This window comes from Benincasa hispida, chromosome 2 (genome assembly GCF_009727055.1).
Source record: "Benincasa hispida cultivar B227 chromosome 2, ASM972705v1, whole genome shotgun sequence".
In the NCBI taxonomy this organism is placed as follows: domain Eukaryota; kingdom Viridiplantae; phylum Streptophyta; class Magnoliopsida; order Cucurbitales; family Cucurbitaceae; genus Benincasa; species Benincasa hispida.
In genome coordinates this window covers 33,912,093-33,984,181 of record NC_052350.1, presented here as the reverse complement: position 1 = coordinate 33,984,181, position 72,089 = coordinate 33,912,093, and the positions used below count along the sequence as shown (strand labels likewise).

The 72,089-nt window shown below is 36.5% G+C and overlaps 2 protein-coding genes across 3 annotated transcripts in view; one reads left to right on the top strand and one right to left on the bottom strand.

The window, feature by feature from the left end:
- LOC120070604 overlaps nucleotides 1-2,117 on the top strand; it is a 2,773-nt gene extending 656 nt beyond the window's left edge. The window contains exons 2-3 of the mRNA XM_039022418.1: nucleotides 737-800; nucleotides 1,402-2,117. Coding sequence (XP_038878346.1) covers nucleotides 737-800; nucleotides 1,402-1,851 — 514 coding nt within the window. The 3' untranslated portion in view covers nucleotides 1,852-2,117. The remainder of the gene's footprint in view (nucleotides 1-736; nucleotides 801-1,401) is intronic.
- Nucleotides 2,118-18,509: 16,392 nt separating this feature from the next.
- On the bottom strand, nucleotides 18,510-41,851 carry LOC120070645 (proteinaceous RNase P 1, chloroplastic/mitochondrial-like). Of its 2 annotated transcripts, none has more exons than XM_039022475.1 (8): nucleotides 41,586-41,851; nucleotides 39,946-41,230; nucleotides 30,423-30,509; nucleotides 30,138-30,319; nucleotides 29,650-29,770; nucleotides 19,173-19,241; nucleotides 18,938-19,066; nucleotides 18,510-18,837 (listed from the first exon to the last, which is right to left on the bottom strand). In XM_039022475.1, the coding sequence occupies exons 2-7, from the start codon at nucleotides 41,137-41,139 to the stop codon at nucleotides 18,965-18,967; spliced, it is 1,755 nt and encodes a 584-aa protein (XP_038878403.1). In that variant the 5' UTR covers nucleotides 41,140-41,230; nucleotides 41,586-41,851; the 3' UTR covers nucleotides 18,510-18,837; nucleotides 18,938-18,964. The 2 variants fall into 2 exon arrangements, with proteins under 2 accessions (XP_038878403.1, XP_038878402.1); XM_039022474.1 differs by having other exon boundaries at nucleotides 39,946-41,238; nucleotides 41,586-41,850.
- Nucleotides 41,852-72,089: the final 30,238 nt, after the last annotated feature.

The following is a 72,089-nucleotide window of genomic DNA, read 5'->3' as shown; positions in this document are numbered from 1 at the left end:
TGGTCGTGTACATCTCATCTATATACATCTTATTCTCATCACACACATAAAAAGTGAATTGAAATATTTCAAATATGGAATAAAAATAGTTTGTGATGTGACAAATCATGATTGGACAATTTAGTGGATTACATAAAAGATAGATTCTACTGGATGTACCAAAGTTTTTTTCTTTTAACAATGGTCTCATATGTATATATATATATATATATACATGTTTTTTTTAATATATATTTATTTTGTTAAATACAAAAGTTTGATATGGTTGGGTTATTGTTGTTATTTTTTTCTATTTAAAGAATGGAACTAGAATCCACCAAGATCTCATGTTCAATTTTCATCCCTACTTTCAAAATAAAGCCATTTTCATTTAATGTGAATTTCAAATTTTCATTAAAATTTGAATGGAAAAATTGTTATGGGCATCATTTTCATAGTTTCCTATTTATCTAAAATGAAAAAAATAAATAAATAAAATTAGGACGTTTGGGTTGAGTAAAGAAAAAATCATTTTTATTTAAACTCTCTTTAAAATAGAAGTGTTTTAAAAACTACATTTAATAAATGACTTATTTTAAAAAATTAATACTAATCCAAATATATATTTGAATGGTATAATAATTTATCTTTAGAAATAATCTTTTTACTATTATAACTCATAAGATTAATAAAAGAAATATATGAGAATAATTCATTTAAAGTAGTCATCTCAACAAGCTTCCCTCACATTAATTAGGTACCAAAACAAGCGTGGTTTCACGGGGCTCTTCAAAAATTTGAAGGATGAAGAAAAGCTGCTGGTAAATATAAGTATAATTTTTAGTATTTTGCTTCAAATTTTTCTCTATTCTTTTTTTCAATTTTTAAAAAACATGAGTATTTCACAAAATAAAAAAGAAAAGTGTACTTTTTTACATGAAAGTTCTCGATATATATGAAACGCCAACCCATATATATCTTCTACATTAAAAGTTTACTTAAGTCATTTCAGAAGAAGTTTGAATAAAATTAGTATGAACATTATGCTGGTTGAGCTACGCTCTTGTTGACATTTTCAAGAACTATTTCATATTTATTACAATTTCAACTTTAAATTTTGAAAACATATTCACATATTTGAATTTATGATTTTGCTAATTTTGATAAGAATGATTAAAATAGCATTTTAAGATCTTTTTAATATCAATGAGTTTCAATTTCCTACCTTATTTGGTAAATTTATCAAAAGTATACCCACTCATGTAAAAAAATTTATTTTACCAAAATAATAATAGTAATAATAAATTTGTACATTATTTGATATTTTTGTGAAAATGATTTATGAAGTAAAACTTTAATTTTTCTAATATAAATATATTATAAGAATGAAAATGACGTCATCTCCCATGGGGATAATAATAGGTGTATAACGACATCATTGAGGCTTCTGGGCGAGGAAGTGTGATTGCAGACACCCTATCAACCATCTCTGGTGCAGCGGGCATTCTGTTTCTCATTCTTGCAGCCGGAATCATGGTATGGGACATCTTTACAGCTGAACATGTTCTTCAAACAGCAACAAAAGATGTAATGGAGACTGCTGCGGCAGTAGGTGGGGCTATGGTTGGACAAGTTATCGGAGCCGCCTTGCCGACTTTAGCTGGCGTCGAAGCTTCTGCTCTGTTTTTAATGGTCACAGCAGTTATAGGCAGCATTGTGGGAGCCTTTGTGTTAGGTTCCTTTGTTGGTTGGTTGGTTGATGTTATCTTTAGTTCTGGAGGTGATTATCCTCTCAGCACCGATGGCCACACTTGCTACGTTGCCCCATTGCCTGACGGTGAGGCCATCGCACGTCAAATTGCTCATCACTAGAACGCTAAGGCTCTATGTTGCATGACTCTCTAAGTAAAATAAGTTGAAAAATGAATACTACTAGTAAGTTTATATGGATAATTATGATGGATAAATAACCTTGTTTGGAACCTTGTTGATTAATGGGGGGAGAATATAAATCTGCTCATATTATGCATAGTTTATAATCTTTTATCGTTGTTTGATCATGTGTTTTTAGATTTATTTATTTCTCCCTTTTAATCTTATACTTGAAAGTTCACTCGGTTTAAATTTTATTTATGACACATTTTGATATTATGATCAATTCTTCTTTAGATTATGGTTGTAACTTAAATTACGTTATGTGATGTCATTCGAGAAATAATTGATTAACAAGGTCTCATGTTGTCAAAATTAGTTTAGGTCAATGGTTATTGACATGACTTTTCTCTCTAGAGAATTGAGGTCATTTACTTGATAAGTGTTGTTAATTGGTGGGAGATGACAAAGATAATACACGCACAAGCAAATAGAACAACTTAATTGTTGTGAAATCTCACGAACCCATTGATTTATTGTCTAAAACAATAAATAGATTTAAGTTAGTCACACTAAATCAAACCAATCTAAATATCGAAATCAAGTTAAAGATGAGTAGAGAAAGAAAAAAATACTTATTGTTTATAAAAAACACACACACACAAATATTTATAGTGGTTCGACCCAATTATGAGATATACATCTACTGTGTAACGTGAATATGCATTCTTCTATTAACTTCAATCTTCAATAACAAAATATAATGCAAGTTCCAAAAAAAGAAAAATAATCATCCACGATCTCTTTCTCTTTCATGCGCTTCAAAAACAATTAATAATCCTTCAGTTTTCACCCTAATGTAAGAAGAGAATGTTAGAAATGAATTTTGGGCTTAAGTCCATAGCAAAAGTTAATGGAGTGGGAGAGTTTTGTTCTACATTGGAAAATTTAACAAGGCCTACACTACAAGAATTCTGGGTTTTTATGTCGATTTAAAACTGACATTAAAAGGCTATAATGTCGGTTACCGACATTGAAGATCGTGTTTTCAAAGTCTTTAATGTAAGTTGTCTTTAATGTCGGTTTTAAACCGACATTGTACACCATCTTCAATGTCAGTTTCAAACCGATATTAAAGCCTAGAATTATTGTCCATTTTTTTCAATTATTTTCATTTTTTAAAATGACATTGTCCAATCCATTTTTAATGTTGGTCAAAAAGTTAAAAACAACATTATAATAAGTTGTCCACAAATAAGAATTGTTTTTATATATTAAGATCTCAACAAACACAAAAAAATTAAATTAAAGTCTTGCTCACAAAGTACGAATAAAAGTTAGCTCCCAAAGAGAATAACAAAATTTATACTTACAAAGCAGTAAATGATTGCTTACGTATAAAAAAAATCCCAAAATAAAATCTTAATTTCTTTTGTATATACAATTTAATTTTCAACAAATACAAAAAATTAACGAAAGATTGAGAGAGTTGGTTGTCTACTTTGGAGTGTCATTACTATCCCAAAAAATCTGCAAAAAAGACATGCTTGCTTAAGTATATAAAATCAAGAATAATTTAAAAATAAATGAATCATACTAAAAGAAATTACATGAAGTATGGGAACTATATTTATACAAACTTACCAAAAGGAATTAATGCAAAACTTGATATTCTTTTCTCTATTCTATAGATGAGTTTGTTATGCCCTCTATCCAGAATCTCCCTGTACTCGTGCGAGCGATGTCATATGAGAGTGTATAAACAAACAAATATAAGTTGCGTTAATAAAAGCAGTTTATAAATAATGAAAGAAATGAACTCAACCCATAAATAACTACCATAGCTGCACAATCGTCATTATCCCAAATTTCAATGCTAAACTAAGGAACATTACCATATTTTAACCTACAACTAACTTTATAACTCTTATGTTTTAGAAAAATTTCGGCAACATAACAACACTACCACAACAATACAAAAAAAATTACTTTAATACTTGTTCAAAGAAATGCACTTCCAATAATATTCAAATAACAATCTTCTCATAGCAGAACTGTATCTACATAATGATTCAACTTATTTCTCTTTCCATGAACTTAGACTGTCAGGTTAGAGGTAGAGGTTATCCTGGACTCCATATGCTTAAGAGAGAGAAAAAGAAGAAGCATTGCAATTAGGTAAGGCCATAAAATTCATGCATGAGAGATGAAAAGTAAAACTGTAATATAGAGTGTAGTAAAGAAATAAAATATTGTAAATAGATCAAAAACTCTTGATAGTCACCTGTTGATGAACATGAGTCATAGATAAAGTCAAATGTAGAAAAACTTTGGTGGTTACCAATACCACAACACCATTAGCATGCTAAAGATGATATTCAAGGAGATTCATGATGTCAAATCTCATTGCTATCTGACGATACATATTTAAAAACCAATTCAAGTATGAGACACTGTGCCCATTCATTAAATTCTTTGATCCTGCAAGCATATCATTTTGTTTCAACTAAGTATGATAGATATTCTATCGCTGAAATTCTCGACACTTACATATTATACAATGCATGTATAAGAACCAGTCAATGGAGAGATAGCTTAGAGACTCTAAAACAACAGAATCAGTACAATCCTAAAGTTATTGTCCCTTTCACGTACTACCAAACTTCTCTTGAACTATGACTTTCTGCAAAGACAAATTAACAGCTAAGCAGGACCTTCATAAAGTGCAATAAGAAAAATATAAAAGAACGTCCCAAACGTTTTGATTATCCACCACATCATTACCAAGATCTGAACTATGAAAAACTGCCAACAAGATTAAGACTATATAAGAAAAAGTTAATGTTTTGAACACCCCTTAGAAAAAGAACATGGGCATGGATCAATCTTGTACTATAGATTGATACAATTCTAGGTAAATGTATGTTATTTATAAAATTAATTATGAATAAAGTTCAATATTTTGGATGAAAAGAGTTGTAACCCAATAGAGTAAACAACAAGGCCTGCAAGCTCGTGAAGAAAAGTCATAAAGAAAAGCCAAAAAGTAAACTTTTTCACCCTCAATGACGTAGAAAAATCTTTGAAGTCATTTTAACCAAATATCACCTACTCTATAATAAAAAAATCATGAAAGTGTTACGCAAAGTTAAAATTTTATTTTCAATTCTCTCAATAGCCAAACAAGTTAAAAAAACACGAAGACTGAAAAATAAAGCTATATACAAAAACAAACTTGTGAATTAACATGTATATCATAAGACGTTGTAAGGCACATTCAAGCATTTTAAGGGAGAAAAATAAAAAAAACAATATGTAGAGAATTATATCCATTGACTCTTAAAATGATTGCACATAACAACAAATACAAAAGCACATGTAACTAAAAGGACACTGGGAATTAATGCCATCAGTTATACATGAAGCAATCTAGATACAAGTATTTATGAGATCATTTTTTTACCACTCAATCGTTACATGAACCCCTCCCAAAACCACAAAAAAATTACACCTTTCCCCTCCAATAAGCAAACATACCAAGTAGCTTATCAATATTACACAACACAAATAATAATAAATCAACATCTATCAAAGCTAAAAACTAGCATTGACAGCATCAGAAACAAGCGATGTGTGCCCTAAATATTTTAACACCCCAATCTTAGCACCTTCAAATTGATTCAATGGTGCAGGGGTTGTGATTGTGAATCAGATTCATTGGTAACATCAGAAATAATGGGAATAGGGTAATAGAAACAACTTTCCATTCTTGCAAGCAACAACAGGAATAGGGTAATATTTCCAACAACAAAAATGAGATAATAGAAGATGAAAACACCGAAGGAAGCCATACCGTCGCTAAAGAGAACACCAGAGAAGAAGAATAGTCGATGGGTTATGGTCTCGTCGTTGCTGCTGCATTCGGGATTCTTGCACCGCCTGAAAAGTTGCCTTAGTTGATACCGTATTACAACTTACAAGCTTATGCTTCCATAAAGGTACCTAATGGTTGGTATATTCTACAGCAAGTAACACCCTAAAAGCATGTATGAATAACTTATCAATTTAAGCAACTAAATGTTATCAATGCAAGAAAAAAAACTAATTAGAAACATAATAAATTATGCAAAAGGCATAACCATAAACAACAAAACTTACAAACACAAGAAACTAAACAAATTTATCTCCTCAAACAACTAAATCGTATTTTAGAATAGAAGGAAAAACTACTCACCTCGATAAGCAACACTACAATTCTCCATCCAAATTTCATTTCCTCGAACAAAAATCAACTTTCTTGAAATCTATACAATCAAAATAAAGTTTATATTAGAACTAATAAGAGCTCAATAGAAATCACGAACAACTTTTCGATCCAAGCAAAAAAATGTTATCACAAAGACAATATTCGTTTTAATCATTATGAGCTTTGTTATGTAACCCCTTATGAGTTTTGGTAACTTTGTTTTGATTGTATAGATTTCAAGAAAGTTTTATTGCATTGAAATCACAAAGACAATCCAAAAAATATTATCAGACCTGGCCATAAAACTTGTATTTCTTTGCGTTGAAATCCAAGCTGGCCATAAAACTCTTCATCACCAATAACGATAATCCAAACAATGATCCAATCAGAGAGAAAATTCACCGAAATTCAGATTTGGAGAACGAGAAGACAATACTAAAACAGAGACGAAATGTCCCAGTTGAAGGCAATCAAAGAATGAAATCTGCCGCAATTGTTCAATTGGGTCAAAATTACATTGAACAAATGTGTTAAATGTCATCCCACAAAGTAATAATGTTAAGTGACGTGTTTGATCTAATATTGTGTATAGAAATTAACCATCTCTGATTCTTATTACAGAAATCCAACAACAAAGAAGGAAAGTAATCTTTATGTAAAGTTGAGACCAAAAAAAGTAGAACATTTGAAATCATAAGAGCAAAATAAGTAGATAATTAATTGAAACCACAAGCTCAAGATACAATGGCCAAAATATCCAACGAAATCAAGAGTTCTTCTAACTATCGCAGCAGCAGCTAGAACTACACAAGGTTTTAGGTCAATTTCTCTATAGCTACTAGCTAGAACAAAATAAATAGTTAATTAATTTAAACCACAAGCTCAAATTACAATAGCCAGATCAACATGAAATGAAATCAAGAATTTTTCTAACTATAATAGTAATTAGAAGTACACAAGGTTTTAGGGTCGATTTTTGTAAAGCTAGACAAAAGAACATAAAGATAGAATTTATACCTCCAAGCAATGTATTTGAGCAAAAGCTTTCAATTTCAAGCCTGCACTCGCTGAAAAATGAATTAAAATTATTCTTCCAATTTCAAGATTTGCCTCTCTTGAACGCAAATCTGCCGCAGATACCTAGCTCCGGTGGGTATCTTCATCCTTCACTGCAAATGTCCGCCATAGATGCCCCCATTGAATGCACGATACCTAGAAAATCACTACCGCTCTCCACTGCTTTCACGAGACAAGAGAGAGAAATTAAGAAAGAGGGGGGACGATGGAGAAGGGGGAGATGATTCGTGGGCTAGGGTTTGTTTGATTTTAATATCACATATTTATATTTTATTTAAAAAATTTAGGGTGGATCTTTAATGTCGGTTTTAAACTGACGTTGTAGCCTCATCTTTAATGTCGGTTTCGCTTCTTTTTTTTAAAAGACCGATATTATACATCTGTATTTAGTTTTTTCAACCGACATCAAAGCCCAAATTTCTTGTAGTGCTAAAGGTTATAAATACCAAGGCATGCTAGATGTGTGTCCAAAGTGTATTGATAGTGGAATTATAACCCTTTTCACCATATGCACGCATTATTGCCTTTGTCCATTTGGTCAAATGGGTGGGTTGCGATAATTGCGTGCAAAGATGGTTGACAATAATATTAAAAAAATTAAACGTTTTATTATTTATGTTTGTGAATGTTTCCTCTTCTGCAAACCCTAGCCATTCCGTTTCTTCTTCTTCTTAATAGGTTCATCAGATTTGAGATAGATACAGATCTATAAGTTCATATGATTTTTCTCATCTATTTTGAGGAAATTTTCTTCCAATTCTAGTCCATTTTCCAACGAGTGCACGCCTGAATTTGGAGGATGTGTTAACCTCGAGGAGCAACAAGCATAGCGATTAGCACTGAGATCGTGTTACAATTACTTTCAGGGCAATGCTTACACCATGGCGCAACAACTCGTCATGACATTTGTTCTAATAAGTTGAAAGCAAATATTTCCATATGTCAATAAAAAATGGTAAGGACCTCCTCGATCTGTCCAAGCTCGAACCACTTAATGGAGCGAACTATCGCCATTGGTCTAAAAAATTATTGATCATCTTCGAGTAGCTAGAGATTGATTATATCCTTACCACAGAAGTGTCGACTGATACCAACAAGATGACTAATGTCTCTAATCTAGAATCCTCTAAAGAACCCTTTGCTGTTTCTGACCAACTGAGCTAGTCCTCCACCATTGATCCTGATAAATACGAGAAAGACAACATAACAGTCTGTGGCAATCTGCTGAATCATATGGTAGGTTCGATATTCGATCTGTTCGAAGTTCAAAAGTCAGCAAAGGTAATTTGAAATACGTTGTAGTCTCGATATGGAGGAGACTATGCAGGCCGCAAGAAGTACTTGTTGGTAAATGGCAACAATTTCATATGACAGACGAGAAACCTGTAGTAGAGTAGATTCATGAATATGAAAATTTTGTGGCCAAAGTTCTGTTCGAGGGCATGAAGATGTGTGAGGTTCTCCAAGAAAATGTACTACTTGAGAAATTTTTCCCATTCTGGAGCGACTACATAAACCATCTAAAACACAAAAAGAAGGATCTGACACTCGAGCTGATTAGCTACATGTGCATGAAAGAAGCCAACAAAGTAAAAGATAAGTTGATTTATGGAAATCCGAATTCAGTTAATGCTAACTTGGTTTAATCTTCTATTGTTAACAAAGACAGGTTCAAAAATAACAAGCAATCTGAAAAGAATAATTCCTCTCAAAAGAAGAGACATCACAGCTGCTGGTGGAAAAATTGAAAAGAAGAAATTAATTTGCTATATCTGCGGGAATCCTAGGCACAAATCCTACCAATGTAATCAAATAAAAGGAAGGCCAACCATAAGCTAATCTTGTTGAACAAGATGACACAATAGTTGTTGTTGTGGAAGTCAACCTGGTGGAGAACAAAATTAACTGGATACTTGATCTCAGAGCTTCGAGACACTTCTACTCAAACCAATAGCTCTTCCATGACTACGAGGACACTACTAATGGAGAATGTGTGTTCATGGGTAACTTTTCCATGGTAGGAGTACTTGGAAAAATGAAGGTTCTTTAAAAATTAACCTCTGGAAAAACTTTATCCTTAAGTAATGTATTGTATGTACCTTCCTTACGTAGGAATCCGATATTTGGGAGTCTACTGAATCGAATTGGGCTTAAGGTTGTACTAGAAGCTGACAATGTTATCCTCCACTTTTATATTGAATATTGTCCCTGTAGCGAATATGATGAATGCAATTACTTCTAATTCTGCTTACATAGTTGAGTCTCTTGATATGTGGCATGGTAGACTAGGTCACGTGAATATTGTATCGATTAAGAAACTTAATGAATTAAAACTAATTAATGCATCTGAAACACATGAAACTAGTAAAGGTCCTATATGTGTAGGAACGAAATTTATCAAGAAACCTTTTAAACCCATCACATCTAAATGTGCAGAATTGCTTGAATTGATTCATTCTGATTTAGCTGATTTCAAAAAACCACAAGTAAAGGTGGAAAAAAAATACTATATATCTTTTATTTGTGATTTTTCTAGATATACTAAAATCTATCTTTTAAAAACAAAAGATGAAGCTGGTAGTATGTTTTTGAAATATAAAGCAGAAGTAGAGAATCAATTAGATAATAAGATTAAAAAAGGCCAAGGTTAGATAGGAGTGGTGAATACAGTGATAATTTCCTTAAAGAATTTTGTGAATCAAATGACATTATTCATGAATTTACTGCACCTTATTCATAAAATAAAATGATATAAAAAAATAAAACTCTTAAGAAATGATGAATGTTATGTTGTTAAGTTCTAGATTGTCTGATAATATGTAAGGTGAAGCTGTGCTTTCTGCCTATTTTATTCTTAACATGGTACCTCACAAAAAACTAATTAAGACACCTTACGAATTTTGGAACGGCTATAGACCTAATTTCACTTACCTAAGGGTGTGGGGATGTTTGGATAAGGTACCATATCATGCATTCAAGAAATCTACGATAGGATCTAAAGGTTTGGTTGTGTGTTTATTGGTTATGCTCAAAATAGTGTTGCATATAGATTTATGTACTTGAATTAAGATCATATGTGAATATAGACATGCATGATTCTTTGAGCATGTTTTTTCCATTGAAAAGGGAAAAATTGAATCTATTAGAACGTCTAACTATGAGAATGTATCTGTTTCTATATCTTCTTTGTCTAATAGTATGCATGAAACAAGAAATAATTGACCTTTTAGTATTATGTCTAAAACTGAAGATGTTAGCACTTATGATAGAATGTTTGATATAAAATCTAGAAGTAAGAGATAGAGAATTGAGAAATATTTTGGTTTTAACTTTTTTACTATTTTTTTAGTTGAGAGGCCAAATGATATAGACATTCAGTTTGCATATATCTATTTAATAGTTAAGGATCCTAAAACTTACTGAGAAACCTTAATTTCTGTAGACTCTAGCTTATGGAAGGAAGCCATTAAGAGTAAATTGGATTTTGTGACTATGAACCAAACTTGAAACTTAGTAGATCTCTTTAGAGGAAGTAAACCTATTAAGTCCAAGTGGATTTTCAAAAATAAAATAAGGCCAAATGGTTTAATTGAAAGATACAAGACTAAATTTGTAACATCAAAAATTTAAGTTAATTATCTAAAATTATTGAGTTTGAATTTCCATTTCATTTGGAAAATTGAGGTTAAATTGAAATACTTGAAAAAATTTTATTGATTTAATTAAAATTAATTGATTAGATATTCAAACTGATTATCTTGAAAATATTGAATTTTGCTTCCCTTTGATTTTGGATTTTAGGGCCAACTTAAAAAAAAATTAAAAGAGATAATTAATTTCATGTGGTTTTAAATTGATTATAAAATTTATATTCGGAATGATTTAAATTTGAGATATTCAAATTGATGGAACTTATGCCCTTAAATTTGTGTTTTTGAAACCTAAAATTAAGATAATTTGAAAAAGTTAATTTAATTTCTAAATTTAATAGAATCTTAAGAGAATTTTTGGAGATATTAATGATAAAATATTTTATTTATCATTTCAAAATTAAGAAATAAGAATAAAAAAAATCGAGATTTTTTTCGAAATTAACATGAAGAGTGAAAAGAGTCAAAATTGGAGGATAAGAAATGCGGTTTTTCAAGCGACAGCTTCCACAAAATTGTCGATTGCCAGAGTTTGAACCGTTGGATCGTGCTTAAATTTGGTCAGTCAGGAGACATATAGAATTTCATTTTGAACAGTTGGATCGTTGTTTGAAGCTCTGGTTTATTCGTAATCGTTGCTGAATAAAATCTATAAACTAGAAATTCCTCTTCTCTCCCACTCTCGCAAACCCTCCTCATGCAAGACCCTCACTACCAGCCGCTAGCCTAAACAATTTATGTCGTCCGACAGCAACACACGCTGCCTATCTATGGCAGCCACAAGTTGACGTGCCGTCGGCCGTCATTGCCTCAATTTTTGCCTGAATTTTGAGGTAAATCTTGGGTAAGACATATTTTTCCTTATAATTTGGGAGGTGAAGTTCACCCCTTTGATTTTGGGTTAAATTAGTAACCTTTCTTTGGTTTGAAACTTAGATTCTAGGTTTGGAAGTTTTGAGACATTGACCATAAAACTAGATACCATTTTGTTTTGCAGAAAATTGGTGAAGATCGGTCAGTTTTGTAGGCTTTTGGATGGTTATTCTTTTGGATTGAGAGTAATAGTGGAAAATTTAAGTTATTGATTTTGGATTTAATTCATGATCAGATTGGCTAATTAAATCGAGTATTGGAATTTGTCTTGGACTATGCCACAACTTTAGGTTGATTCAAGTGTGCTAAAGAAATTCTAAGGAGATTTTGTTTTGCGTTTTTTAACCAAGTTGAGTTAAGTAATTTTACTATTGAAACTACCCTAGTACCCAACAATGATAATTATGATTTATTGAGGATTATTAGTTAGCATGATATTTATGTTTGTCTTCATTGACTGAGGTTTGAAATGACTGGAGTCAGGAATTGACAAATATGATTTACTGAGGATATATTGATAGTTTGATGTTTATGTATGCCTTGCTGATATGAGAATTTAAAAGGCTAGTTGCGCATAGATATGTTTGAATACTAGTATGATTGGAGTATATCATTTTTATTGGAGATCCTGCTGAATCTGAGGAGGATGAGATGCATACATATGTTGTAAAGCTATGATGAAGAAATTTATATGTATATTGTAGAATCATAATGATGTGATGTATATGTATGTTATAGAACCATGTTGAGATTGTGATGTCGAGATTGTGATAGTGATTTTACTAATTAGTTAGAATGCCCACCAATTTGTGTTTCCTTCAGGATTCACCAGTTTGTGTTTCCTTCGGGATTCACCAGATATTGTGTTTCCTTCGAGATTCACCAGATATTGTGTTTCCTTGGGGATTTACCAGATATTGTGTTTCCTTGGGGATTCACCAATTTGTGTTTCCTTCAGGATTCACCAGATATTGTGTTTCCTTTGGTATTCACCAGATATTGTGTTTTCTTCGGGATTTACCAGTTTGTGTTTCTTTCGGGATTCACCAGTTTGTGTTTCCTTTTCACCAGTTTGTGTTTCCTTCGGGATTTACCAGAGATAGTAGGCATATTTAGCTACACTAGTATAGAACTCAATTTTGCATGTATGTATGTGTCCCATAAGGACTAGGACAATTTATATGTTCCACCAGAGGTAGGCATCCAGGGGACATAGATGCCTAACCTGACTCCAGTAGTGAGGTTACTTACTGAGTATTTTATACTCATTCTTTCTCATGTTGTTGTTTCAGGTAAGGGTAGAGATGTACAAGCGATAGACAAGCGGAATACGTGATCGAGCCACTGGGACTAGTTTTATACTTCCGCTCATGAGATTTAGATTTCTTTTCATGTTTTTCTTAACTTTCAGTTTTGATATTTGAAACTTACTATTAAGAATCGTCACACTTATTTATTTTCATTTATGATTTATGGGTACCCTATTGTTGTTTTTAATATTTGAATTTAATGAAGGCCTTTTGCACTTACCTTATTTATTTAGCATTTATTTCACCATAAAAGAATGTCGTTTTAAGTTCCACGCATGCATGTATTTAGTAACGGCCTAACTTAAGTCCTAGGGGGTCGGGTCGTTACAGTTGGTATCAGAGCCTAAGTTTTAGGTTTTGTAGACTGACTTACGATGTAAGTCTTGGTTTTGTGTCCCCTATGGCTATTCACGGATCCTTCGTCCTAGCTAGGTATGTTCTTTCATTAAATGTTTTATGGAAGATGTATTTAAAAGCCTTCATGTCTAAGCTTTATGTATTGACTGATTGTTATTGCTAGTTTAACGACCTGATAGAAGTTAGCATGAGATGGCTATTTTGTTTTGGTATTATAGAAGAAAGAAGAATCACAATAAGGCCATTTGGCGTTAGTTTAATTCATGGAAGGACTATTAGAAACGGACATATATTTCTGTTCAGGGATATTGAAACCTGATAGAACGATGAACTGTTATGCACTTATGACATGAAAGAAAAAAATGGATGTATTTGGTTAAGCTATAAAATAAGGTAGGTGAATTGGAAATTCACTGTGGAATAATATTAAGTTTTGCATTACGAAAATAAAACTAGTGGTGCTACAAGGAACTTTATCACAAGGCACACGTTTTTAGTTACGAAATTAAAGTTTCTTTATAAGATAAGGAAGAGGTGAAGAAGAGACTATAAATTTTATTAAGGATTACTAAATATTAAAGTCAAAATGTTCCAAGAAAAAAATTGAAAGGATTAATAGGTCATGATCACTTTCATGGTATCGAAGTTGGTGGAGCAAATAATGTATGGTGTTTTGGTTCTTTATGTAACGTGCCTAAAAGGAAGAAGAATTACTAGATAGAGCATAAAGCGATAGTATGAGGAACTCTTTACAAGACCTAGGTAAGATGAATTGGTCAAGAAACGCCAAGATGGTTGAATTTATAGTTTCCTTTAGATGGGAGAAAACGAGTTATTGGATTGAAAATTCTTAAGATGCTTGGGTTTGAACTATGTATTTGTTGCAATGAAAAGGTTCAAGTTTAATTAACTATACCAAGAGGAAGGATAAACGTTTTGAAGTTTAAAAGCAATGTGATCTTGTGGGGATACTCTACTATGGTTCCAAGTTTGGAATGGAATTTTAGATTTATGAAAAAAGGTATAAAGGGTCATATGTCTTGGTTTAGGGATTATGTTTCGCTCTTGAAGTAAAAAGTGCACTTTCAAGTTGTTGGCTTAAGCAAGGATAAATGTGAAGAAAATAATAGTATTTAAGGAAAGGTTTTATTCATTTGGGGAGATAAATGGAAATTAATGTGTTCAAGATTCTCAAATAGTTAAGAAAGGTTTGGATTTTAAGACATGATATAAGTGGATACAAGGCATGGTTTGGTATAAAATAGGAATCTTTTATTACCATTTGGAACTTTGGACTGCAATAGGCATTATTCGGAAAAAAAAAAAAAAAAAAATAGCCTGCTTAGGTTGTTGGATTGTAGACTGTGAAAAGAGATTCAAATAGTCACATGTTTTGGTACAGATATATTTCATTAGGAAAGTGAAATAGAGCATCTTGGATTTATTGGTCTTGGAAAAGATAAGGAAAGATGAAAGAATTTGAGAAATATTTTGTTATTTTGAGAAGGTAAGAGGAATTGATGTTTTGAGATTAAGAACAAAGGTTTGGTTTGGTGTCCAAGATAGGAAATATGTATTTACGAACCTTTAGAGTTGGTATGAACAATCTCATTACTATTTGGAACTATGAATCTTCGTATTTGTTGGTTGAATGGATATCCTGCCTAAGCTATTGGTCATGGAACTCAATTTTAGCATGAGAATTTGATTAAGCTACACTATCACGCGTTGGAAGAGTGCTTAGCAATCTTCAAATTATAGTGAAGTCGAGGAAATAACGTTTTATGAAAGGATGTTTGGTAGCAATAGTTGTTAGAAACTGTGGAAATAGAAGGGGTAAGGCCTCGTTAAAGAGGGGGAAGACGTTGAAAGGTATTAGCAAGGTTTAAAGGTTTTGATTGTGGACACGAATATCTAGAACAAGGAGCTAATGAAGCCATCGATTTGATTTGAAGGTGAAAGTAATCTAGCTCTAAGTAAAAAAAAAAAATGCTATATGAGTATTAAGGTTGAGTAAATTTGATCTCCCATAATGACCCCTAGCACTAGAGATAAACTTGAGTTGAGAGAAACTCCTATCCTTAAGGCTCCTCATAGAAGGACTCTAGCAGAGTTGGAATAGCCTAAGTCACTTATACAATAACCATTTAGCAAAGTGTTTCATATGTGCCTTAATGTTTTGTCTTGGAGCACACCAGCTTTGTTTATTAGGATAGAAATTCATGCGACTTTGTATCAACTATTATGAATTGAATATGATAGCGTATCTCGATTGCAGGGGATTGTCAGGGCAATTAGGTGGCGAATCCGAATTCTGAATCCTGGACTTGAGATGCCACGAGAGATATATTTTCTGTTGCATGGACAGTGAGGTGACCCACTCTATGGAGTGTGAACATTCTCAATATAGATGTATGCAATCATGAATGTCTTTATCTTAGAAACTGACATTAGGTAATGGTTACAGCTATTATGAGGTTATAGTGATGTATTTTTATGGGGACTTCAAGAGCCTCATTTAAGTGAGATTTTCAGACTCGTGCATAAGAGGGTCTAAATGGTGTTATGTGTTTATTTTAAGTTATACAATTCATGGTAGGAGGTGAAGACTTTTTGAAACGTAGAATTAGTGATAATTAAAAGTTCTTTGGTAGAATTATCGGTCTGAAGAAGCAATTTGAAAACATGAGGATGAGATAAGAACTAAGTATCACGAGCCTTTAAGGACTTGAACTTTCGAGGGCGAAAGTTTCTTAAGGAGGAAAAAATGTAACATCTCAAATTTCAGGAAAATTTAAGTTAATTATCTAAAATTATTGAGTTTAAATTTTCATTTCATTTGAAAAATTGGGGTTAAATTGAAATACTTGAAAAACTTTTATTGGTTAAATTGAAATTAATTAATTAGATATTCGAACTGATTATCTTGAAAATATTGAATTTTGCTTCCCTTTGATTTTGGATTTTAGGGCCAATTTTAAAAAAAAAAAAATTAAAAGAGATAATTAATTTCATGTGGTTTTGAATTGATTTAAATATTTGGAAGGATTTAATTTGTATCAAATTGCTGGATCTTATGCCCTTAAATTTTGGTTTTTGAAGCCTAAATTAAGATAATTTGAAAAGTTAATTGATTTCTAAATTTAATAGAATCTTTGGAGATTTTGAAAATATTGTGATAAAATATTTTATTTATCTTTTCAAAATTTGGAAAAAATAAAAGAATCGAGATTTTTTCGAAATTAAATGAGAGTGAAATGAGGTCAAAAATTAGAGAGAAAGAAATTCGATTTTTCAGCGACAGCTTCCACAAAATTGTCAATTGTTAGAGTTTGAACCGTTGGATCGTGCTCAAATTTGGTCAGTCGGTTCGAGATATAGAATTTCATTTTGAACAGTTGGATTGTTGTTTGAAGCTCTGGTTTATTCTTAATCGCTGCTAAATAAAATCTATAAACTAGAAATTCCCTTTCTCTCCCACTCTCGCAAACCCTCCTCATGCAAGACCCTCACTACCAGCCGCTAGCCTAAACAATTTATGTCGTCCGATAGCAACACACGCTGCCTATCTATGGCAGCCACAAGTCGACGCGCTGTCGGCTACCATTGCCCCGATCTTTGGCGGAATTTTGAGGAAAACCTTGGGTAAGACTTATTTTTCCTTATAATTTGGGAGGTGAAGTTCACCCCTTTCATTTTGGGTTAAATTAGTAACCTCTCTTTGGTTTGAAACTTAGATTCAAGGTTTGAAAGTTTTGAGACATTGACCATCAAGTTAGATACCATTTTGTTTTGCAAAAAATTGATGAAGATTGGTAAGTTTTGTAAGTTGTTGGATGGTTATTCTTTTGGATTGAGAGTAATAGTGAGAAAATTAAGTTATTGATTTTAGATTTAATTCATGATCAGATTGGCTTTTTAAATCGAGTATTGGAATTTGTCTTGGACTATGCCACAACTTTAGGTTGATTCAAGTGTGCTAAAGAAGTTCTAAGGAGATTTTGTTTTGCGTTTTTTAACCAAGTTGAGGTAAGTAATCTTACTACTGGAACTGCCCTAGTGCTCGACAATGATATTTATGATTTATTGAGGATTATTAGTTAATATTTATGTCTGCTTTCATTGACTGGGGTTTGAAATGACTGGAGTCAGCAATTGACAAATATGATTTACTAAGGATATATTGATAGTTTGATGTTTATGTATGCCTTGCTGATATGAGAGTTTAAAAGGCTAGTTGCGCATAGAGATGTTTGAATACTAGTATGATTGGAGTATATCATTTTTATTGGAGATCCCGCTGAATCTGAGGAGGATGAGATGCATACATATGTTGTAAAGCTATGATGAAGAAATTTATATGTAAATTGTAGAATCATGACGATGAGATGTATATGTATATTATAGAACCATGTTGAGATTGTGATGTCGAGATTGTGATAGTGATTTTACTGATTAGTTAGAATGCCCACCAGTTTATGTTTCCTTCGAGATTCACCAGTTTGTGTTTCCTTCGGGATTCACCAGATATTGTGTTACCTTCGGGATTCACCAATTTGTATTTCCTTCAGGATTCACCAGATTGTTTCCTTCGAGATTCACCAGAGGTAATGGGCATATTTAGCTATAGTAGGATAAAACTCAATTTTTCATGTATATACATGTCCCATGAGGACTAGGACAATTTATATATTCCACTAGAAATAGGCATCTAGAAGACATAGATGTCTAACTTGACCCTAGTAGTGAGGTTACTTATTGAGTATTTTATACTCATTATTTCTCATGTTGTTGTTTCAGGTAAGAGTAGAGATGCACCGACGATGGACAAGCGAAATTCGTGATCGAGCCACTGGGACTAGTTTTATGCTTCCGCTTATGAGATTTAAATTTCTTTTCATGTTTTTCTTAACTTTTAGTTTTGATATTTGAAACTTACTATTAAGAATCGTTTTCACACTTATTTATTTTCATTTATGATTTATGGGTACCCTATTGTTGTTTTTAATATTTAAATTTAATGAAGGCCTTTTGCACTTACCTTATTTATTTAGCATTTATTTCACCATAAAAGAGTGTCGTTTTAAGTTGCATGTATGCATATATTTAGTAACGGCCTAACTTAAATCCTAGGGGGTCAGGTCGTTACAAAATTAGTAGTAGGATATACACAAAAACAAGATATTGACTATTTTGACACGTATATCCCTCTAACAAAGATAGCTACTATTAGACTTGATTGCACCAGCTGCCATCCATGGACTTCTAATTCACCAAATGGATGTAAAAACAACTTTCCTGAATGATGATTTAGAAGAAGAGATTTATATGATACAGTCAGAAAACTTTACAGTTGCCGATTAACAAGAATTTGCCTTCCAATGATTCTGAGTTTAATTGGGCTCTTAGATGCTTGGTTTTCTTGGCTTCATGAAAAAAATTGTACAGCCATGAATATAAGTTATTTGTATGCCTGTAATAATTTAAAAGGTGAAATTTCAGTTTTCACACGAATCAATAGATATTAACATGAGATTCATCAAGGGGGGAAAAGGAGTGAATGAAGACCTTACATTGTTGATTATTCAAAACCACTCTGCTTAAGAAGTATCAGTGGCTCTAGTGGCACACAACCATTGTCTTGGGGTCTCTAGATCATCACCTGTAGTTGTTGGAATGTGCCAACTTCCATTTTCAGACTCCTGAAATAGATTCAACACTCGTAAAAATTCTAAACAATCATCTTTGAATGTTCATATTTGTGCTTTCACTCCAATAATTAGTGATTTCGCATGTTAATCATCTCACCTGAATGATAATTGAATAGGGGGGAGGCATGTGCAGTTTCAATCCATCTGTTGATACTGACAATCGAACCTGCCATTCATTGGATGGAGTGTTACAATGACACCGGTTTGATATAATCAAGGATGTTTGATCACTTAAGTTTACAAATATATAGATTCATATTTAAACATCAATGGTTAATGAGAAAAATCGTGAAATATCACAAGACATAATACTTTTATGAATTTCTAAGTAAAACTTCTCAACAGATATCGAAATCTTAAAGGACATCTTGGGGCCTCTACGTTTAAAATGCAATGAAACCTTTGTAATGAGGGGAGCCAAGTAGATAGATAGATACAGAGAAGCATCAGTGTCATACCAATCTTCTCCTAAATGATCATGGCGAGTCTGAGGAGACAAGGGCATAGGTCTGGATCTAAGCATCAGTGTCAGCTCAACAACGGCCGTAAAGTGTTTGGTGCTAGGGCGAATGATAGTCCTTTTGGTAAAAGATGAAGGCTCCAAGATGTTGTTGTTAATTGATGGATTTGTGTTGGTATCCAAGGACGGACCAATGCTGCTGTCGATGGCAGGGGAAGGGTTCAAGTTGATGGTTTTTCCCACAGGTGGAGGGGAAGAAAGATGTGGAAGGGTGGGGTTGGTTACTATTGGCTTTGAGATCAGTGATGGCGGTAAGAGGAAGGATTGAGAAGATAGGTTGATATGGCCCGTGGGTTGGTAGCCAAAGGTGTAGAGGAAGATTGTTGGGAAGGAGTAAGAGAGATGGTCGGGGGAGGAGAGGTTTGGTAGGGAGCTATGAAGCACAGATACTTCATTTGAGACAAAGAATCCATATCAGACACGTTTTGGATACCGATACATCCAGATACGTATTAGACACGCATTTTGACATATTCATTTATACGCATACCTTTTTTTAAAGAAAAAAAAAAGACAAACAACTCATCTAATATTTCCCAATCTAAAACTAGGTAACTTATTACTAAAAGTAAATAAATAAATAAAATACCAAACCCTAGAATCATCTAATATTCATGTTCACATTTGAGTTCCCACAAAATCCACCAAAATATAAAGCATTTGGATATCTCAACAATTTAATGAAGAAGTTTTTCGTTTATCTTCATACTTCTCTCTAATCTTCTTCTTCTTTGTAATATGAGTCACTTTTCTATTGCATTTTATTAACTACTGTACTTCAACATCTTAGATGTTGCTTTTTTTGTATTATATTTCAATGTTTATATTTTATTTTGTGCTATTGTTTTTAACTTGTATGCTAAATTGATCTATATCCTAGATTTTTTTAAGAAAAAAAAATATATCTTCAATGTATTAGTATTCTTATTTTTTAGAAATATATATATTAAAAAGAAATATAAAAAATAACGTATCTTTAAACATATCCGTATCTTAATTTTTTATAAATTGATAAATTGCTGTATCCGACCGTATCCATATCATATAACCGTATCTGTGTCTATGTTTCATAAGTAGAGAGGGTTCATCAAAGGAATTAGGATAAAGGTTGTAATAGAGAGGCAAGAAGAATTGATGGGACAGGTGATGGGGTGATGGGGTAAGTTGTGATTGGTCATGGAGAGCTGTCAAAAGGTCAGTTTTCTGTGCGTCAATCAGGGCAGCGTTTTCAGAACTCCTTGGAAGGCGCGTTGGATGAAAGGGTGGCTTCTCCATCTTTGCACGCAAGATCAGATTTTTGGGCTGCTAAATGACTTTTTGGTGCATCGGGGAGAACTAAAAGAGCTTCATTTTCACACCTTAATCCAGCGGACAATGCATTAGGAGCAGCAGATGCATCATTTAATGAACCAGTAGATGGATGAGGGTGGTTGTACGACGATTGATGGGGCCCATTTTCAGACCTCTCCTCGGTGGGTGAGAGGGAAGTGATCTTGCAATTGGATGGGGCTTCCGTGCTTGCAAACTTATGCGCCAGCAAGGGAAGCTCACCATGGCTTTCAACCAAAAAACCGACGTGGAGAACGGCTTCAAAAAATGGGTCAATGCCACCATGATCTGTTTTGAGGACGAAGATGGTAGAGGAATAATGGCCGACAAGAAACAAAAGAGATTTTTCATCATTTTAATGCATGCCTCCATCATATCCATACGTGAGTCTTTTGAGCCACTTTCATATCCATACGTGAGAGAATCTTTTGCCTCCATCATATCCATGCAAGGGAAATTAATGAAGTGCACAAGCAACGGAACAGATAGCAGAAGGTGGATCGTTCTGCTCATCATGCGAATTATTTATTCTTTTAACTTACTATTCTACTTTGCAAGCTCACAACCTGCTAAATATCTAAGACTGCAAAGGGAGGGACCCAAAGAAAGTTAAACTTTTAACTTGGATCTTGTCATCACGGAATCAATTTAGTTCATAAAATTTGTTGAACTTGAGAGAATGATATGTGTGTATTCTTATATAGGAGAATGACCTCTTATAATTATGGAAGGTAATAAAGATAATAAAGGAAAAATATTTAACTACTAATATTTGTACACATAGAAATTCCAACAAAATTCAACTAAAATTGTCAATCTCATTCTCAAACAAAACTGGTGGGAAGGTAGAAGAAAATCAAGCAAATGTATTTTCTAAGTGCCCCGAGTAAGGTCAGAAATGTTGGTTTGTCTCATTTGGAGCATTTGGGTGCAGTTAAGTTCTTGTATGGGGCGGTCCTGGGAAATCTAGAACAGCTCCTTTTGTGGTTAAAATTTGAGCAGAAAAACAAATTTTATTTGGACTGATTCAATCAAGGATCTATGGAGGGTTTGACTTCAAAGAAATCAGAGGGTGATTGATGGTAAGGGAAGGAGTTGAAAAGATTTTTCTTTTTTTTTTACACTTGGCTTGGCTAATTTTGTATCCTCTTCTCTTGGCGGTCACTTTCAAATTCTTTTTCTAACCACTCCCCCGTTAATATAACTCCTCTAATGTTACCTTTTCACTGTATACCAATGGGAAAAATCTTGTTTATGAGAATATAACATCCAAAATTTTTTTTTGAAAAGGAAACAATTCGTTATATTAATAAATAGAGAGGAACGAATGCTCTAAGTACAAGAGAGTTATACAAAGAGCAAAGCGAAAATACAAGTGCTTGTAAAAGGGTTAGGAGATGCATCCAGACGTCTCAACTAGGTTGACACTCCCTTAGCACCCTCATCATCTCCAATTCTAACCCATGATGGGAGATATAATAACAAGATTACAAAATGAGGACAAAGCCTAAAGAAACATCAAAAGTGAAAAACTAAAGATAAAGCCAAAACAGTGGCCTAAAACTTGTGGAAATATATAAAAAATTCAATAAGTGGTGCTGAAATCTGGAAATCTGAAAATGTTTAGTGCTGTCCAATGGTAGGGGTTGAGGTAAAGGCCCCCCAATTGAGGTTGAAATCTGAAAGGCTATAGGCACGGAAAGGAGGCACCAGGAGGAGGCTTGACGATGGCGGCTTCAAAGCAGTCTTGGCATCTAGTGGCTTTGTTATAGAAAATCCTTTGATTTCTTTCAAACCAAAGGTCTGCCCATAAGGCTTTTACAACATTACACCATAACAAACGGATGGATTTGTGAAAAATGGGGCCGGCAAGGAGCTGAAACACGTTACTTTTGAAATCATTGCACAAGATCCATGAAAGATTGAAAAAACACAGCAGCTTTTTCCAACACCAATTTGAATAAGGGCATGTAAAGAACAGGTGAAGGGAGTCCTCACTATGTTGTAGGCAGAATGGGCAAACTGTGGGAGAAAGGGAGGATGCTGGTTGCTTTCTCTGGAGGACTTCAGCTACATTCAGCTAACCGAAAAGCATAATCCAAATAAGGATGTTGACTCTTCTTGGACTTTTTGTTTTCCAAATAACCAAGAAGATGGGCTTTTCCAAGGGGGAGAATGGTATTAGGTGGCCTTTGAGGGATTTAACGATGTATTGGCCAGTGGTTGAGATGGACCACACTCTTTTATCAAAAGAGAGAGGACTTCTACTTACAATTTTCCTCAACAAGTCTTGGAAGGCCAACACTTCTTCATCTTTGAGCGATCTTCGGAAAGTAATGGACCATGAAGCTATGCTATTATCCCAATGATCAGCAACTGAGCCATTGGGTAGCATGGTAATTCTGAATAAGCTAGAAAAAAGGATACTGAAGGGGGAGGGTCCTTCCCAAGTGTCTAACCAAAAGGCAATTCGACTGCCATTACAAGTTTGAAAGTGGCCAAAGATTCTACCTTAAGCCATATCTTTGAGATGCTAATCCATGGACTTTTCAAACTTCTACCACCTTTCCCTGCCGTGTGCCAATCAAAAGCATCCTTACCACGAATACTTCTAACAACTTTGCCCCAAAGAGAGTTTTCCTCATTGAAGAATCTCCAACCCCATTTAGCAGGGAGTGCAATGTTCATAGCTTTGAGCCCCCCAAGACCTAGACCACCATCTGCTATAGGTTTTTAAACCAATTCCTATTTAACTAAGTGATTTTGCTTGCTGCCTTTATTGCCTTCCCAAAAGAAGCTTCGTACTAATCTTTCCATTTTAGTTGCTACCCCTTCGGGCATAAGGAAGGTGGCCAAGTAATGGGTTGGAAGGTTTGAAAGGACTGAGGTGCAAAGAGTGGCTCTTCCACCCCTAGATAAATTGAATCTTCTCCATTTGTCAAGTTTACCTTGTACTTTGTCTAGGACTGACTGCCAAAAGGAGGCTCTTTTCGGGTAGCCCCCTAGAGGCAACCCTAGATAATAGAAAGGGAGGTGGTCAGCCGAAACATTCAAAGAAGTTGTTGTAGTATAGAGCTCACTATCATCCACATTAATGCCATAGAGGGCTGATTTATCCCAATTTACCTTCTGCCCTGAACACCATTCAAAAAGCTCCACTGTATGCTTAAGTTTTGACAGCATAGTACTGTCATATCTGCAAAACAATAAGGTATCATCCGCAAATTGGAGTATGGAGACTTGAACTTGCTCTTTGCCTACTAAAAAACCTTCAATGATGCCGAATTGGTTGAGTCTGGAAATTAATGCACTCAAAACTTCGCTGACTAGAAGATAAAGAAAAGGGGAGAGATGATCACCTTGTCTTAGCCCTCTTGAAGCGGGCACTCTTCCCTTTGGTCTCCCGTTAATGAAGACCGAGTAAAGTGGATTTTTGACACATCCCAAGATCCATTCTATCCATTTCTGATTGAAGTTCTTGGCCTGAAGCACTTTTTCTAGAAAATCCCAATCCACTCGGTCGAAGGCTTTCTTCATATCAAATTTAAGGATCTAACCCTTTTTCTTTTTTGCTCTACACTCTTCCACCACTTCATTGGCTATAGGTATGGGATCCAAAATTTGCATTCTTTCTATGAAAGCACATTGGGAGGGAGCAATGATGCTAGACATTACCCTTTTCAATCTCTCAACTAACACCTTAGCAATGACTTTGTAGATTAATGAGGTTAAGCTAATGGATCTATAATCACTTACCTTGATTGCTATTTTCTTCTTTTGAATTAAGCAAATGAAGTTCTCTTTCATACACGCATTGATCTTGCCATTCTTGTAGAAGTCATTAAAGGTATCTTGGAAGCTTGTCTTTAGAATAGACCAAAATTTCAACAAAAATTTTGTGGTGAAGCCATCGGGGCCTGGGACTTTGCTTTTGCCAAGGGTTTTTATGGCAGAGAGAATTTTTGTGGCTGAAAAATTATTTTGCAGGAGAAGATTCTGATTCGAGTTCACACAAGGCCAGTCTAGATTTAAAGGGAGATGCCTCTGCCCTGGAGATTTTAGATAAAGACTGCTGTAAAAGTTGAGTACTAGGCTTTCAAATTCTGCACTCGACTTTGTTGGGACCCCTTGCTCATCAACTAACTCGTTTATAAAATTTCTCCTCTTTTTTGCTGCTAAGAATCTGTGAAAAAAGCTTGTATTCTCATCTCCCTGCTTGAGCCAGTTTAATTTACTCTTCTGCAATAGGTTAATTTCTTCCAACCTATATAAGGCCATTAGTTCTGATTTTGAAGAAAACCAAGCTGCATAATCAATGCTGGAAAGGGGGGAAATCTCAGCAAGTGTATCCCAATTTTCTATTTCTGCTAGCAGCCTCTCCTTTTTTTGTTTTAATTCTTCCTTATTGCTGTGATGCCACTGTTTTACTGCTGTTTTCACTTCTTTCAGCTTCTAATTTAGTACAAACCTAGCCCAAATGTGTACTTTGTTGTCAAACCATGCTTTCTCTATAATTTGGGTGCAGTCTTTGTTGAGTAGCCAACTATTACAAAACCTGAACGGTGAAGGACCCCAACTAAATGAGTCGGCTTCTAATAATATTAGGTAATGGTCTGAAAAAATCCAGGCTTGTCTATTTATTCTAGAATTTTCAAATAACTCATCCCAACCTTTTGATATGAAGAAGCGGTCTAGTAAGGATCTTGAAACAGTGATGCCTTCCCTTGACCACATAAACTTTCCATTACTCAACCGGATTTCCATGAGTTTTGCTTGCTCAATGAACTTATTAAACTTTCTCATGCCTCTAGTGCTTCTACCCAAGGGGAATCTTTTGTGTGCCCATTTTGTGATATTAAAATCGCCACCCATACACCATGCCTCTTCACAATAAGCTACCAAGGAAAGTAGTTCTTCCCACACAAATTTTCTTTTGTTTGTAATCGGTTGGCCCATATACATTAGTGACCCAACAAGTCTTTTTACAAGTAGTGTTGCATTTAATTGAAAGGGAGTAACCACCTTTGAGGGTTTCTATTACTGAAATCAAACTTGTGTCCCACATTGTTAACAGCCCGCTAGAAGCACCAAAAGATTCAACGAATTCCCAATCAACATCTTTAGAACTCCATACAGATTTAATGAAACTTGCCTCAAAATTTTCCTTCTTGGATTCTTGAATTAGCACTATTGAAGGGTTAATTTTCTTTAAGAATCGTTTAAGGGCCAATCTTTTATTAATGTCTTTGAGACCTCTGGTGTTCCAAGATACTATCTTCATCTTTTCGAGAACAGTGATCAATGCCAACCAATGATTAGTCTAATAATAGGTTGCAGTCGTCACTCAGTAGATGTGCTAGAAGGTCAGAAGGGGTTGAAGGGGGGGCTGGATGGGCAGGGTTGGGGGTTTTTGTCTCGACAGTAAGGTCCTCCCCTATTTTAAACAGGGTAGTTAGGTCAGCAAGCAGGGATATTTCCGGAATTGGCTCATCATGATCTTCTAAATTGATGAACCAATCGTTTTACTCTGTACTGATACTAAAAGGGGAGTCAGGAGGGCAATCCCTCTCAATGATTGATTGAGGTTTAGGGGTGAAAATGGGGATTTCTTTCGGTAGTGGTCCAGTCGGGTTGGAAGGGGGAAGAGAAGATGGATAATCTGACCTGGAATTAAAAGGCTGCTTTGGGAAAGAAGGGATTCTAGCTTCTTGGAGCTGGTTGGAGACTGAGTTGAGGGTGAGTTCAAGGCTTTTGGGGTGTTCCCTCAGGTGCTTTCTTCTGATAAAGTGTTTGGGAAAAGTTTTGAAGAGGCAAGAGGGGTGGCGGGCTCTGTTTAGCCGTTTCTAGTGTGCTTTGCAAGGTTTAAGGGCTGGTTTAGTATTTAGGGGAGGATGAGGATGCTTGGAGGATGCAGAGACAGTGGTAAAGGTTGCTCTGTTAGGACAGGGGAGGGCAGGACAAGGAGGGGATCGAATGTTTGAGGGTAGTGAAGGTAGGGAGGTCGAGTGATCTGGTAAAGCAAGGGAGAGAAGGGGAGAGGTACTGAGGCAGAGAACAGGGGAAGAGGAAAGCTGATGGGTAGCTTGGGTTTCGGGCTTGGCTAAGACATGCTCAACTAAGGAAGAAACTGAAGGGAGCACCACATTGCAAGAGACACAAAATTTTGCTTTCTTTTTTCTTTTTGGCACAGGTGGCTTTTCAGATTCAACAGGGGAGGTAGTGGCTAGAACTTCTTTCTCTTTCATCTTAATGGCAGCAGATGAATTAATATCTAACATTGGAACACGAGGGGTTTTCAAATTTAAACAAGGTGCCTTATCTGGAGCAGCAATTAATTCAGGGGGCTTTTCGGTTTCCTTTAGAATGCCAAAGGACCTTTCGGATGGCTGCAGCTGCAAGGGGGGCTTTTCGACTTCCTTTTAATTAAAAAAAGCCTTTTCAGAAGGCGGGGGGGTACTTTTCAGCTTCCAAAATTAACTAATTTGCTTCGTCAGCCTCAATAAAAACACAAGTTGGCTTTTCGACTTCCCTTATTTCTCCAAGATTGTTATTTGAAGTTTGTGGTTTTTGGATTTCTTTCATCTTTTCTGCTTTTGCACTTGGACTTCGTGAGAACTTAGGTTTGGATTTATTTGACAATAGGAAAGACCAATTGGATAATTCAATTAAATCAAATTGGGAGGAGGCATCTTCATCCTTTAGAACATCTTGTAACCGAACTAGGTCTATTGGGTTGGAGAAATCTTTAAACAAGACTTTAGGGGGTAGTTTTGAAGGCTGATGACAGTAAGCAACATCACCGAAGTTTAAGTAAAAACTTCCATGAATATCATCCTTAATTTCAATGGTGGCTGGCATGAATCCACATAAATTCTTCCTGACTTGAATTTTCGCTTCTAAACAGTTGCTGAGATTAAGAGTTTCTGATGCAATTGCAATTAAACCACCAAAATAAGCCCCAATTGCCTCGAAAGTTTTCCTACACCAATAATCTAAGGGAAGGTTTTTTATTGTGATCCAACCCCCATAACCTTGCATTACTGAGGGCCTTCCATGACTAAATGAATTCCATTTTTCCAGATGAAGATGAAAAGGGCCAAACTTAGTCCATTTACCCTGAATTGGCACTTTTTCGTTGAGGTTTCCTTGGCTTAGTTTGATGAGAGCTTTGTTTGCAAACAGAGGATTAATGATGACATTGATGCCTAGACACTTGCTTAGTTCTACCGCAATTTCCTTCCACCCATTTGATGCCATAAATCTTGAAATAAGCCAAAGATTACAAAAATTTTCAGGCCAGACATCATCATTCTTCTTTAACCAGAAAGCAGGGTTGCTCTATTTCTTCACATGTGGAGTAGGGGAGGGTGGGAGGGCAGAGTTCCCACAGGGAGGTGGAGTGGGGCTGGTACGACCGACTGGTCTATGTTTAGGAGAGGGAGGAGGTGAAGAAGAACTAACCTGGAAAACAGGGGATTTTCTGAAGTATTGGATGCAGCTATCAATCATCTCCTTAAAGTCTTGTCATCCTGCTTTTTCGTTGCCGAACGGGATGTGGATGTTCCTTTTTCCTCCTGTGATTGGCCAAACAACACATTCTACAAACCAATTCTCCTTTGCACGAAATTTGACAAGCCTCATGAAGCTTTGATCAACTCTTTCCTTTAGAAGGAAAAACTCAAAGGTGGAACCATATAATAGTCCGCGAAAGCTCTCAAGAAGCCATTTAACTGAGGTTAAGGAGAGAAGAATGGACTGCCCTTTTTTTTTGTCTTTTAAAAGGAAGTTCGATCCTTCTTGCTCCATATGGAAGGCGTGGTCAAGGATGCGGCAAGAGAAAGAAGCCATGGTTGGAAACAGGGCAGAAACAGAGTGAGAGAGGAGACCGGTGGACGGATAGGAGCCGAAAGAAGGTTAGAAGGAGAGGGGTGAGAGAGGCGGTCAGGAGGAGGGAAGGTTAGGGAGGGCATGGTGAGCTCTAGTGGGGTGGTGAGAAGGGAGGGCGTGGAGGAGGGGAGAGCTTTTTTTTTTTTTTTTTTTTTGCCTATTAGCACCTAGTACATTCAAAACCTCAATATAACATCCAAAATAAGAGTCCTAATCTGAAAAGCTCAACAATTTCAAAAAACATGCCCATTTTTCTTGTCTACTTCCACACCAAACATCATAAACCGAATGGAAAGTATCCAAAAGTATGCAAGAATTCAACCTTACTCTTGATTATACTGAAATAAAGCAATGAATACAGCATAAGGAAACATGAACCTAACATGGGCTAGTAAACTCTTCATCCTCGAAACACTATTTTTTTTAGTTCAACAACATTTCGAGAAGGGGAATTCAAACCTCTCGCGTCTTGGTTGAAGGTCCATGTCTAAACCAATTGACCTATGCTTAGGTTGGACAACCTAGAAACACGAATATATTGCCAAAATACCCTACTACTTGACTACCCATACATACCAACCTTCCCACGTCCCACTAACTATTGGTCTTTATGCCTTTTCCCTTATTACCCCTCCTAGCATACGTATTCACAATTGAAGGCCCAACAAACCTCAAGAGAAGATCCAAATTAGACCCGCGTACTGAGTCCATATTTCCCCCATTTCTCTAAAGATTGTTTTTGAAAAACAGTTGATATGATACCATACTTGCACATACATGTGTGAGAGAGCAATATGTCATGCCTATGGAAAGAGGAGGGAGAGAATGACGAGCATACCTGATGCTTTTCCTTCCACTGGGGGAAAAAGCTATTCCCAAGCAATTGAAACAAGTGGTCCCTCATTTCATCATTCGTCAGTAGCAAACATTTAGAGCGTACAGCAGCATATAACCAGTACCTGTAGGAGACAAAAAGAATAGCCATGGGTTGCTTTATGCATTTGCATTATAATAGGAGGTCTGCTGTTTCATCCTCTTCGCGGGACATACCATCCAAAATACACTGATGGTTTGAATTCCTAGTAATCACCATTTAGTCCTAAGGATGGGATAATTAAATTCCTTAAATCGCGGACAGTGAATAAAACAAATAATGATGTGATGTGACTGTACACAAAAATGAGGTATATAACCGTCATAAAGGGTACTTAGCTTTTCCATGTTATTCACACTAACAAAAATCTTGAGCTCATGCTATTAGTGAAACCTTGAGATGTTTTTAAATATTCAAGCAAATAACTCGATTATTGCAAGAAAGATGAATACCAGTCATCATTGGACCCAGGAGGAGTAGTATAGAGCGCACCGCAATTTTTCCATGTCTCTATTAATTTCTTATTATTAGGATTCTGTGCAGGACCTCCAGTAACACGACTTCTATGCAAAATTATGAGTGGCATTCTCTTTGTAGGGCTCAGTTGACGCATTAGATATACAACCCTCTTGAGCTGCAATTAGAAGATAGCATTTAAGTACCAATCACAACAGACATAGAAAAGTACTCTCTCTAAGAAACTCATTGTGTATGAGTTTATTGAGAAGATATATCACCTGGATAAAGCTGAAATGCTGACTAAGAAGACCAACATTGGCACCATCAATTACAGCATCAAAAGGACCATGCTTTTCAAGCCACTCCTGAATTATTCACCTCCAAACCAGTCAAAATATAAATTGACATGTTACTTGCCTAAAGTAAAGATGTAAGACTGAAATATAAAATGATGGTTACCTAGACGTATAATGAATATGCATGATAAAGAGGATAGACAGGAATAATCTAAAATAGACATTTCTGTTCGACTCCTCATGGTGTAGAAAGTTAATTTCATTTTAATCTCACATGTATGCAACACAACCTTGTTGCCCATGATATGATGAAGGAAAAGTAGCAAGAACTTCCACAATGGAAACTGTCAATTGATCGACATTGAGTGTAACACCTTGAATTTTCATTAATTTATTTTGAATTATCTGGATAAATGGATTGGAATTCAAGATTTAAATAATTTACTAAATCAATTTTTATATAATTATTTTGAATTAATTGGAAATGCATTTGGCTTGCAGTTAAAATTGGATTATTATAATAAGAGAATTCGATTTTTATTAAGCGGTGGAAGTTTTAAAATATGTTGGAAGGAAATTTTAGAAAAGATTTGGGAGATTTGAATTTTTGGAAGGAATTTAATTTGGATTTGGAATTTAAGAGGGAAATAAATTATATATATATATATATATGTGGATATATATATGGACATATATGGATATACATATATGGATCTATATATATATACACATATCTATGCAAATAAGTAGAGGAAAGGAAAAAGAATTAAGATTTTGGAATTTAAAAGAAATTGGGATTTTTAGAAGGGAAAAGGAATTGGGTTGGGACCAAGCCCGCCATGTTCAACCAAGCCCGTCGTCCTCTCATATCTGTCGATGCTAGAGCCACACCGAGATCCCTTCCTCGCATCCAGATCTATGACCACAGGACCTGGGCAGCGCCGCCGTGTCTCACACCGCCCGTTTTCCACTACGCCGCTTCATCGTTCGCCTGCCACACCACAGCGTCGCCTGCAGCCGCATTGGTCCGGCACCGCCATCATGGTTGCTCGGTGACAATCAGCGCCTACCCTATTTTCGCTGAAAAGTCGGGTTTGAGTAAGGCCTTGTTAAGTTTCTTAGATTTCTGGTTTGAATCTTAAATACTCACGGAGGATTGGCGTTGATTTTTGACACCGTTGTGTTTGGTTTTTAGATTTGAGGCTTGAAGGTCGTTATCGTGTTATTTGCCAGGTGCTACGAAACGGTTTAGGTGTTTGTGAGTAAGTATCAAAATTTGGGATCTTTTTGGACTGAGATATAATGCTGTAGTTTTGAGTTCAAACATGCAAATTACGATGTTGGACTTAGAATTGTGCTGAGGGCAAGTTTGAAGGTGGTGTTGGGATTAAGCCTCAAGTCGGGTAAGTTTCTTGGATGCCTTTGAGATAAATTGTGATCCAAATTTGACCATAAGGGTATTACATTAATTTTAGCTCTTGTTTCAGGTTTGGTTCAAGTTAATACAAGATAGTTGATTTGGATAAAATTCGAACTTAATTGAGGTGTCTTACTATTGGTTCGCCTTGGAACCAGCCATCCCTACCACATGATGATGATTAAACTGTTTGATTTAATGATATGAACTGTTTTGACTATGATGTTATGCTATGATGACTGAGGGCGTTCTAATAAATTTTTCCTAAGTTAAGCGACTGTGATTATGATAAAAGATTTATATGTGAACTGATGCATGCTAAGTATACATGGTACCTGTTAACCTTTTTATATGGACAATGTACACTTTACGACTGATTGTGTGTTCCTTCGAGTCCACACTTATGACTTTATGTGCACATTTATGACTGTTTGTGTACTTACAGGATACACGCCTATAACTGATGTGTGCTCCTTCGGGACCGCATCTACGATTGATACGTGTACCTTCGAGATACACACCTATGACCGATGAGTACTCCCTCGAGACTGCACCTACGACTAATAAGTGTACCTTCTGGTTACACGCTTTTGACTGATATGTGATCTTTTAGGATCACGTTTATGACTGATATGTGACCCTTCAGGATCACTAGAACTGATATGTGACCATTCGTGATCACTACGACTGATATGTTATAGGTATACACTATTGCCTAGATAGAAGGGTTAACATGTTACCTAGAGGGTCCAGTAATGGGTCACTTATTGGGTATTATTACGCTCATCCTTTCTTCCTTTATGTTTTTCAGGCAATAACAGAAATAGACCTGTGAGTGATTTGGAAATTTGAATTTATTGTCAGACATAATATTTTATTGTTTTGAAAATTTTCTTCGTAAATGTTTTTAGGGGACCCCGATTAAAAGTTTTGTTTATTTGATTTATTATTATTATTTTTTTTTAGAATAGGTGATTATTATACAACAAGGGGGATCTCACAGCCCGGGATCAAGTCATCAAAGCAACAAAGCACAAGCAAAGACAGGACTTGACCGAAACAAAGCCGAAACAAACGTAAACAACACCATCCACCTGGGAGAAAAACAGAGAAAAGGAAACATAACCCCACCACCTGGGGCCAACAGCCAAACAAAGAACATCGACAAGTACGAAAAGAGGAAAAACATCCGTAAACGCACTAGATAAGACCAAAAAGATCAACCCGTCAGGTAGCAGCACGAGCACGAATCGTAAAGATCATAAGTTGAAACAGAGTAGACACCGTCCTCGGTCTACCCACATGAAGCCGGCGATTACGCTCATGCCAAATGAAGTAGATGGAAACACATCATAAGACACGGAACAGCTTACTACGCACTCCCTTACCTGACCCCACTCAGCATAACCAACTCAACTCGACAACCCAACTCGCCACCCGATGAATCGAACCCAACTGATGCAACATACCTGACCACACCTCTCTCCCAAACCCACACTAAAAAAATAGATGATCTTGTGACTCCACATTTCCCCCACATAGAAGATACCCCCTCTGACAACACACCCCAACTCCTCAACCAATAACGCGTACCCAACCTGTCCCTCACAGCTAACTACGCACAAAAGGAGTGACGGGAAATACCAACCCCAGACCACAAAAGACTTGCCCAAGACACCTTAGGACGACGAGGGCACAAACTCTCCCATGCACTAGTGATAGAAAATCGACCACTAGCACCTAGCATCCAAACCCAATAATCCTCCCCCCTCACCCTAGGCCCCACTGCCTGAATAAGACCCCAGATCTCAAGCAACTCCCGTGACACTATAGGCCATCTCCAACCTCCCTCACCATCCATAAACTCCAACAACCGCGCCTCCATACTACCACCGTAGACCCATATGAATCCATAATCGTACCCCCGGCAACCAAGGATCCCACCAAACAAAACATGACCTTCCATCACTCACCATCAAATGAACCAGATGTTTGAATCTATCCCTACAACGCAAGATAGCCCTCAAGCACCAAGACCTCCCAGCCTCACATCGAACAGCCCACAAAGACCGCCCACACAAAACATACGCCTCCACCCATAATGAGCCCGATTTAATTAAAATAAGGCAGAGCAGCTTCATAATAGCAGCCTGATTCCATGAAGCCATATGTTTCACACCCCCACCCCCCCACCTCCACCCCAAGCACACCTCATCCCACGCTACCCGCGCACCACCCCGACTTTCAACACTACCATTCCATAAATAACTACGCAACAGACGATCAACCTCATGAGTTACACACGCAGGCAACACAAAAATACTACACCAAAACACTTGAAAGGACTGTAAGACAGATTTGACAAGCTGCAACCTCCTGACAAAAGAGAGGGACCGAGCCGCCCAACTTTTAATACGAGTTGTAATCCTTTGTATCAAAGGCGCACAATCCACAACCCTCAACCGATCAGCCAATAAAGGTAACCTCAGATACCTAACAGGCAGCGAACCAAGAGACTCCCATTAAAAGCAGCAAGCTCCTCCGCCTCACCAGACTCCACATCCACAACAAACATGGAACTCTTCCCAACATTCGCAACTAACCCAGGCAACTCTGCAAACTCTGCCAAAACTAGGGGTGGTCATTCAAACCGCAAAAACCGAACCGTTTCTAAAAGCTGAACTGAACCAAACCGAAAACTCAGTGAAACTGAAAAATGCGGTTCGATCCGGTTTGAAGAAATTTTGAAACCGAATTAATTCAGTTCGGTTCGGTTTCACTCTTGAAAACCGAATTTGGAACCGAACCGAACCGTTTTTAACTAATTATATACTGTCTCTTATACACATCTAGATGTGTATAAGAGACAGAACCCAGACAGCTCTGCAAACTTTGACAATACCTGCCTCACAAACTCCAAAGAATCTCTCTCAGCTACACAGAAAATCATCAAATCATCTGCAAAAACCAAATGAGTCAGGCCCAAACGTTCACACCGATCATGGACTGTCTCTTATACACATCTAGATGTGTATAAGAGACAGGATCATGGCACCTAAACCACACAGGAGGCTTATTCAACAATATAGACAAGACCTCCATCACCATCACAAACAAAAAAGGAGACAATGGATCCCCCTGCCTCAACCCCAGGGAAAAACCCCTCAAGGGAACCATTAATCATCATAGAGAACGTAGGCGAAGTAACACAAGTCCTCACCCAACTAACAAACTGAAGGGGTGTACCTATAGTAAGCAACACACCAAACAGAAAATCCCAATAGACCGAATCATACATCTCTAAAGGTCAACCTTCAACATACAACGCGGCTTCCCTCTGCCCACCTTATAGCCCCCCAAGCTCCTAACACAATAAAATGTTATCAAAAATCGACCTACCAGGAACAAACGCAAACTGGTTACCACTAATGAAAGAAAGCAACCACAACCGCAATCTCTCGGCTAGGACCCTCAAGATACACTTATACACAACATTGCAACAAGAAATAGAATGAACGTCTTCCATACGATCAGCTCCCCGCCTCTTTGGGATAAGAGTAATAAGAGTAGAGTTAACTCCACCAGGCAAATAACAAGACTCAAAAAAATTCATAACAGCATCACAGAAATCATCCCCAATCACACTCCAAGCAGCTCTGTAAAAATCCAAAACCCATCAGGCCTAGGAGCTTTCCCAGACTTCATCGAGAATAAAGTCTTCTGAATCTCATCCCGACTCACTTGGCAACCAAGCGTCTCCACCTCCTCCGCGAACCAGCTGAACTGCACAATATCCCCCATCCGGGCAGTAAAATCGCTATACCCCACATGCTGAGACCCCAAACTACCACAAAAGAAATCCACTGCCACCCCCGACACCCTGTCATGCACCGTCTGGCGAATCCCCCCAGCATCCACAACTGAGAATAAACCACTGCAATTGCGACAGGAGCGAACACGGCAATGAAAAAACGTCATGTTCATATCACCTAACTCCAACCACCTCACCTTAGCCTTCTGCCGAAGCGACGCCTCCTCCAATCTAGTCACTGACCAAAACACCTCAGTGGCCCAAACCACCTTTGCACACACCAACTCTAAGAAAGGATCCCTCTCTAACTCGGCCTGAGCAACCTCCATAACCTCCATAACCTGCCTAGCAACCCGCACCTCATTAGATAACACAGAGATACGCCTACCAAATGAGGCACGTAAGACCCGCTTCACTGCCTTCAAATTTCGCACAAAACTAACCATAGGGGACACATCCTCAGACCTTCTCCACACTGACCTGATAATATCAATAAAACCATCTGCCTCCGCCCAATGAGTAAAATAGCGAAACGAAGGAGGCGGCCTACTCCTCGTCTCCCCTGTAGAAACCAGAAGAGAGCTATGATTAGAAATCCTCCACTGCCCAACCCTAACTTCCAAATATGGAAAAGCCACCTTCCACGCCTTATTAGTCAAGCAGCGATCCAACCGGCGCAGGATACCATTCTCCTGAACTTTACTAGTCCAAGTAAACCAATTACCTATCACACCCATCTCAATCAGATCCGCCTCCAACAACATCCCATCAAACTCCTCTATCTCCCTCAAGCTAGGGCAACCACCAAGATCCTCCGAACTACTACGAATAGCATTAAAATCACCCATAACAACTCCGGGAAGCTGTCACAAGGCACACACATCAATCAACTAGGTCCACAAGTTTCGCCTATCACTCACGTGATTAGAGGCATACATAGCACCAATATGTGCCCTAGCACTAGATACAATATCCACCAATGTTCCAGAAATGAACTGAGCCCCACTGACATCCAGAATAAAATCATACACTCTTCCGCCACATCACCCAGATCCTCCCAACTCCACTCACACTATAGCTACTTACACAACTCCAAGCATCACCAAACCTACCTACCACCATACCAAAGTTCTCGCGACGAACCCTCGTCTCAAGCAAACAGCAGAAAGTAACAGAGGAGGAAGACAGAAAATCCACCACCACCCTACACTTGACAGAGTCATTCAACCCCCTAACATTCCAAGAACACCAGATCATGAAACTTGCAAGAAATCACACCTACCACCTCCCATTGGGCTTTTGCCCGAACTCCCAAACATCTCATCCAAAACAGACAACAAGTCATGATCAGACTGCACTAATGCCAGTGCCAACGAGTCTCCCCCTCATCACTCAGTACATCAAACTGATTACGATCATCAGTATGCTTAACAAACCCCGTAATCCCAGGGGAGCCATAAACTACTCTACTCCTCAAGGGCGTCGATCCCGGTGACCCACTGCCACCCCTATGTCCTACACCTCCTCTATCACACCGACGACGGCTAATCATAGTAAACTCGTCATCACACCCTACCTCCTATTCCCAACCATTGGGCTACCTCCCCTCCCACCAAAACTCGACTCCTGACCCTTCCTTACACTCTCAAGGCCTTCCTTCTCCCCCAAACACCTCTCATTAACCGCCACAATACTCAAATCCTGACCCTTTGCCACACCTTGTTTCTCACACATAGCCCCAGTATGCCCAAAAGAGTCACAGTAAGCACACTTACGAGGCTTCCACTCATACACTACTGGAATAATAAACTCCTGACCCCGCATTCTAACAATGACTGAATGGGGCAATAATGAATCACCATCCACCTGAACACAAACTCTCGCATACGATAACCGACGTCGCTCTCTAGTTGCAACGTCAAAAGAAACAGGCTTACCCACAACACTAGCCAACACTGCTAAACCTCTATTCGTCCACAGCTCCAAGGGAACACACTCTAGTTTAATCCAGATAGGAACAGAATCAAAAACAAAGGCTTCAAGAACAATACCTGGTAACCACTGTCGTAATAAGATGGGCTTGTCACCCAAGTGCCACGGGCCATTCTCCAGCACCCAGTCTTGTGACTCTGCCTTTTGAAATTTAAAGATAATCAATCCATTCTCCAGCAAAGCAATAGTTGGCATCTCTACGCATCCCCAATTTGATTTATTTATTAATTTAATAATTTAGTTTGGAATAGTCATCTTTGGTTCACTAAAGTTATGCTATCTTGGTCAAAATGTTTGATTGAAAATGTGCATTTAGTAGTAACGGCCCTTGTCAGAGTACTCGATTAGTCGGGTCGTTACATTGTGCCTACTTCCTACACCACATCATCACACATCAAGCTAACAAAATGATTCCTTAGTCGTGGACATAAAAAATCAGATTGAAAATATTCTTCTAGATCTTTGATAATTAGGAGTGCTAGATATTTAATTATATTCCCTTGTAACAACCAACTTCTTCAGTTGATTTGCTCCCAAATATGACACCACCAAAATCTGCCCTTGACACCTCTATCCATTGTATACCCCTCCTACCTAATAAAAGAAAACATTGGCACTACCAAGTGCTCTTTTAACGATTGTGTGGGCCCTTTCTCCAAACCATATGATGACAAGTATAATAAACAGCAACCAAACAATTTTGAAGACAGCAACCCCAAGTGTGGGTACAAATATGGAAGGAATGATGATCAGCAAAAATGATTTTTTAAGGGACAACAAATGAATGGTCATCCATTTAAAAATGCAAATCCAACTACCATTCAAGTTTCAAAGTCGGGCAATGCAAATTAAGCTGAAAAACTTTCAACACGATGTCTGAGCTTAACAATGTCATTATTACTTCGATGCCCCAAAGAAAAGCATTCGGAAAATTTCTATACTCTCCCTGAATAAAAATTGCAATTTGAGCGGCTAATGAATAGCACAAATGGCAAAGCATATTGAATGCATATTTGCATAAATGGAAAATCAGAGGCAAACGACTGAAGAGAACGAAAGGGCTTTAGAGAACCTAGTGTTTGCGATATCACATATTCCCTTGGAAGAGAACCAAGGCAGTGGGCAGAAAAGGAAGACTCAAGAAGAACAACTAGCTTCGTTGGACAAAAAAGAAAGAGAAAGGAGAGAAAGGCAACATCAGAAATGTGACATGGGATAATCGAACGGGAGCAAGTTTAAGAAGGTAGAAATGTTGGTCTTTTGTAGAGACCAACTGACTGCATGGTTGTTTAAGCCAAAAGATATTTTGACATTCATCAATAATCAAAGACCAAAAAAGTGACCATGACTGCGATCAACTTTTCTGGGGTGGCATTGAGCAGGTATCGCTAGGAAGAAGGGTGAAACCCATTCAAGGGATGGTTTGACATGAAATAGAGGATGTTAACCTCATTGCATCTGTTGCATGAGGCGAGCACTTTGCACCTGTCTCCTAGTCATCCGAAAAGAGAGGATATTAGCAAAATTCAGGGATAGATTTGAGGCTTTGGCAGTACCTCTACCACCTTTGCCAAAAGGAATCTTAGACAGCATGTTTCTAAATGGCCTTGACGCAAACGTGAGAGCAGAAGTAATGTCTAGTGTCTACTGCCTTGAACGGGTGGGCTTGGACCAGATTATGAAAGCAACCCAAAAAGTGGAAGACAAAAATCTGATTGTGGCATCAAAATTAAGCATTGGTCCAATCAAGCTGCCAAAAAACCCGGTTCTAACATTTCGGCTTAATAGTCTAATCAAGGACCAAGCCAAGGTCTTAAAACCAATCTCATCCCACACTGGCAGGTCATTATCAAAATTCTCGAAAAGAGTATCCTGACAAATAGTTGACACACGTGAAACTCCAATCAAGGAAAGAACGTGTTTTGTGTCTCAGATGTGATGAGAAGTTCAGTGTGGGACACAAGTGCAAAAGCAAGGAGTTGAGACTCTTGATGGTGCACAACGAAACCGATGAAGAAGAAATGGAAATTGAGACCTTGTGGTTCACTGTTAGATACCATATGGCTCCAAGAAATTGGTAATTCATTTTTTCCCATGAAAAATGTTAGATTTATAAATATTTTTACAAATATTTTAAATAATCGACCTACCCACTCAAATATTTCAGATATATACTTAATTGTGTGGTATAAAGTACCCAAACAAGTACCTAATCTAAATATTCGCTCCATGATCAATTAAAACTTCAAATCATAGAACCTGAGATGACAAGAGAACTATCGCACCTGGAATTTATTAAAATCAGCTTTAACTTCTCTTTGGCAAGCCAACTTGGTCAATGATGCAGCAAAGTCTTCCGTTTCTTTTGGATCAATATCAATGCAAACAAGTTTCTGAGCACATGAATGACAAACACCATTATCATCCATTCCAGTTCTCACCAGCCTCCACTTACCACTACCCAGCCAACCTTCTCCATGCCACCCTCCACCTCGTCTAACAATTCCTTCCCTAACCTTGTCCACATCCCAACGTTTCTTCCCAACTTTTGATGCACTTTCAGAATTAAACCAATCTTCAATAACTTTGGCAGTAGGTTCAGAAATCTGCCTCACTGTTCTTCTTAACCGATGCAACAACTCATAGACCTTATCGACCTTCTTCACATCAGAACTGAGTTTTAGAAGAGCAGAAAGCTCAAGTTCTTCAGCTTCCACTGCAGATGCAACCATGTGGGAATCAACTTCATAAGCTTCTTTGGCCATTAGCTTCCTACAGAAACCAAACAGTGCTGGTCCATATGATCTCAATCTTGGTGCAATATGATAATCCTTCATCTGTTTCACCAAAGAAAAAGCCATTTCTGGATCGTCCCTCACAGCTGCAATTCTTGCAACACTAGTAAATGTAGCCTCATTTGGAGATACATTATCGGTCATCATTTGCTGAAAAATCTCAAAACCCCTGTTGAGGCCCATGCTTAATACGTCGATAGCCCCACTTGTTTCAAGCAAACTAGAGGAAGAGCACAAATAGAGCAATACATTATAGTGATGTTGCTGAAGCTGGATGCCGTTATTCCGTGCCTCATCATAAAGCTTAAGTGCTTCAACAACTTGTCCATTTTTTGAGCACATATCTAATTTATGTCTAAGCACTCTCTCTGGTGATTCCTTGAGGGCTTTCTTCCTTAATCTGTTGGAGACCTTATTGGAAGAAGATGCTGAGGATTCATGAACAGAAGAAGTGGCAGCTAAAGAAACAGTACATAAATAGCCAACTGTGTGTCTAGAGAAGTAACTGTTGCAACTATATTTCAATATATTTTTTGAAAATACAATAGACTGACAGCTATAGGTTTGGAGGCTAGCTCGAAGAGTATTCTGGGAGGGAAATATCCATGGAATTTTAGTGAAGTATGAAAAGAAGGGAGAAGTCTTAACAAGTGAAGGCATAAGTGAACTTCCTAAGGTCGTCATTCCAATACGGTAGTCCAGAAGATTTTTATGGCACTTTCCATCACAATTGATAACTAGAATCGGCGAGAACAGATGAATAACCCACGCTCATCTGAAAATCTAACAAAATAGAAATATCGTAAGCATAGTCTGCCAATACCTTAAATAGAACATTACAAATACAAATGAATTTCTAGCATATTTTCAGTTGACTTATACAAACAATTGGTAACAAAACTCAGAATGTAAGCTAGCAACCTTTTAATAAAATAGCAGCACTACAGTTCATCATGAAATGCAGGCCAGATAGGCACATAGTAAAAACAAATCCATTGCAATGCAGGTGAAGCATAAAGCATAATCGAAAAACTATAGCAACCATAAGAAGATGAAAGAAGAAACTGCAAACCAATGTATCAAACTTGATCTTGTTTACAAGAAACAGCAAACTCGATTTCTAAACTCACATATTCAACTTCACAAAATAGGTAGGTAGGGCTTCAACGTCACGAGTGCAGACGGTAAGGCAAAGCCCCACATGAGGCGCTGTCGGCGGCGGCAAAAAACAGAGAGCTTTGAAATTAACCGGCGGCGGCAAGGCAGAGCGCGGCGAGGCTGAGGCGTGGTCGGAAGCGAGGCTGACGCGCGGCGGCGAACCGCGAAGATATGAAAAGTGGAGTTGCTCAATCGAAGAAACAGGAAGAGATAATTGGGAAATCGGTAACGATGGCCCCACTTAGAGGCAATCTCGAAATTTGACCCACTTTTTAATTCATTTTGATTTTTGACTTACAGATGTCGTTACAGTGTGATTTTACCACTTTTATCCTTCTTCTTTCTCTGTATATTTTTTTTTCTCTCCTGTTTGTTATGCCTTTCTTCTTCTTTTCTTTTTCGGCTAATTTCTTCTATTTATGATACATTTTGATTTTTAGTGATTTTCCTTTTTTCTTTTTCAGCCATTGATGTTTATTTCGCTTTCTTTTTTCTTTTTTCTTTTTTCTTTTTCAGCAATTTATGTTTTTTTAGCGATTTTCCTTTCTTTTTTCGACAATATTTCCTTTCCACTCTCTTTTCTTCAGTTGCCCTCCTTTTACGATGATTTCTTCTATTTATTTCGACGTCTTCTTCTTCTTCTCGTATAAAAGATGTAAGTTGGAGTTTGAATCAGAACAAGAGGAAGAAACGAGATTAAGACCAAGAAACGAGATGAAGAAGCGAGAGTGAGAATTCAAATGAAGGAAAAAACTATAAAATTGATGAGGAAAAAGCTAGAGAAAGAAACGAGAGGAAGAATTCAAAAGAAGGAAAAAATCAAGAAAAAATGAGGAGAGCTACGTGAATTAGGGAACGAGTAAGAGCGAGAGAAACAAGATGAAGGAATGAAAGGAAATAGCGAGAAATTTGGGTTATATCTGGCCTCGCACACGTTTGGGGGTTAAACAGTAATTTCACACGCATCTGATGTAAGCAAAAGGCCAAATTTCGAGCATTTTTTAAAGTGAGGCCAAATTTCGAGTGGTCCCCTAAATAGAAGCCATGTGTACAAAGTTCCAGAGGTAATTGTATCAAGGGCCCAACCCCAAAATCAAAAGTGAAATCTGGCATTATGCTAATGTCATCACCATGTGAAATTACTATTTCAACTTTCTTCCTTCTTCGTTCTTCTTCCTTTAGTAGATTTTTTTCTTCTTATTTTTCCTTATGCGTTTCTTCTTCTTCTTTTTTTCCTTCTTTTTGCTTTTCTTCTTCTTTTTCCTTTTTCTGTGTTTTTTCTTCATTCTTCTTCTTCTTCCGATTTTGGTTGGTTCGTCTTTGTATGTGTTCTCCTTCATCTTTGCTTCTGTGTGCGTTCATCTTTGTCTTCGTTTTCTTCTTTCATTGCGATGAGGAGTGAGAGCACGAATCGAGGAGTGCAATAGGGAGCAAGATTGAGAATTATGGAGCACAATGGGGAGCAAGAGCAAGAATCAACGAGCAAGAACAAGAATTCGGAAGCGCGATGGTGAGCGAGAGTGAGAATCAACCAACAAGAGCGAGAATCGGGAAGTGCGATGGAGAGCGAGAGCGAGAATCAGCCAACGAGAGCGAGAATCAGAGGGCGTGATGGGGATCGAGAGCGAGAATGACCTCGAGCGCAGGCCCTCGCGTGCATCTAGGGTCAAGTTGATAATTTCACACAGTGATGATATAGGCAGAAGGCCATTTCTCTTTTTAAAAAAAAAAAAAAAAATCTTTAGTCATTTTTCATTTGGGCCCTTAAATTAGGTCATCTATCTGTCGGACCCAAATAGGAAGAAAATGAGGGGTCGTGCATTGAAGACAAACTGACGAAGATAAAATCGTAGGCCGTAGGTTGGAAAATGGTACAAAATGACCCAAAATGAAAAAAAAAAATCTATGACTCACCTTTTTCTAAAAATTTGTTTAAGATGGACCCTTTTGACATGTGAAATACCACTTTTACCCTCAATATTAAATACTTCACATTCTCCTCTATTTCCTACATCTCTTTTGTTGTTCTCTTTCAACAACCAAAAAACAAAAATTCAATATTATTTAAAAGTAAAGATGTTTCAATATTTTGGTCAATTTATAAGCATAGATGGAAAGAATACGAAAAAATCGTATAAAAACAAGTGGTCATTTAGCGACAGAGATATGACAAAAACAAAATTATCGTATGCGCAAAAAATGTTCGTGATCGCTGACATCGTGTTGCCTGATTGCTGACATCATGGTACACAATCGCTAATGTCATGGTGTGTGATGACTTACATCATGATGCGCGATCACTTTGCAATTTTGTTTTGATCATATCTCTATTGATATAATTTCAAACTAAATAATAACTTGTTTCATACGTTTTTTCATGTTCTTTCCAATAATGTTTATACAAATAGCAAAACGTAATAGAATATTGAAAATAAATGGCACTACAACATTTGAACTTCAATAAATTTTACTTTCGAAGTATTAAATTGAATATTGTATATTTTTGTGAGGGAAAAATGATTTTAGGATTTGATTGTTTAAATTTCCAACCGTTGAAATGGAAAATAAGTTTTTTCTTTCTTTTTTAGTACAATTGAGGATAGGTGGATTCAAACTACAGACCTCGTGTTTCTGGTACACTTGTTTGTCAATTCAGTTATTGATAAAAAGCTGATCATCATAGGAGAGCATGAAGTTTTACAAGAGAAAAATGAAGCTCAACAAGCTCAATCCAACTCAATGAAAGCTCATGCTGAAAATCCATGGGAGAGTTTTCTAAGCCAATCTAATCATGAGACAATCATTATGTCTCAAAAACCAATGGTGAGTTAGAGCTAAAAGACTTCTAGAAGGATTAAATGTTTGCTTTGAAGATAAGTTTCTAACCGATGGTGAAGAGTTGCAACCATTGAAACTCCAAGAGTTATTTGGTCATCCAAAACCCATCATGAATCTAAAAATTCAGATTGATTTACATTATAACATCCCATATATTTAATTAATGCTATGAATTCTTGAAGAAGGGGAAAATGATAAGAAGCTGACCATCATAGGAGAACATGAAGTTTTACAAGAGAAAAATGAAGCTCAACAAACTCAATCCAGCTCAATCAAAGCTCATGCTGAAAATCTATGGGAGAGCTTTCCAAGTCAATCTAATCATGAGGCAATCATTATGCCTCAAAAACCAATGATGAGCTAGAGCTAAAAGACTTCTAGAAGGATTAAATGCATGCTTTGAAGATAAGTTTCCAGCCAATGGTGAAGTTGCTCTAACCTAGAGCCCAGGCTCTGATACCAAATGATAAAGGAACTACCTCAATCACGTTTGAGAACTCCCTCCCCCCTCCCTCCGGCTGCCGCCCCAGATTTTGGCTTGGAAGATTGATTGATGATCAAGAAGAAAGAAGAACTTGTTCCTAACTTCAAGATTTCAAACTTTCCACAATCTAATTGATCAAACTAGATTGAAAATCCTAAAACATGCATTCTAAACACAATAATACAAAGAAAAAACATAAAGTTTGAGAGAATAAACTCTAATGAAATTTCATTCAAATTCAAAGTGTTGTTCTAAATGTGGAGATTATAACCTTATTTAAACTAATTGAATAGACACCATGAAAGGATGCAACCTTTCATCTATATTGGCTACATTCATCTAGTACCCTTTCAACTACTCTAATAAATGTAAATTCTTAACATTAATTAAATATATGGGATGTTAATAATGTAAATGAATCTGAATTTTTAGATTCATGATGGTTTTTGGATGACCAAATGACTTAGTTTCAACGATTACAACTCTTCACCATTAGCTGGAAACTTATCTTCAAAGCAAGCATTTAATCATTTTAGAAGTCTTTTAACTCTAGCTCATCATTGGTTTTTGAGGCATAATGATTGTCTCATGATTAGATTGACTTGGAAAGCTCTCCTATGGATTTTTAGCATGAGCCTCGATTGAGCTAGATTGAGCTAGATTGAGTTTGTTGAGCTTCATTTTTCTCTTGTAAAACTTCATGTTCTCCTATGATGGTCAGCTTCTTATCAACTATGCTCGATTTTATTAATGGAAAATAAGTTATTACAAAAGAAAAAAAATACAAAAATAAAGGGTCCATATCATAACGTTCACATTTCCTGCTTTTCATTTATTGTTTTGTTTCTTATTCTTTAAGAACTAGAAACAAAAATATATCTGGAAACTATTTTTGTTTGTTGTTTCTTGAAAAAAGAAGCAGAAACAAAAACTTGTTTGATATTCATTTCTTGTATTTTTCCCTAATGTTTTCTCTTGTTTTATAGTTTAAATCTAATTTAATTATGTAAAATAATATATATATATATATATATATATATATATAGCATGCAATAAAATATAAAAAATAATTATAAAAAAATTACATTACCAAATACACATAAGTCCTTATGCAAAATTAATAACTATAATACAATTGCTTCTATCGTTTATACATTTCTAAAATTTGATTTTCAATACTATTTCTCACTCAAGTCATTTGTCTCAATGATGTTGACTCAAGTTCAACTCAATTATATTGGCCTCGTTTTGTAACCATTTTATTTTTTATTTTTGGTTTTTGAAAATTAAGCATATGACATTACTTCTACATCCAAAATTTCTTCCTTTATTATCTATTTTTTACTAATGGTTTAAAAAACCAAGCCAAATTTCGAAAAATAAAGCAAGTAGCTTTTAAAAACTTGATTTTATTTTTGAAATTTGGTTAAGAATTCAACCATTATAATAAATGAGAAGAAAATAAGCTTAATTTTTAAAAATAAAAAACAAAAAATGAAATGGTCACCAAACAGGACCACTATTATTTAAATGTCATGGTTGTAAAATATTAAAGTGAATCTAAATGAATGTCTTAGTAAACAAAATTTATATATTGTAAAATTCTAACTGGTTTCGATTGTACTAAAAATAATAACTTTAATTTCAAAATAATATATAAACATGCCTATTGCAAAATTTAAAATTCAAAATTTTAAAAATATTTAAATATACATATTGAAAAAATTTTGAAAATCAAAATAATATGTAAATCTAAAAATATTGAAAATTTTAAAATTAAAAAATAAACTAACATATAAATATAAACACAATTAATAAAGAAATAGAGAAAAATGAAAGAAATATGGCCAAATTAAAGTAGAAAATAAAGAAATATAAAACAAAAACAAAACTAAAATAAATCTATCTTACGTGAGAATCAAACTTTAGACCTTGAAGCCAACCGGTGGCTTGGTTGGGCACTACCTACCAATTGGCCAAGCCCAAATGTTGACTCAAAATAAAAACGAAATCCAATAGATAGAAATGGTAGAAAGAAATTAGTTTTTGTACTTTCTCAAATTCGGTCTCATTTTCATAAACATTTTTCAAATTTTAGAATAAAAAATTGGAATAGTTATCTAATGGGTCAAAGAAAAGATGTTGTAATCCTCTCTCGGTCGATCAAATAAAATTTATAATATACCAATCAATAGTACATATACTACTAGTACTACAAGTGGCAATACCGGATCGACCCACAGAAAAGGGTTAATATAGTTTCAAACAAATTAGATTTCTAGCTAAAGCGGTGGGGGGGGGGGGGGGGGGGGCGGTGTTGGAGTGGTTTGAGAATTAAAACAAGGAAAAAAAATGTTGGAAAGTAAATTGGAAATAAAATGTAAGAAAATAAAACCGACTTAGCTTAGAGAATAGGATCCACCTAATTGCTTGATTTTTCATAGGATTTCCTATAGATTAATTCTCATGAATTAATGTGCTTAACCTACCTGTCTGAAAAGTCGAGTCAAGTGTCCTAATACATCAATTATTTGCTTAATTAAACTAAATGCTCGATCGCAAAACCAAATATCTGCATAAAGCCTAAAAGATTTGAATGAGATGGTTAATAACTTGAGTAGCCCTAAGTTACTCATCGATTATGTTATTGAAATATCCACATTATGCAATGTTGTAAAAGAGTCATTCTAAACAATCTAAAATTCACAAATAAGCGGTTGAGAATCATATCTCGAGCAGAAGCGTTAAGACTGTCTTGCATTTGGTTTTTCATTTTATAGGAAACAGAAAAAACAACTAAACAAAATAAGATAAATAGGATAAACATCATGAAAGCATGCTTTAATGAAGGAAATAAAGGGGGAAGAACCATTTCTCGAGCAGAAGATTCCAAGCCTCTAAAAATTTCCTCTAACCTTTCAAACGAATGTCTCCTCAATCGATCTCTGACACGACCACAAGAATAACCATGTTATTCTCTAGGACTCCAATAGTTGGAGAGGTAAAGAAATTTCTTGGAGAGAGTGAAGAGAGGATTTTGTTTTTGGTGGCTAGGTTAAAATCTCACCAAGTCTTTCCTTCTCCAAGTCCTACCCTAAAAAGAGTCATAAGGAGAAATTTATATGGAAAAAGGTTAACCCCTTCTCTAAGTCTTTCCTTTTCTACCCTTGTACTAAATTAATCAAATAACCATTATTTAATTAATTAGCATATCAATTAAATAACCATATATATTAATCTAATTATATATATATAGTTAATTAATAAATATAAACATCACATGTTTATATGCATCCACTTCTTTATAAAAATTTTGAATTAATTAATTAATTAAGTAACTATATTAGATCATATTTAATATAGAGTTAATTAACATATAAATATCACATATTTATATGTATACAACTCATTAGGAATCCAATTCCCATAAATCTGATATTTGAATCTCATCTAAATATATCTTTCTCACATAATGTGAATTATAGATCACATCTATAATTAATTATATATCAATAATTGACTTGAACAATTCAAATCATTTCTCATTAATATCCTTTAGTGACTAACAACGGGACTTTATGGACCTAAAAATCAGAAGCTCCAACGATATGAGATTAATTGGCTAAACTCATTAACTAAATTAATCAGTATTTGTTAACTGTGGGTACACTCTATTAAAGACCCACAACTGCACTCTTTCCCCTATAGATATATTTTTGTATCCATGGATATAGACAAATAATAGCAAGTTAGTCTTTCACGAGTGTTTGTAACACCAACAGGGGTCAAATTATCGTTTTACCCTTCGGTTACCTCTGTATCCTTAAGTACCAGTGTTCCTTTAATGAACAACCTGTTTATGATCCAACCATTAAACAGAAACCCCTCTTAGGCCAACGAAAGGGTATGACCCTTTGTTCAAGTTCCAGAGACATCACTTAAGGGAACACATTTACTTATCTTGAAGTCAAGAAGGAGTGAATTCCATCTTGTATTATTATGTTCCCAAATCCCCAGTCAGTCTTATCCCCAAAATGGTAGGTTTATTGAATCGGCGAACTGACTGCTCTCACCCATACAAGTCAAAGGGCAATCCCTCGTGAACAAGAGTTCACAAATCAAAAGACAATCCCTCGTAAACAAGAATTCATAATATACTCAGGATTAAGACTAAGTTTCCTAGGTCCTCCTATTGAAATAGAAACCTAACTTGTCAACGGTGTTACATCTAGTAGTTATCATTTCACGATTCGGTCTTATGCAAACTCATTGTATAGAATACCCCCATTCGCATATCACCTACACAAATGTGTTGGATCATTGCATTTGTATCAAATATAAAGTGAGTCTTATCCATAGTATTACCAAGATAAGGTACCCAACCTTATCCTTATAATATGGAGCCTTTAGGTTGTATCTTGAACATTGATCCCTATATGTCTCCACATACTGTTCAAGACTCATAAGATAGTCTAGGATGTTAGTGATAGCTCGTAGAAATACAAGCTATTGTAGCCTTTTATTTAGAATTTGAAGGTTTATGAGCAGAGTATGCGTTAATATTATTGGGGTTGATACCCTAAAGTCTCGTGTCTTGTAGTTTGTAAACAGTTTGTATGAACGCTTGTGTTGTATAATACATGATATTTACTTCACATCTTGATTTTGCTCAGTTGTATGTTTTATTTGCTTTACCACAAACCAATAAACATAAAATCCCTGGTTATCTGTATGTAACTCAAGCACGTATGTGGTGACATACAAGTGGATCATGTCTTGAGTGATAACCAAAATGGTTTGTAGTATATGGATAAAGGAGGGAAACCTTATCTTGGTAACGCTACGGATGCGGCCCGTTTTGTGAAATGGTCAAAAGTGTTGTGACTTGTCACAGATGGTCTGATCCTGATCATTCGTGTAGGGGACATGCGAGCGGGGGTGTCCTATACAAAGAGTTTGTATAAAACCTGACCACGAAGTGTTAACGTCTCGTTATATAACACCGTTCATGACAGAGACTTCACTTCACTAGGATGACCATAGGTAACATGACCTCAATCCTAAGTGAGTTGGGAGCTCCTGCTATTGAGGGCAGTCCTTTGATTTGTATGGGTGTGAGTGGTCAGGTCGCCGATTCAAACCTACCATTTTGGGGATTCATCTGATTTGGGAGCTAGGAACTCAGCTACACAAGATGGAATTCACTCCTTCCCCGAGGCAGAGGTAAGTAGATAGATAGCTCTCTTAAGGGCAATTCTAGAACTTGAACGATGTGGCGCCACACACATTCTCTTGGCCTGAAAGGTGTTCACACATAGTTGGACTATGTTGTATTGTTCATTAGAGGAATCAGTGGTACTTAAGGAGTGAGATGTAACTACAGGGGCAAAACGGTAAATTGACCCAACTATACTTACGAGCATCTGTGAAGGGTCATCGTAGTCATGATTGGTTATATCCGATGGACACAGAAATATATTTGTGGTAAAAAGAGTTCAACTGTTAGTCTTTAGTGGAATGTCTGGCAATTAACGGATGTTGGATCTTGTGGCTAAAAAGTTTAGTAAGCTATTCACGTATCGTTGGAGCTTCGAGTCACAGGTCCATTAGGTGCCCGGGTAGCTTGGATAAAGTCAAGAATCAGTGTTTGGGTCAGTTTGAAATGTTCAAATTGACAAGAGGGAGTTTAATTATATATGATATAACTGGACTAGTTAATTATATATGATATAATTGGTTAAATGTATGAGATACATTATTTTGGAGAAAATTAGATATAAATATGATTTATATCAAGTGGAAGAGAAATTACTATAGTAGATATGTGATATCAAGCTATAGGGTAAGAATATAATATGATTATATTCATTAATTATTAAATTGGTTAATTATATGATAATTGGCTAAAAACCTCTCCTCGTTCGTGCATTAGTGGGAGAATCTGAAGTCGGTTATTGTAATCAAATAATAAAATGAAAATTTGTTTTCATTTTGCAAAAAAAGTTCGAAAATTCGCAATCGGTGTGAAAACGTAACGATCACCTAGTTTGAGAGCCTATACGATAGTTGCTCATCGTCTAAACGATCACACACCTGCACTTAAACGATCACACGCCTATCCCTAAACGATCGCTTAGATTTCCTAAACGTCGCATAGCGTGCCGCGTTTTCCAAACGATTATCTACCTTTTACTAAACGATCGCTTAGTAAAACCTACACGATCTTGTAGCTTCTTTTAAACGATAAGCACCCTTGCTATACGATAACTCTTTCTCTCCCACTTGCTTATCGTCTACACGATTTGTCTTTTCTCCAACCTCTACCAAATTCACCAAAGACCACACTTTGGATTCTCATTCCGAGAATACCAAGGGCTTCAATTGGTGGTGTCGTCCCCGCTGCTTTCTTGTTCATGACTGTTCATGTTGCTACCGTTCGTGTAGACGATCGTGCTGCTGCAACCGACTAATTTACTGGGCGATAGAGTTCGAGTAAAGGTTCTTCCGTTGCTTTTGAGTTTGACGTTTGAAGAGAGTCTTCAACTGGTATGAGAACTCTTTCCCTTGTGTTTTATTGTTCGAAGCATGCCGTTAATTAGTGTTAATTTGCATAACTGTTAGTTGGAATGTGTGCATTGTTTTTCGGTTACAATGAAATCGGAAAGATCCGAACGCGCTCATGGATGCTCTTCGTTAAGAGCTCCTTCAAATATTACTAAGGATTCATGTGGAATAATGAGCTTGCATCGTTCAACACTTAAAATCCTCGCTAACTCTATATCATGTCTATTTTTGTAGTTGTTGCAGGAATTGAGAGCATGCGTTGATCTTCATGAAGACAAGTTCGTCGCATGAAATGTTGCAACTAGAAGTATGATCGCAAAGAATGGGTAAATGCGTTGATCCTTCATGAGGAACGAATATAAATGCATGCTTCGGGATTTCTGAAAGTGTACATCAGATATTCTGACATGTCTTCTGATCATTGACCATGATGTATCATTGACATTCTCACCTACCACATCAGTGATGATGGCTAATCAGAGCGGGACTACCAATGTTGTCGGTGTTTGAGTTAGAGCCCAAATTCAAGGCATCCGAGTCTCTGCCTTAGGCAGATTCTTGTGATCACGGATGAGAGCATGAGCAAGACATTTTTTGAGAGTTTTTCATTTCCACAACTTTTTCCGATTGAGGACTAGAACTTCGCTGAAGATAGAGCTTGAGGAAGACTATCCACCGTTCATCCATTTCACCACCACCAGCCTTGACAAACATCTGATGGAAGCAAGAGATTGCTACATCTAGCCCTCCACCTCCCCTCTTACCTCTGTATGTATTATATTTTGGCTTAAGACATTAATACATTTTGTAATCAATGCATCTCTTTAGTTCCTTCAACACCATTTTCATCATCATCTTCTTCTTTATCATCTTTTACTTTCATCAGAATGAGTTAAGTGTTGATTGCAAGAGTTATCGCATACTCAATCATGCGGTATAGAGATATGACGTATGTAACAAACCACCGAGAGATGTGCATTGTGCAAGTATAGTGAGTCAATCCTCTTTGCCTAGTGCGAGGCTATCGCAATGCTTGTCTATGAGATGAGTAGCTATAACCAACTGCCCGAGAGGGTAAGTAGTGGAACTCATTAAGAAAAGTAGGCAGTGTTTCTAGAGATAGGAATAATCTTATGCTCAACACAACCATGTGTTATAGAGATATAAGCATGTGGCTGATTGCCCTTGTGACAAAACTTAATGACTTGGTGAAATTTTCTCCTCCAACCTTACTTCTCCATGCATGTCATTACATGTTAACAGTTGTTGCATCTCTACCAGTTCTCATAGTCAAACTTCAATTGCTCAGCCTGTTTAACTAGGAGTAGGAGTAGTGCATAGTAATCAGCTTCTTTCTTTTTATTTTTATTCACCACCTCAAAGACATTACTTTACAAGCATCACTGAACTGCAAGTCCTCGTGTTCGACCTCGGATCATCCCGATGAACTTGTGATCTTGTTATACTTGACGAGAAATCAAGAAAACTTGTGACAGGACACATGGTCATCGCATACACTACTAACGCATAATGCATATTCTTCATATTAATGCATGACCATTAACACATGACAATTAAAGGAACAATTCATTCCTCAACAAGTTTTTGGCGTCATTGCCAAGGACTTGGCATCTAATGGTTTGTTTAAGTTTTGTGTTTTCGCTTGATATTAGGCGTATTGTAGCTCGTGCGACCAAGTTGCAAACGATATTTGAGTGAAAGTGCTGCACCCAAATTCGATATTGACCCTGAGATTGAAATTCTATTTTTCGCACGAGCTGGAAGCAGTCTTAGGTGCGTGGTAACTGCCATGTGCCCAATGAATGTTGAAAGCTCTCATGGTCAGGACAACAACGAGTTCCCTGACCTAAGCAGGTGAGTTCGATCCCATGCATGGAAGAGTCCTTACGGTGACTTCACTTCAATTCCTCCAAGGACGTCTTCTACTCTATCTTTACTTTACTTTCCTAGTTAACTTCTTTAGTTTATTTATTTGATTATTGTTATTTTGGATTTACAACTGCTTTTCTTGGATGTGGTGTTGTGATCACTTTTTCTTGGTGCGATAATAATTTCTTCTCGGTGTGTTGTTTTGAAAGAAGAATTCTCTTATTCAACGTATGACTATTTCTTCTGCATGAACGCTAAGTTATTAACGCAATCGATATTCTGTTCGCATCTTTCTTTTCTTGTTATCGTTCATGTGTGATCCTTTTGAAAATATCTTTTACCTACTTGATATCTTTTGTGTTGATAAATTAGCATCCATGATGATACTTATGTACACTATATCCATTAACTAAACGTTGTATGGCCCACCTCGCTTTAATAGCTTCTTCAAAGTTTGACAGTCTTAAGTTTTATTATGTGCAAACCTCTGCTCAAACCTCTTTTACCGCATCTTGGAATAATTTTGTCTTTAGCTTAGATTATACGATGTACATGTCTCACAGACCTAAACTCTCTAAATGACTCTCAAACACTTTTAGTCGAGAGAGCCTTCATAAATGGATCAACAATGTTGTGCTCCGAAGTGATCTTTGTGACGATCACATCTTCTTGCACAATCTCTCGTATCAGGTGATACTTTCTTTCAATATGTTTTCCTCGTTTGTGACTGTGAGGTTCTTTAGAGTTGGCTACTACCCCACTATTGTCACAATATAAGGTCATGGGCAAGTCTATATTTAGAACCACTTTCAAATCGTTTAGGAACTTCCTGAGCCAAACTGCTTCCTTTGCTGCTTCATAAGCAACTATATATTCTGCCTCCATAGTGGAGTCTGCAATGTATCCTTGCTTAATGCTACGTCAAATACAGCTCCCTTGTTCAGTGTAAACATTGATCCTGGCGTGGATTTTCTAGAATCCTTGTCATTTTGGAAATCAGAGTCGGTGTATCCTGTAAGGATCAAATTCTTAGACTCATACACCAACTTGTAGTCTCTCGTTCTCCTAAAATACTTGAGGATATTCTTAAGCACTATTCAATCGTCTAACCCTGGGTTGGACTAGTACCTATTGACTATTCCTACTACATAATAAATGTCTGGCCTAGTGTAGAGCATAGTATACATTAAACTGCCCACAGTTGAGGCATAGAGAATACGTCTCATATTCTTAACTTCTTGAGGTGTCTTAGGACACTGATCCTTAAACAAGTGATCCCCGTACCTGAAAAGTAATAAATCCTTCTTAGAGTTTTGCATCGAATGTCGAGTTAACATTTTGACGATATAAGTTGCATGGGACAAAGCCAGCGTTCCATTCTTGCGATCCTTAATAATTTGGATCTTAAGTACGTATTACGTCTCTCCCAAATCTTACATTTGGATTTAGGCCTCCAACCAATTTTTAATATTAGTGAGGTACCCTACATCATTTCCAATGAGTAGGATATTGTCCATATAAAGTATTAAGAAAGTTACTTTTCCATTGATGATTTTCTTGTAGATAAAAGGTTCATCAACGTTTTGACTAAAACCAAAAGATTTGATCACCGTACCAAATATAATGTTCCAAGATCTGAATGTCTACTTCAACCCATAAATGAATCGATTCAGCTTGTAAACTTTTTGCTCCTGACCTTGGGCTGTGAACCCCCGGGGCTGAGAAATAAATATTTTTTCTTCAAGATTTTCATTCAAGAAAACAGTCTTGACATCCATTTTCCATATCTCATAATCATAATATATGGCTATGGATAAGAATTCTTATAAACTTAACATAGCAACAGGGGAAAAAGTTTCCTCATAGTCAGCCCCTTCCTTTAGGTATAACCCTTTGCTACATGTCTAGCCTTGAAGATCTGTACCTTCCCAGCAACATCTCTCTTTCTTTTATAGATCCATTTGCACCCTATGAGTTTGACCTCTTCAAGTAGATCTACAAACTCCCATACTGAATTGGAGTACATAGACTCCATTTCAAGGTCCATGGCTTTGACTCGTTGGTCCTTGTTTACATCATTCATTGCATGTTTATATGACAATGGATCCTCAATGCCATCATCTAGTATGACAACTTGAGTTTTAGTTAAACCCAAGTAATGGTCCGGTTGTGATACAACCTCCCTATTACGTCGAGGCACTGTCAAAGATTGAGAAGGATGAGACTGACATGAAGTGTTGGCTTCTTCATTAACTCTTGATGAAGGACCAGCTACATCAATAACCCTTGTTGATTCTTCAGTAGCTTCATTTAATACTAATTTGCTCTATGGTTTTGATCTCTTATGCGGTTTTCCTCCAAGAATGTAGCGTTTATTGATACAAATACCTTGTTTTCTTGAGGATTGTAGAATAAACCACCTCTAATTTCTTTAGGGTAACCAACAAATTGGCCTAACCTTGAACGAGGTTCCTGAAGGAAATCGATCACGAGGATTTCCATGAGCAGTAGAAAGATCATTCCAAATTACAATTGTGTATGAACTTTACAAATTACAGTGAAAAACAGAAACAAATGGTTATGCACTCAAAACAGAAATTATAGCATGCAACTACAAATGATCAAAGATAAACTTTACATACATTTGTAGACTCATCTCCACGTTTCTTGATCATAAACGCTCGAACACAGAAACCTCGAACGCTTGTCCAACACGACCGCTACACAACACGAACACCGCACACTCGAACTTAGCGATCGCCTCGATCACGAACACGCCAACAGCACGAACGACCTCTATAGAACTTCGACAGCGTCGAGTTGAGTATGACACCACCAAGAAGGCTACCTTGGTATTCTCGGTGTGAGAATCTAGAGGGTGGGCTCTGTGTGGACTTAGAATTGAGGCAGAATAATGGAGGAACAATAATCATGTAACAATTGAGCAAGTGGAGAATGCTGAAACTATTCATATAGGTCGATGCCTAATCATTTAGCCAAAAACTAAGCGAATGTTAGCTCATCTGCTTAGTTCCGTGTCTGTCGCCTTACAAACACTACACGATCGGTTAGCACGCTTCCAAGTTATCGCTTAGTAAATCTTATTTACTTGACAACTTCGCATGGGATTAATTCCGCGAGAGAAAAAATTGAAACTCAATTTTTGCCAACATTAAAAACTTACTAAAAATTAGGAAAACAATTTTCCTTTTATCTCACGGTTACCATGAAACCACCAATAACCTCCCATTCACCACCAATAACTCTCACTAAATTATTATAGAGAAAAAGAATTAATTATCCAATAATTAATATTATTATAAATATAAATGATAACAAACTTATCATACTATATTTATAACCTATAGTTTTAATATTTCATCTCATGAAACATATACACCATAACTCTTTTTTTATTCCATGGTACTTAATGTAAGTCTCATTTACATTAATCCTCCACTAGATGTATCTTCATACATCATTACCGATCATAATCATATATAATCGAATTACCTCTATCAATTTGAAAAATTTCAAATCAACAACCTAGAACTGATCCTCAAACTGAATCCATTAAGCTACCAAGGGGACTTTATGGACCTGTAGCTCGAAACTCCAACGGTACGTGAATAACTGACTAAAATCTTTAGTCACGGGATCCACCATCCGATAACTGCTAGGCACTTCACCAGCTGAACTCTCCTTACCACAGATATATTATGTGTCCATCTTAACCAATCAGCAGTGCGACGACCCTTCACAGATCGCTCGTAAGTACAGCTAGGCCGTTATGCCTCTATAGTTACATCTAACTCCTTAAGTACCACTAATCTTTCTAATGAACATAAGTTATAGTCCTACTATGACTGAGTTCTCTCTTCTAAAGAGAAGTTGTGGCCACTATGTTCAAGCCCTGGAATCAGCCCTTAAGGGAGCAGTCTCTCTACTTATCCCTGCTTCGGGAAAGGAGTGAATTCCATCTTGTGGATTGAGTTCCCAGCTCCCAGATTAGACAAGCCCCCAAAAAGATAGGCATGTTGAGTTGGCAATCTGGCCACTCTCACCCATACTAATCAAAGGACCGCCCTCAAAGGTAGGAGTTCCCAAAAGATTGAGGTCGTGTCACCTATGGTCGTTTAGGTGAGATGTAAGTGTCTAGTATGAACGATGTTATATACAAAATCTAGTCATGTTGTGGTCCAGTCTTATACAAACTCTTTGTATAGGAAACTCCCGCTCGCACGTCTCCACATGAATGGTCAAGATCAACCATCTGTAGTAGTTTACAACACTTGCAAATCTTTACAAAGCGGGTGGTATCCTTAGTGTCACCAGGATCAGGTATCCCACCTTAATCCTTATACTACAGACCTATTTAGTTTATCACTTAAGGTATGATTTACTTGTATATTACATCTATATGCTTAAGTTTACATAAGATAACTAAGGAGCTTTGTTTATTGGAAATGAGTAAATGCCAGAATGAAATAACATTTATTTTATTTATCAAACAATGTGTATCATTACAAACAACAAGACTCCGGGAGAATTAGGACACCAATCCCAAACAATCTTCCACTTGTCCTAATGACTCGGGATACTAATGTACAATACAATATAAAAATGTACAATATAAAATAAACTAAGGCATACCCTAGTATCATCTCCCACTTGCTCTAGACAAGATGTCGCATGTCCCGTAGACCCAAACTCTCTAGGTGACCCTCGAACACTTTAGCTGTGAGGGCCTTTGTAAAGGGATCAGCAACGTTATGCTCCGATGTGATCTTCGTGACTATCACATTACCGAGATGCACAATCTCCCTGATCAGGTGATATTTCTGTTCGATGTGCTTATCCCGACGATGACTCTGAGGCTCCTTCAAATTTGCCACAGCCTCATTGTTATCACAATAAAGAGTGATAAGCAAATCCATATTTGGAACAACTTCCAAATCTGAAAGGAATTTCCTCAGCCAAACAGCCTCCTTAGCTGCTTCACAAGTGGCTACGTATTTAGCTTCTATAGTGGAGTCTACGATGCATCCTTGCTTGATGATTTGCTACACTAAGCCCCTCCATTCAGAGTGAACATTGACCCCAATGTCGATTTGCGAGAATCTCTATCGGTTTAAAAGTCAGAGTCTGTGTATCCTGTAAGGATCAAATCCTTATCTCCATACACGAGCATTAGTCCTTTATTCTCCAAAGATACTTGAGGATCGTCTTGATCGTCGTCCAGTGATCAAATCTTGGATTGGGCTAATACCGACTGACAATCCCTACTGCATAGAAAATGTTGGGTATGGTACACAACATTGCATACATCAAGCTTCCTACAGTAGAAGCATAGGGAATCTGTCTCATCTCCTCAACTTCTTGAGGTGTCTGAGGATATTGATCCTAGACAAAACGATTCCATGCCTGAAGGGTAACAAACCCCTCTTGAAATCCTGCATCCTGTACCTGATCAGTGTTTGATCAATGTACGATGCCTGAGAGGGCTAACCATTTGTTCTTACGATCCCGAATGATCTGGATCCCTAGAACGTACTGTGCCTCACCTAAATCTTTCATTTGGAACTGGGCAGGTAGCCAATTCTTAATGTCAGTCAAATATCCTACACCATTCCCAATGAGTAGCATATCATCCACATACAGTACCAGGAAAGCTACTGAGCTGTTGATGATCTTTTTGTATACACAAGGCTCATCAATGTTTTAATCAAAGCCAAATGACTTGACAACAACGTCAAATCTGATGTTCCAAGATCTAGATGCTTGTTTTAGCCCATAAATGGACCTATTAAGCTTGCAAACTCTTTACTCTTGATTTGGAACTATGAACCCCTTTGGTTGAGTCATATAGATGTTCTCCTCAAGATTACCATTAAGAAAGGCAGTTTTGACGTCCATTTACCATATTTCATAATCATAAAATGTGGCTATGGACAGGAGAATCCGGATAGACTTGAGCATGACAACAGGTGAAAAAGTTTCCTCATAGTCAACTCCCTCAATCTGGGTATAACCCTTTGCCACGAGGCTAGCCTTAAAGGTTTGCACCTTTCCATCTACCTCTCTTTCGCTTAAATATCCACTTACACCCAATAGGTCTTACCCCATCAGGTGGATCAACAAGCTCCCAGACATTATTGAAGTACATAGACTTCATTTCCTAGTTCATGGCCTTAACCCATTCATCTTTGTCAACATCCTCCATCGCTTTCTTAAAAGACAATAGATCCTCGACCCCATCATTTGTAATGACGTTTTGGGCTTCAGTCAAACCCATGTAGCGATCCGGTGGGTTCATAACCCTCCTACTACATCGAGGCTGTCTCAACTCTTGAGCTGGTTGACTAGACGTTCCGACCTCAACAACTCTTCTTGATCTGTCGGCCTGTTCAACAACTCTTGTTGAACCCTCAGCAGTCTCAGTCTCACTAGAGATATCATGCAAAACGAGCTTACTTCATGGCTTATGATCCCTCACGTGGTCTTCTTCCGAGAAGATAGCATTTGTAGAAACAAACACTTTGTTCTCACTCGGATCATAGAAGTATCCACCTCTCGTTTCCTTGAGGTAGTCTACAAAGAGGCAAACCTTCAAATGCGGTTCCAACTTCTTTGGGTTAGTCACTAGCACATGTGTCGGACAACCCCAAATCCTGAAGTGGTGTAAACTACCTTTACGGCCTCTCCACAACTCAAAAGGTGTTTTAGAAACACTTTTCGAAGGAACGTTGTTCAGGATATAGCATGCAGTTTGCACTACAAAACCCCAAAATGAGCCTGGAAGATGAGCATAACTCTTCATAGACCGAACCATGTCTAACAAGGTTTTGTTTCTCTTTTCTGATACACCATTTTGCTGAGGTGTTCCAGGGGCCGAGAGTTGGGATGCAATCCCATGTTCTATCATATAGTTCTAAAATTGGAGGTCCATATACTTTCCACCACAATCAGATCGTAGTGTTTTTATCTTCTTACCTAACAAGTTTTCAACTTCAACCTTATACTTCTTGAACTTGTCAAGGGCTTTAGACTTACGTGGCATTAAGTAGAGATAACCAAACATTGAATAATTATCTATGAAAAAGATAAAATATTCATACCCACCTCGAGCTCTAATATTGACCATAGAGGTCTGAATGTACAAGTTCCAAGGCTTCCTTAGCTCTATAACCTTCCAGTAAAAGGTTGTTTGGTCATCTTGCCTTCGAGGCATGATTCACATATCGGCAATGAGTTTTCTTCTAAACTTTTTAGGAGCCCACTTTTCACCAAAATCTCAATCCTATTGAGGTTGATGTGACCTAACCTCAGATGCCAAAGATGGGCGTTTTCCTTAGGAGAAACCTTTGGTCTTTTAGCTATTGTTGTCGTACTGAACATTTCAGTGTTAAACAAGGCTTTTATGACTAACGACCTTAGTACATATAAGTTACGTTCCATTGAACCATAATCAATCTCCATTCCATTCTTGAAAATAAACACTTTATTCTCAGAAAAGGAGACGGTATAGCATTGTTCAATAAGACAAGAAACCGAGATTAAGTTCCTCTTAATATGAGGAACTACAAAAACGTTATCCAGTAACAGATAATGTTTCTTATCAATAAATAACTTCAGCCTGCCTACAGTAACAGCTAAAACAACCTCACCAGTACTGACTCGAAGAGTCATCTCTCCTTGTGACAACATTTGCCAGGAACTGAATCCTTGGTAAGAGGAACTGACACGATTGGTAGCAACCGAATCAATGATCCAGGCAGAATCATCATTCTCTACCAAACACGTCTCCAAGACTAATAAATTAGATTTACTGTCTAGTCTCCTCTTTTGGAGAGTAGTGGGATCAGTGTCAGAACAACTGACACTACTGGTTTTGTCATCTATCCCTTTATGCTCGAAAAGTAAGAACTGACATTCAAACAAATCTTGCAACGAGTCCATGATCTCGCATGCAATGATCATGTTCTCAACCCTTTTGGTCAAAACATCAGGTATGTTAGCCAAAATGTGAAGTCGGGCCAACAAATTAGCCTTCATCCACACCTCCTCATATACATTGCGAACACTTCACAGTGCATCAAGGGTCAGGACTTGAGGACACTCCTCAACCATGACAAATACGAGGTCGTTTGCCATGAAATACATTTCACACGATTCTTTCTACTGTATGTAGTCGGTCATATTAAAAGCACTAAATGGAAATACGAATGAGTTGCTGAAAAGAAAAACACATTCACCTACGTTAGGTTTTAAGCAAATACCCATTGTAAAACAAACAACATCCAATAAGGTTTTAGTAAAACTAATATGAACCTCGTGTGGCATCTAGTTTCGCAATGACGCTTCAAAGGTTTAAGACAAAATCCACTGAAGAGAGGTCAGTTATCCCTCCTCTGAATTGAGAAGTTCTCAACCAGTCATTAATACCAGAATAACTCTTGCTCCTATAACGACTAGCCATCATTGATTTGGCCAAGAGATCATTAACTTACTTAACAATCTCCCATAAGTGTGACCCACCATTTTAGGCCCTAGAGGTCCACCCCAAAACGCCATCCGAAGAAAAAATTCGATTGAGGCAAAACCTAAAGCGACCCTATCCATTTATGGAGTTCACCTTAATCTTGACCAACTGCACAAAACCCATCCGAAGGGGGATGCTCAAAGGCAACACGAGGGAGTACAGAATGATCTCACAGTGTGAACCAATGACAGAGACTATAGGACGTGTTGACCCTTCACGCACTTACTATAAACACTCTCTCCATCTACTTTGATATTAACTCATGCAAACACCATCCGAAGGGGAATGCTCCCAGGGCACCACGAGGTCAAGCATGAATCTCACGGTGTGAACATATAGGGAGAAACATGAGTGGAATTATAGACATATCAGATACATCTCTCCTCCCACTGAGTATTTTATAACCTAGGGTCTAGTTTACTTAGAAAAAACATGGCTAAGGATTTTAACTAAGTGACTTTGAGGTTTGCCCAAGAGTAACTTTTACCTTGGATAGTTAAACAAATTTTGATCATCATCCATTAAACTCTTTAACGGAGTCTTTGACCAAATTGTCGCATGCTTATTGAAAATCTATCTAATTCACCTTTCCAGATAGGTTCCCAGGTAGGGGTGTTACGTTTCCGTCAACTTAAGAATCCCAGCCTAGCCAGAACCAGCCTTAGACAGAAGATCCCTTATAGATAGATTTAAAACAAATTTAATCTTTTATGCCAACCAATTTAATCCCATTAAACTGATTTTAAAAGATTAAACTAGGTTACTAACCTCTTTAGAACCACGTGAACTTAAGTCTATCTCAATCCAATTTTAAAACTCTTTTACTTGAATTCACCCTAAGTCCGCATGCAACTCTTTCTTATTGATTTTAGGTCTAATTTCCTTTATAACACTTATAAACGGAAACCATAACCACAATGCTAAGTTAACACATGCAAGGCATTCATAACGATTATAAACAACCTAAGTGTCATGCTCAATGCACTGTTCATTCATTGCTACTTCTTTTATATAATACTTATACAAAAAAACAATCAAACAAGCAAGACATGCTTCCATTCACCCTTAGACTATAACACTTATAATAAAAGGATAATGCATGATAATGCTCTTTGCATGCAAAATATAACTCTTATATTTCATGATGCATGCCCATGCTTTGAAGTAATTTCTTCATGCTCGATTATAACAATTATAATACATGATGCATGAATAATTGCATCACCTATGGTGGGTTTTAAACTATATGTCAAACACTTTGGCATATAAGTACCATACATCACATGTATAAAAATAAATGTTTATGAACCGGGTAAAATGTATAAAAATGCTCTGATACTAATTAAAGGAAATCGATCACGAGGATTTCCATGAGCAGCGGAAAGATCATTCCAAATTACAATCATGTATGAACTTTACAAATTACAGTAAAAAACAGAAACAAATGATTATGCATTCAAAACAGAAATTACAGCATGCAACTATAAATGATCAAGGAGAAACTCTACACACATTTGTAGAATTATCTCCACGCTCCTTGATCACGAACGCTCGAACACAGCAACCTTGAACGCTCGCCCAACATGAACGCTACACAGCACGAACACCACACACTTGAACTCAGCAATCGTCTCGATCACGAACACCCCAATAGCACGAACGACCTCCACAGAACCTCAACGACGTCGAGTTAAGTATGACACCACAAAGAAGGCTACCTTGGTATTCTCAGTTTGAGAATTAAGAGGGTGGGCTCTGTGTGGACTTGGATTGAGGTAGAAAAATGGAGAAAACAACAATCGTGTAAATGATTGAGCAAGTGGGAGAAAGCTGAACCTCTCATATAGGTCGATACCCTATCATTTAGCAAAAGCTAAGCAATCGTCTAGCAAAAGCTAAGCGATCGTTTAGCCCATCGCTTAGTTTCGTATCTGTCGCCTACAAACATTACACGATCTCTTAGCTTGTTCCAAGTTGTCACTTAGTAAATTCTATTTACTTGATAACTTCCATGAGATTAATTCCGAGAGAGAAAAACTGTTCAATTTTTGCCAACATTAAAAACTTACTAAAATTAGGAAAAAAAATTTCCTTTTATCTCACGGTTATTATGAACCACCAATAACCTCCCACTCAATTGGTTACTAGAGAAAAAGAATTAATTATCCAATAATTAATATTATTATAAATATAAATGATAACCAACTTATCATACTATATTTATAACCTATAGTTTTAATATTTCATCTCATGAAACATATAAACCATAACTCTTTTTCTATTCCATGGTACTTAATGTAAATCTCATTTACATTAATCCTCCACTAGATGTATCTCATACATCCTACCGATCATATCATATATAATCGAATTACCTCTTGTCAATTTAAACATTTCAAATCAACACCTAGAACTGATCCTCAACTGAATCCATTAAGCTACCAAGGGGACTTTATGGACCTGTAGCTCGAAGCTCCAACGGTACGTGAATAACCGACTAAACTCTTTAGTCACGGGATCCACCATCCGATAACTGCCAGGCACTCCATAAAGACTGACAGCTTAACTCTCCTCACCACAGATATATTATGTGTCCATCTTAACCAATCAGCAGTGCGACAACCCTTCACAGATCGCTCGTAAGTACAGCTTGGGCAATAACTGTTATGCCTCTATAGTTACATCTAACTCGTTAAGTACCACTGATCCCTCTAATGAACATAAGTCATAGTCCTACTATGACTGACTCTTCTAAAGAGAAGTTGTGGCCACTATGTTCAAGCCCTGGAATCAGCCCTTAAGGGAGTAATCTCTCTACTTATCCCTTCTTCGGGAAAGAAGTGAATTCCATCTTGTGGATTGAGTTCTCAGCTCCCAGATTAGACAAGTCCCCAAAAAGGTAGGCATGTTGAGTTGGCAATCTGCCCACTCTCACCCATACTAATCAAAGGACCGCCCTCAAAGGTAGGAGTTCCCAAAAGGTTGAGGTCGTGTCACCTATGGTCGTTTAGGTGAGATGTAAGTCTCTAGTATCAACGACGTTATATACAGAGTCTAGTCATTCTCGTTGGTTCCGTTCTTATACAAACTCTTTGTATAGGACACCCCCGCTCGCACGTCTCCACATGAATGGTCAATTTCTACCATCTGTAGTAGTTTACAATACTTGCAAACCTCTACAAAGCGGGTGGTATCCGTAGTGTCACCAGGATTAGGTATCCCACCTTAATCCTTATACTAAAGACCTATTTAGGTTATCACTTAAGGCATGATCCACTTGTATATCACATATATATGCTTAATTTACATAAGATAACCAAGAAGCTTTGTTTATTGGATATGAGTAAATGCCAAAATGAAATAACATTTATTTTATTCATTAAACAATGTGTATCATTACAAACAACGAGACTCCGAGAGAATTAAGACACCAATCCCAACAGTTCCAACTTCTTAGGATTTGTCACTAGCACATGTGTAGGATAACCCCAGATTCTGAAGTAATGTAAAACCCCTTTCATAACTCGAAAGACTTTTAAGAAACATTTCCAGGGAACATTATTCAAGATGTGAATTGTGGTCTCTACTGCATACCCCCAGAACGAGCTAGGCAATTGAGCATAGCTCATCATAGAACAAATCATGTCTAACAAGGTTCTATTTCTCCTTTTTGATACATTGTTCTGCTGAGGTGTACGAGGTGCTGAGAGTTGGGATTGAATACCATGTTCTATCATATAGTTCTAGAATGTAAATCCATGAACTCACCACCTCGATCAGATCAAAGTGTTTTAATTGTTTTACCTAATAGGTTTTCAACTTCAGCCTTGTACTCTTTGAACTTTTCAAAGGCTATGACTTATGTCGCATTAGGTATAAGTAACCCTACCTTGAATAATCATCTATGAAAGAGATGAAGTTATTCGTACGCTCCTTGAGATTTTACATTCATCAGATCACAAAGATCTGAATGTATGAACTTTAAGGGATCTTTGGCTCTATAACCTTTTCCACTAAAAGGTATTTTAGTCATTTTTCCTGCAAGATAGGATTCACATGGAGGTAATTAATCATCTTTTAACTTGCTTAAAAGTCTATTCTCTACCAGTCTCCCAATCCTATCGAGATTTATGTGACCTAATCTCAAATACCAAAGATAGGAATTATTGTTACTTGGAGAAATTCTTTGCCTTTTAGTTTGAGTATTCACATTTTTAAACAACTCATGATTTAAAAGTACTTTTGATTCAGTTGGTCTTAACACATATAAGTTGTCTTCTAGTTTAACTGAACAAATGGTGAAATCATTTTTCATAATGAAGGCTTCATTAATAGAAAAAGAAAAATAATATGATTGTTCAATTAAACAAGAAATAGATACAAGTTTCCTCTAAATTTTAGGAACTATATACAAGTTTTCAAAAAAATAGGTATCTATTTCCAAACAACAACTTTGTAGCTCCCACTACACGAGCTGAAATGGCATCTCCCGTTCCAACCTTGGGCGTCATTTCACCCTCTTCGAGCTATTGGAAGGAACTAATTCCATGTAAAGAAGAACAAATATAATTAGTGGCTCCCGAATCAAGTATCCAGACATTATGGTCATTTTCCATTAAACATGTTTCTAGGACTAATAAATCATATTCACCTTCCTTCTCTTTCTTCTTCTCAACGAGGTACTTAGGGCAATTGTGTTTCCAATGACCATCCACATTGTAGTAGAAGCATGTACCTTTATCAGCCACCTTGCCTTTGCCCTTGCATTTTCTAACAGCAGGAGCCTTCCCCATCCCTTCTTTCTTTTTCTAGATCTTCTTAGAACCAGAGGATAATGGAACAGACTTAGTTCTAGAGGATGAAACCTCATGGAACTTCTTGGAATGGGCAACATTTTTCTCTCCTTCTATTAGTCCCTTACTTTTAATAAGAGACTGATAAGCCTATAACTCAATCAAGAGGGTAGTTAAGGTGTACTCTATTGTATTCACAGCCACATTGCTGTGAAATTGAAGAAAAAACTTCAAAAGAGATTCTAAAAATAAAGTATACCTAACTCTGCTCATCAATGACCACATCATTTGTCTCGACGACATTGAAGTGGACCATCACATTGATAACATGTTCTCTAACTGATATTAGCCTTTCTTCATGCACACGTTATAAATGTACTTAAGGGCCTCATCTCGAACCTTAGAGGACAGTTATCCAAATATCTCCTAGAGGGATTCCATGATCTGACGTGTAGTGTTCATGGTCTCGTGTTTCTTGGTAAAAACGTCAAACAGACCAATGATCATAAGCATCTTTCAACGCTTGGAATGCATTATGAGCAAGGATTTGAGAACACTCCTCCGTTAAGGCAAACCGTAAATCATCTATAACTAGAATCGTATTCAAGTTAGATTTTCACGTCGCATAAATTTCTCCTGATAATTTTTCGTTCTTAAGCAAGGAAATAATTATGAAGATATGCTGAAACAAATAACGAACAATTGACCATTTTAGTTATATTTGTCTTAACTCATTACACAATTATCCAATAAATTTAGCAAAAACACATGCAATCATAGAACCCTAATTAAAATATTAATTTAGTTTTTGCAACAATACGTCAGAGGTTTATAGAAACATCCATCAAAGGGTGATCTGCTACCCCTCCCCTGAATTGAGACAATCTCAACTAATTACTAATACCATAATAACTCTTATTCTTATAGTTCTTAGCTACCGATAGTTCAGGCAATGATTCATTGACTAGTTCAATTCATCCAGTAAGTATGACCCTACCATTTTGGGATCCCAGAGGTACGCTTCAACAAGCTACAAAAGGGAAAAATGATCGTTGAAGATTAACCTAAGAAACCTTATCCATTGGTGGAGTTTTCGTTGTTCTGAATCCTATGATTAGACCCTCGGAAGGGATACATTGACATGCGTCCTTCTCCCACTTACTATGAATACTTTTCCTATTCAACTTGCTATTAACCCTTGCAAACACTTTTCGAAGGGCGGCCGCGCCCAGGGCGATAGAAGCTAAGCATGGATCTTACAGTGTGAACTCTTAGGGGACGTGAGAACTAAAATTTGATATATCCCATATACCAATTTTCTCCCATAACGTATTCTATTATTTTAGGGTCTTATTATGTTTAGCTAAAATTACTGCTAATGAATTTATCTAAGTCCTTTTAATTTGCTCACTACAACATTTATATTGATTTTCTACAATACTTGATTTTATTTATTAAACTCTTTAGTAACATCAATCATCTATTGCATGCTTATAAAATATTTGTCCAATTCACCTTCCAGGTTGGTTCCCAAGTGGAGATGTTCCGTTTTCATCAGCTTAAATACCCCTTAGAAAGAATGTTCCTTAGACAAAAGTCCCTTACGAGCAACTATTTCATGAATTTCTTTTAATGGAATTAATTTTAATCCTATTAAAACAAAACTAAAAGATAACCTATTTCTAATCTCATTAGAAATACTTCCAACATAGGTCTAGGATAATTAATTTTAAATCATTTAAAATAATTTGGACCTATGTTTGCATGCAACTTTTGATTATAGATTTTAATCTATCCCATTAAATATGTAACACTTATAATTTAATGTCGTATTAAAACATATAATTTGCATCTAATGACGTCGATCAAATATAACGTTTGTATTTATCTAAGTGGTGTCATGCTCAATGCAAGATTCATTTTTATTGGAAAAATATAAAATTTATTGCCATCCATGAAAAACAAACATACATATTCATCATTCCATCATACAGTATAACATTTATGACTTTGTATGATGCATGAACATACTTAATTAATCATACATAAAAAATATAACGCTTATAATATGATACATGGGCATGCTAATTTAATCATATATCCATAACATATAACAATTATATTTAATCATGATGCATGAATATGTTTATCCTAAGGTGAGACTTTGAATCTATATGACATACATTATGTATTATAAATTCAAACGTTAATTAAACATATATCAAATGCATAATAAATTAAATAGCAAAAATTGGACCAAATTTTGACACCCTAAAATTAATTAAATGAATAATTTACCTTATATTAACTTAATTAATTAAAATAAAGGGACAGTTGTAAATATAGACATTAGATCTAAAGTATTAGCAGAGATAACATAATGTAAAAAAAATTACAAATATGACCAAATTTAAATAGTCTATCAGTGATAGATTATACTATTGGTAGGAGTCTATCAGTGATAGACCATATCACTGGTAAGAGTCTATCAACGATAGAAGTCTATCACTGATAGACTTGGCTATATTTGAAATCTTTTTAAATGATGTTATACAATTGATTATTATTCCTAAGAATGCTACTAATTGCAATTACCCCTAAAATAAACTAAGCTAGGGCAAAATCGCTACAGTTGTGTGCCTCATTTGCGTTAACTTGCATGTTTGGAGCGCAGCGGTGCTTAGGGAAAGTGTCATTGCATTCTAGTCTTTTGTCACAGGGCACAACGTGTCACTGCAGTAGGGTGTCGTGGCGCAGTGCTTAGAACTGAAGGAACTTGTTTACAAGAGATCCATGAGCGGAAGCAGATTGTTCAAATCTCATTTATGTGATATTTTAGTTGCACTAACCACAAACCAATAAATTAACATCCACGGTTATTGTTGTAACTTAAACATGTATGTGGAGACATACACATGGATCATGTTTAAGTGATAACTAAATGGTCTGTAGTATATGGATAAGACTAGGTACCTTATCCTGGTAACACTACGAGTATGAACCACTTTGTAGATGTTACAAATATTGTAAAGTACTATAAATGATCTGATCCTGATCATTCATGTATTAGAAATGTGAGCGGGGATATTCTATACAAAGGAGTTTGTATAAGACCGAACCACAAAATGCTTAGTCTCATTATATAACGTCGTTCATAATAGATACTTTCATTTCACTAGGATGACCATAGGTAACATGACCTTAATCCTAAGTGAGTTGTGAACTCCTGCCTATAAGGGCGATCCTTTGATTTGTATGGGTAAGAATGACCAGATCGCCGACTCAACAAGCCTATCATTTTGGGGATTCGTCTGATTGGGGAGCTGGGAACTCAGCTACACATGATGGAATTCACTCCTTCCCCGATGCAGAGGTAAGTAAATAAATTGCTCCCTTAAGGGCTGATTCCGGGTCTTGAACAATGTGGCGCCACACCCTCTCTTTCCTTGAGAGGGGTTTAGTCATAGTGGGACTATGATGTATTGTTCATTAAAGGGATCAGTGGTACTTAAGGAGTTAGATGTAACTACAGAGGCAAAATGGTAATTTGGCCCAGTTGTACTTACGAGCAATTTTTGAAGGGTCATCGTACTGTTGATTGGTTATATCCAATGGACATAGAAATATATATGTAGTGCGAAGAGTGCAACTGTAGGTCTCTAGTGGAGTGTTCGACAGTTAATGGATAGTGGATGATGTAATTAAAGAATTTAATTAATTATTCACGTACCATTGGAGCTTCAAGCTATAGGTCCATAAGGTTCCTTGGTAACTCAAAAGAATTTAGTAGAGAATCAGTTTTTGAGTTAATTTGAAATGTTCAAATTAGTAAGAGGGAATTTAATTATATATAATATAATTACATTGATTCAATTATATATGATATAATTGATATAATGTATTTGATACATTATAGTTTATTTGGAGGAATAAATATTTGAATGAGATTCAAATAGTTGTTAATTTAATATAAATATGATTTATATTAAATGCCATAAAATAAAGAAAATGAACTATAGTTTATATTGTATATGATGCAATATTAAAAATATAGGTTATAAATATAATATGATAAGTTGGTTATCATATTTATTTATATTATTAATTATTTTGGATAATTAATCCCTTTTTCTCTTTAACCACCTTAGTGGGTGGTTAGTTGGTTTTATGGTAAAATGGAATAAATAAAATATGATTTTATTTTTTCTCTACAGAAGCTACACAAATAGTGAGTGATTTACACTATAAGCATACAGATCCTATACGATAGACTTTGAGTCTAAACGATTGGAGGATCTTGCTATGCGATAGTGAATTCTTCTTTAATCGTCTCCCTCCTCGAAACTCCTAAACTCCCTCCTAACCAAAATAGTCAGAGCCTGCCACTCCTAGGTTCTCACCCCGAGAATACCGAGGAGACCAAGTGGTAGTGTCTTCACAGTTTTGGTTCGTTTTTGTTGTTGTTCGAGGAGTTCCTAACAATTCGAGAAACTTACCCGAAGAAGTATTCTTCAAAGGTATGATCACTTAAACCCTTGTTTCTTGTTCAAAAGCATGTTGTAATTTTTGTTAAAATGCATAATCTATTTGAGTTTACTGTAAATGTTTGTTCTGAATCTAAATGGGATTTGGACAATCTGCTTCCGCTCATGGATCTCTTGTAAACGAGTTCCTTCAGTTCTAAGCACTACGCCACAACACCCTACTATAGTGCAGCGTTGTGCCTTGCGGCAAAAGACCAGAGCGCAATGACGCTTTCCCTAAGTACTGCTGCGCTCCAAACGTGCAAGTTAACTCAAAGGAGGCACACAGCTGTAGCGATTTTGCCCTAGCTTAGTTCATTTTAGGGATAATTGCAATTAGTAGCATTTTTAGGAATAATAATCAATTGTATAACATCATTTAAAAAGATTTCAAATATAGCCAAGTTTATCAGTGATAGACTTCTATCGTTGATAGACTCTTACCAGTGATATGGTCTATCACTGATAGACTCCTACCAATAATATAGTCTATCACTGATAGACTATTTAAATTTGGTCATATTTGTAATTTTTTTTTACATTATGTTATCTCTGCTAATACTTTAGATCTAATGTCTATATTTACAACTGTCCCTTTATTTTAATTAATTAGGTTAATATAAGGTAAAATATTAATTTAATTAATTTGAGGGTGTCAAAATTTGGTCCAATTTTTTCTATTTAATTTATTATGCATTTGATATATGCTTAATTAATGTTTGAATTTATAATACATAATGTATGTCATATAGATTCAAAGTCCCACCTTAGGATAAACATATTCATGCATCATGATTAAATATAAGTGTTATATGTTATGGATATATGATTAAATTAGCATA

What these genes read in the sequence shown, in the direction of transcription:
- LOC120070645 (XM_039022475.1), bottom strand. Translation starts at nt 41,139, where the DNA reads ATGACGACCTTAGGAAGTTCACTTATGCCTTCACTTGTTAAGACTTCT. An exon ending in CCTGGGTCCAATGATGACTG is followed by an intron (nt 29,771 to 30,137) that starts GTATTCATCTTT and finishes TGTCTCCTACAG; the next exon opens with GTACTGGTTATATGCTGCTG. An exon ending in CCTATTCAATTATCATTCAG is followed by an intron (nt 19,067 to 19,172) that starts GTGAGATGATTA and finishes AATCTATTTCAG; the next exon opens with GAGTCTGAAAATGGAAGTTG.